The sequence below is a fragment of the Nicotiana tabacum genome, chromosome 3 (genome assembly GCF_000715075.1).
Source record: "Nicotiana tabacum cultivar K326 chromosome 3, ASM71507v2, whole genome shotgun sequence".
Classification (NCBI taxonomy): Eukaryota; Viridiplantae; Streptophyta; class Magnoliopsida; order Solanales; family Solanaceae; genus Nicotiana; species Nicotiana tabacum.
The window spans coordinates 47,392,507-47,464,595 of NC_134082.1; the positions used below are offsets into that span (position 1 = coordinate 47,392,507).

Below are 72,089 nucleotides of genomic sequence, written 5' to 3' on the forward strand. Positions count from 1 at the left end.
ACTAGGGATCCGACATGTGGTTTTGTTATACTAGGTTCAGAACCTGGGTGTTTGTTCTAGACCTGGCTTACCCGAGCGGACAGCTCGAGCCGAGGGGGGTAGCGTACCGGGAATACAGAAGCTTCACCGGCTTAGCAACTTGTCCGAACCTCGTTCTAAATTGGGATTTTACACTATACAGAAAAGAAATCGTACGAAGTACACCCTTCTTCATGATTTAGAAGACTCAGAGAGGAGATGGGTTTCGGCACAGTTTATACACAGTTCATGTAATATCAAAGCGGTAAAAGCAGCATTTAGCATATTAGGCTCAAACATGTAAAAATTAGATAAAACCAAATATAACAATTTATATGAGCTCGAATTTCTAACCCTGAACCACTGGTTCTGGGTTAATTCCCCAGCAGAGTCGCCAGAGCTGTCACACCTCCTTTTTCCGCACCGCGAGGCGCGTAGGGAGTTTTTCCAATTAAAGGACAATCAAAACGGGATTTATTTATTCATTTCAGAGTCGCCACTTGGGAGATTTAGGGTGTCTCAAGTCACTAATTTTAATCCCGGATCGAGGAAAAGAATGACTCCATATTACAATCTGCGTACCAGAAATCCGGATAAGGAATTCTGTTAACCCAGGAGAAGGTGTTAGGCATTCCCGAATTCCGTGGTTCTAGCACGGTCGCTCAACTGTCATATTCGGCTTATTTATCTGATTTTAAATACAATTATGAACCAATGTGCAAATTTAACTTTTTACCACTTTATTATTATTATTATTTTTTTAAAAAAAAAATTGTGAACATCGTTTAAAACATGTCTTTGGATTACGTCACATGAAATGCACCCGCAATCCGGAACACATTTTTATTCAATGTTTTAAGATTTAGATTTGGGTCGCATGAAATGCGCATCCGAGTTTAGGAAGGTAAAATTGATTAAATCGCGCCTAAAGAGTCTAGCGCGTCATTATCTTTGGGGAAGGAAGTGAAATTCACTAAACAATCCATCCCAAATTCTAAGTAAAAAAAAATTTTTTTTTAAAAAAAAATTTTTAAATAAATAAATGAGATTGGAGAATCCTGTAAATTTTTTGTATTATTTACATCTATTTATTTTTAGCGAAATCCTTCCTTATTTTAAGAATATCCTTTAATGACTACCTTTTTATTATTACTAAGTTTGTTTATAAATATAAAATCAATATCTACATTCTTGAAAATGACATATTAAATAGAAGAGGAAAATAAATATTAACAGAAAGTAATAAAATTATAATCATAAATACAACATGGAATTATCGAAAAGTAAAAAAATAAAAATAAAAAAAAACTAATTATCCCATAGTTGGATTAAAATTCAAATTGTTAGTAAGACTTAAGCTTATTGAAACTAATTATTTACAAATACTGAAAATTGAAAGAAATAAAAATAAAAACTTGAGTACTAAATCATATTTCTAAAAAATTTAAATTAATATTAACTAACTTTGTTTTAATTCATCATGTTCTAATACTTGTTCGCAAACTAATTCATGTTATAACTGAAATTGACTACATGATTCGGATTAACTTATCGTTGACGAAAAACCTTATGAATAAGGAACTTAGTTAATTTTTGCCAAACTGATTCAATAACGCCATTTTTACGTTATTTCTTCTATTTTTTGTTATTAAACAGTTTTAATTAATAATCAAGCTTAAATATATTTCCTAATAATCTGGTTAAGGCGTTATTTAATATGTCGCTATAATATGCCTAGTTATGCCAAAGGACAGTGATTTACAGAATAATAATACATGAATAACCTAAATACAATACAAAAAATTAAATTAAACTAAATTAAAAATTTAATTCTCCATTCTTCATTTCAGCTTACAAAATGCCAAAATTACAGTTGTGTACCTGATATTGTCAATATAAGAAGAAGAAAGTCAGCAACGTAATACGTAACACAGCAACAGCAACAATAACCAGCAATAACCAGCCAACGAAAATCCCAGTGATAGCTTTGAAAAATTCAAAATAAAATCCAATAATGCCGAAAATAACGGACAGAAACCAAGGGAAATTTTCAGATTTTTGAAAGGCTATTTAATCTTCAACCCTTAATTTCTACACCTGTATACCAGAATATTTATCAGGTGTGTACTACTTTCTCTTCTAATTTTCAACTTTTTTTTATTTTCTTTGTAGGTTTTTTTTTTCTTGAGAGTTTCAATGTTTTTTCGGAATAAATGTTTAGCTCCTTTTTTTTATCTCTCTTTTTTTCTCTGTCTGTATTTTTTCTCCTTTCTTGTGTTCAAGACTTCACATATATATATCCCATCCCATAAATCCTTTAATCAATTAAATCAATACTTTTTCTCTACCCAACCCATTATCTTCTCACTCATCCCCATTACATTAAATAAACATATCACACCACCCCATTATATTTTGTCCCCCATGCTTTATTTAAAATAATGCAAGATTCCCCTTTAATTTAAATCTTGTCCCCCTTTATATTAAATAATCATATCACAACCCACCCCATTTCATTTTGTCCCCCATGCTTCAAATAAACAATTTCAAAATGTACAATTCCTAAACTACCCCTTCAGACCTTACTGAAATTACCAAACTACCCCTGAACGTATTACAAATTTACCAAACTACCCATCAGCTATAACACATTAATTAATCAAACTTAACCAAAATATAGACAATATGATCAATTTCTAACAATGTTCAAACAACAATATGAACATGGATGAACATCATAACAACAATATCACATGAACACGATTTTAACAACATTTCAACAACAAATTACATGAACACGAATTGAACAACAAAGAACAACTAAAATTTGATTGAACAATATTTTAGCAACAAACAATCCTATTTTTGGATTCAACAACAACAACAAACAAAGTATGAAGATTTCTAAATTCAATCATATTGAACTTAAAATCAACTCTAACAACATTACAACAAACAATTCTTATATTAAACTTTAAACAAGATTATGAGAACAATTCAAGCAATAATCATAAATGGTAAACAAGAAATCAAACTATACAAAATTCGGATTCAAGATCATCCAAACAAAGTATGAACATGAATGAATCTATTTTAAGACAACAAACATGACGGATTAAACGATTAAAACAATATATTCCTTTAATACAACTAAATTCTTTAAACAAATAACAAGATCGACGAAGAAACAATTATGAACTTAAACTTGAACTTAACAATATTAAAAATTTCTAACAATACATAAACACATGAAACAAATTGAAGAAATAGTTGATTAAATTTCAATTTGAATCTAACAAACATCAAACTAACAAATATTCACTTAAACAACAATACAAACATGAAATAAACATGAAAAATAACTAATTAATCTTTCATTTTGAAATCTGAAAATTAATTTTAATAAAACACATGAACATGAATAAAACCAAAAATCAAATATCCAACCATAGACATGAACAAAACAAACATTTGCCGATTTTAGATTCGAAAAATATCCAAACGAAATACGAACAAAAATAAAACTCAAAAACTACTAACCGGATTGAAACGAATATGTACGGACTGTTTTGACGAGCCTCGACCAAAACTCGACCAAACGACGACGACCAAACCTGAAACAAAGCTCGAACACGAAATATAGCGATACACAGTCGAAAGCAGAAGCCGAAGCAGTAGCAGCTGGATTTGGTTTTGTTTGGACGGAGCTTCTGCTTCAGTAGTAGCGACAAATGATGGAGAAGGTCGATGCACTGGATGTAGCGAAGAAGAAATAACTGGGGGGTGTGTTTGGTGCTTGCGCGAAGAAGCTTGCAAGCAGGATCAGCTGGCCATGGTGAGCTCAAGCAGCAACGACGCAGCAGGAGTAGTGCTCGACGAGCAAAAACGCAACCAAGGCAGCGGCGAAGCAGTCGGGGAGGTCGACGTGGATGGCGGTGACGTTGGTTGTTCCGAGCTGGACGTAGCGGGCAGCAGAACGCTCATGATAGTATGAGGTGAAGAAGAAGAACCAACCATGATCAGTTGGAGCTCGACAAAGACGCAACAGTGGGGTTTTCTTCGGAAACCAACCATGGTTGCTCCAATTGTCAAGTTTTCCGGCGATTGGAGGGGTCATTTGGAGACGAGGAAGAAGATGGAGACGTGATGTGAAGAGTTGGTTGTCGATGGGGCTGGTGAAGGGTAGCCATGGACGTTGGGTTGGAGCTTTGGAGGAAGAAGGAAGAAAAGAGGAAGAAGAATGATAGGGGGGGCGGATGTCTTTGGTCATTTTTAGGGTTTTTGTTTTTTTTTTTTTTTTTGTTTTGTATCTTTGAAATGCAAGATAGGGGTATTGGGTCTTTTGGGTTATGGACTGGGTCGACCCAGTTCGAAATGGACTGGGTCGTAGGGAAGATTGGGCCATTTTTGGGCCTGTGGCTTGAAATTGAAGAAGAGGCCTAATTCCGACTTTCTTTATATTTTCGCTCTCTTTTCTTCTTTTATTTTTTCTAAAACTAAATTATAAAAATACTTAAACTATTATTAAGAACTAAATTAAGTTATAAAAGCGCAAATTAACTCCCAATAACAATTAACGCACAATTTAAGTATTAATTAAGCATAAAATTGTATATTTGGACATTAAATGCTAAAAATGCAAACGATGCCTATTTTTGTAATTTTTAATTTTTGTAAAACAAATTTAATTATTAACAATTGTAGAATTAAATCCTATATGCAAAATGCGACATATTTTTGTATTTTTTATTAATTTAGCAAATAAACATGCACAGATAAATACAAATAATTATTCAAAATATCACAAAATATCACAAAATTGCACACCAAGAAAAATTACTTTATTTTTTGAATTTTTTGGGAGTAATTCTCATATAGGGCAAAATCACGTGCTTACACCCGTCACTCACCAAACCTAATCGAACACTTCTTAACTCAGTTGAAAAGGTCAGATGTCGTGCATCAAAGGATTTCCATGTTATTGAGTCAGATGGATGTCGCAAGACACCATCATCAATATTTCCCTCATTGTGCCACCTCATCTTTTTAGTTGTTTCTCTTGCCATGTACAATCTTTGAAGCCTTGGTTTGATTGGAAAATGCCGCAAACTTTTATGAGCTACCTTTTTGCCTCCGTGTTCTTCAGACTTCCATCTAGAATTACCACACTTAGGACATGCTTGGACATCGGCATAATCACGCCAATATAAAATACAATTATTCCGACATGCATCTATTTTGGTGTACCCCAATCCGAGGTCACAAAGAACTTTCTGTGCTTCATACAAAGAATTAGGCACAAATGACCCCTCGGGAAGAACTTCTTTAAAAAAGCTCAATAATGCATCCATAGATTTGTTGCTCCAATGGTTAAGACACGTCAAGTGAAGTAGTTTAACAACAAAAGACAACTTCGAGACTTTTTTACAACCATGATAAATTTCTGTCTCAGCATCTTCTAACAATTTGTAGAACTTTATTGCATGTACATTTGGCTTCATTGTCCTCCGAATTATTATTATTATCCTCCACATTCGGATATCCACAAGCATCATGAATCATTTCAGCAATATTATCCTCTTCAATGCTATCATCTTCCGCTTCATCACTAACTACAGTATTAGAAGTTTCAACTCTAAGTAACACTTCTCCATGCAAGTCCCACACTTTATAAGAATCCTAGAAACCCTTCCTTAATAAATCTCCTCTTACATCAACCCTTACCTTGAACGCGGTATTCATACACCCTTTACAAGGACACCGAATCATAGTGTTCACCGTTGGTTGACTGAATGCCCAATTAAGAAAGTTGTCTACTCCATCTCTATATCTTTGGTTGACTCTATTCCTAATATTCAACCAACTTTTATCCATCATATCTATATTAGGTGAGAGAGTAGACGACACTTGAGAACAAAGAAGTTGAAAGAGAATTATCCCTAAATGCACGAAATCGATTAGGAACAGAAATGAAACTAAGCAATAACCAGAAAAATAGAGAAAACAAGAACATTATTAATACTTGAGGAGCATATATGATATTTCAATTTTTGTACAAAGAACAAACAAAGAGCAAGATTTCAGATGGATAACTTCAGTTCATCACTAAGAACAAAATAACCTCAGTCTACAAAATTCAAAATCTTTGATGACTGCTGCTGAGTTCTTCCACATAAACAAACAACAAATTTTCCCAATTCCCTGAAAACGTCTTATTAATCTAAATCAAATTCAACCTCAAAATCAAAAAAGAAAAAGTATAATCTTTGATGACTGTGGCTGAGTTTTTCTCTCACAAACAAACACTCAACACTTTGGTCTAAATCAAAATCCTACAAATTACTCTCAAGTATTCCTTTACTACCTCAACTTTTTATCAATACCAAACCATTATACTACTTTAACAAGTACAAAACAGAAAATTTAGCATTCCAAATTCCAAAAATTAAACAAAATGCTAATACAATTAATTAGAGACAAAATAAAATTCAACGATTAGGCTAACAATGTATTAACAGTGATAAAATAATCAAAACCGATTAACTTAAACAACGGCAAAATCAGATATTAGACCGAATCATGAATTATAGCAAAACAAAACTCATTCTCAACTAAAACAAAGACGAAGAAGGGAGGGCGTAGGATTTTACCAATTGAGGGCAGTCGAAACGGTATCAGGCCACCTGATCTCTGAGGGATGATTCGCTGGGCAGTGAAATTTTCGCTGAGGGTCGATTCGTTGAGAATTTGTTTGGTGAATGCTAGGGTTGTGTTTGAAGAATTTGGCTGAGAGGTAATGTTTCGTTCATACCAATTGAGCTACCCACCAGTATAGCTGAAATGTTTTAATTAATTAGAATAGGTATTTGCCTTTTACAAATTATTTTAAAAGTAAAAATATGTGCTATTGGAGCGACCCAGTCGCTGCAACAGAGATTTAGCAGCGACTTTCCAAAAGTCGCCACCAAAACTATGGAGCCAAAATTTTATTTTTCGCGAGACTGAAAATTTTAGCTACATAAGTGGCGATCTAAAAATAGTCACTGCTAAATATTAACCACCTGTAACGACTTATAAAAGTCGTTGCTAATAATATAGCAGTTGTAGCAACCTATAGGGTCGCTGCTATATGTCGCCACTAATAATCCAATTTCTTGTAGTGTACAGAGAACCAGGTTCTCCATCAGATTTAACAGTACACACACACACACTGCAATAAGTAAACGACAAGAGGAATTTTACGTGGAAATTTTTTAGCTCAACGGGATTAAAAATCACGACCTACCCTTATAGGATTTCAACTTCACTACTGAGCAACTTTCAGATTACAACTTATGCAACCTAGGAATTAAACTTTTAATCCTCACTAACTTGTAACACTCTATTACAAGCCACTTTGTAATAACTCTATTACAAAGACTTTGCAACTTGACTAACTCTAGCCAAGACTTAAACACACATATTTAAGGTTTACAAGGATTTCCTACAGAATGATTCAAAACAAGCTAGATAGGAATTATAATTGAAGAACTATTACAAAGTTACAACTCAAACTAAGGACATACAATGACTCGATGTGGGAACTGGGCTGTAGTTGCTTTGTTCTTTATTCTTGAAGCACTTGAAACTTGCTTGCTGGATGGTCACGTTAGTGAGCTTGAGTAAAATCTCTAAATGTTCAAGTGAATGTGTTTTACCTCCCTTGATTACATATATACATGTGTGACATCACTTAAGATGATGTAAGCAAGTTAGGTAAAAAGTCTTCTCTGGAAAGTTGACTGCAGCACTGTTCCTGCACTGTAGCATATGCAGGAAGAAAATTTCCAACTGGAAAGTTAACTTTGCACAGTCTCCTCGAGAACTGGTAGGGACATGTTCCCTCAGCTTTCCTTCCACGCCGAAGAGTTGAATCATAACGCAAGCTGGATCCCAACCTAGAACCTTGTAATCTTAAGGTCTTGTAAATGTGTAACAGGTTCCTTATCTGGTTCTGTATAGTAAGTTTGTTAGATCATCAAAACATAAAGCAAAGTATTTATGACCAAAGTACTTGTAACCTATCACCCCCCTTTGACATCAATCAAAAAGAGCAAGAAAAACAATTTGCAATAATAGTACTAGTTAAGCAGGCAAAAAGACCTTAAGTTTCCTCCTGAATCTCTACATATTCCCCCTTAATTAGTGCAATTATTTTTTCCCTTTTGGCATCATAAAAAGATCATAAACAAGTAATTAAGAAAGAAGGAAGTCTAGTTTTAAGTTAACTCATGTCACTTATGTGCACACAGTCATGATTAAGAACAGAGCATAAAAGCACGGTATAAACAACAACAAGGGAAAAGCTTGCATTAACATAGTTTTGGATTCTACAGTAGGAGCTGAGTCAGTATTACTTCCACATCCACAAATTAGAACAATTAACAAAAATACCACAAGTTATCATCATAAGAACTAACACAGAGAGACAGGAGCACAAGCTGGTTTATAGACTGGACACTGATGGGACAGACTTTAAGAAGCACGGGGAGGAGAAGGTTTGGAGGCAGAGGAAATTGTTTGTAGGACTAAATCCATTAGAGCATTTGATTACATTTGCTCATTGCGCAGTCTTTCTTGCAGGTCCTCCACTTGTTTCCTGAGCTCAGCGTTCTCTTTTGTCCGGCGAGCAACCTCTTCGCTTTGAGAGCGACTAGAACCAGGTGCCTCTTGCAGCTGACTTATCTGAGTCTCAAGGATAGCATTCCTTGATATCAATTTCCTTATCTCAGCAGTAGCACTATTTTGAGCATTTATTAACTAAGAAATGGTAGAAGTGCTTGCAACCTCTCAAAATTTCTCTATACATTCACATTCTTCAAGAGTGCCTTTTGAAAAGGTTTGCTTCTTAGCGCCCACTTTAACTGGTCCGAGAGGAACCTTGAAGTGCTCAAAGACCTTGGTAAGAAGGAATCCATATGGCAACCCATGATTACCATCTTTAAAGTATGCCACTTTATTCATGTGCTCTATCATGATCCCAGGAAAATTGATGGCAGTGAAGTTGTCTAGTGCTTCCATGAGGAACATGTCTGCACGAGAGGTGATGGATCTTCTCTTAGCTTGAGGTAGCAATACTTTATTTACCATCTCAAATAGCAGTTGGTAAACAGGAAGGCGGGCCTTCTTCTGAACCCGTTCCCCCTGCTGAACTGCTCTGCCCTTCAAGATTGCATTTCTAAAGTTTTGAGTACAAGCTCCCCAAACACTAGACAACCCTTCAGTAGGCACACCAAGAATAGATCCCATCAAGGTGGAGTCTATTACCATATCAACCCCATTTACCAAGGCACAAATGTGACTATCCTCAACCGTGTACAAGTCGGCATAAAAACTTTGAACTTCCTCCTCATTACCCTAGCAGCATCACTTGTGAACAAGTGTGTCCATTGTTGGAAATCACCGATCTCAACTAACTTTCTCATACCAGCCTCCTCCAAGACGTCAGAGGCAAATGTGCACCCCCATAGTACCTTTTGACTTCTCAATCTCTCTTTCCCAGCACTCCTCGGATTACTAACTTTGGCCTTCTTTGAGGAACCAGGTTCCTCATTAGTATCAACCTTTCTCTTAGTAGTTTTGCGAACAACCTTCTCCTTTTTATCAGACTTCACAGATTTTTCACCTGATTCTTTCTCCATATTCTCAGTAGCAACAACATCAGCAAACCTAGTCAGACATTTAGCAAACATAGTAGATCCCCCTTTTGGCTTGAGAAGACCATGCTTTTGTGATAACTTCCTAGTCAACGTACTAGGTTCCTCCGTTTCTTCTTCATCCACATTCACAATAGGCACTATCTTCTCATTTACAACTTTGCCATCTTTCACTAATTTTCTTCTCCTTGACTTAGTATTACTATTCTTAAGAGTAGACTCAATAGCCTCCTTACTTTGCAACCTTATTATGGGTCGCTTAGGAGTTGGCTCTTCACTAGTAGATATTCTACGTCTAGGCAGACTAGCAATTGGTAAGTCATCATAATCTTCTTCATTATCCTCCTTTTGATCTTCAGACTCACGGCTTGTGTCAGGCATAATCAGACTTAGAGGCTCAATATCCAAATGAGGAGAGGGAGTAGGGTCAGTACTGACCTGTGGTTTCTGAGAAAGACCCGGAGCAGGATCCTCCAAAGGCGGATTAGGTCCTTCAACAGGTTCCCTAGTAGCACCTTCCTATGCTGAAGGTTCAACATGCACAAGCTCATTATCCTCACCAACTGGCTCAGATTCTTCCCCCTGAATCTTAAGACCATCGTCACTTCCTCCGAGAAAAACCCTTTCATTGGCGATGGACAACATATTTTCAATTGCTTCCTTTTCTTGTAGATTCATGAGAAGCTCGAGAAATGTAGAAGCGGTACCTGTGGACAGGGTTCAGGAGCAATCTTTGTTGAGTCGATGATTTTATTTCCCTCAGCCTGGTCTACCTTTGACCCTTCTTCTAAAGGAGAACTTGAGATTTTCCGATTTTCTACATTCTCAGCAATACTCGCTTCATCCCTCTTTTCTGGCTAGGTAAGAGAAGAGCTCTGGGCAACACTTCTTGTGAGAGTTGATGCTTGGTGATTTTTTTGAGAACTGGAACTCGAATAGGTAGGAAAGGAGACGGAGTGTGGGGGTGACTCTGTTCTAGAGTTTTGGTTATCAGTGGTGTGAGGAGGAGAGTATGGCATTGGTGTTTCAACTGGTGAGGACTCGGTAATATTAAAGATTATTTGATCTTCAGCCATGGTGAGAAGAAGAGAGAAGATTTGGTGAACTGAAGAGAGAAAGGATAGGAAACAGATTTGGTGACAGAGATAGATGTATTTATGATGACAGAGGGATTGGTTAGAAAGGGAGGCAAGTATTATGGGAGATGGGTCGATTAATAGCTGGTGAGACGTTTGGGTTCAAAAGACACAAAACTAAAAACTGACATGCTAATTATGTGGCACTTGTTTTAATTGTTCAGAATTGTGCATGAGAGAACAGAGAAACAACTAACATATGTTAGGAGAACCAGGTTCCATGACTGATCTCTTATCTGTAAGCTTTGCCCTTTTTACCAGTGTATACAACCTCAATTGCTTATTTGCTCTGTAATCATCAAACGTGTCTATCTGTAATAGTAATAGAGATGAGTTAGACTTTACCAGAAACACCATTTAGCTAAGTTTACCTGAACCTTTCTTTCATAGCCAACCATTGAGGGACCGGGTTTTCAATTGGGTTTTATCAACCCCAATGCCAGACGAGTTTGCTTGAAGTGTTCTCTGCTCAGGGCTTTGGAAAATATACCTGCAATTTGATCCTCAGTTCTGCAGAATTTCATGTATATAAGCCCTTTTCTCAACATTTTCTCTAAGGAAGTGATGACGTACATCAATGTTCTTGGTCCTCTTAGGTTGAACTAGATTTTTTGCCATGTTGAGTGCACTAGTATTATCACATAAGAGAGGCACACAATCTGAGAATAATTCGAAATCTTCCAATTGTTACTTGATCCACAAAAGTTGAGCACAACAAGAGGTAGCTTCTACATATTCAGCTTCTTTAATTGAAGTGCCACAGAGTTCTGCTTCCTTGTACCCTATGAGATTAAGCAGGAACCCAGGAAGTGTGCCATTCCAGATGTGCTTTTTCTGTCCACCAGATATCCTGCATAATCAGCATCAACATACCTAATAAGATCAAAGTTGTCTCTTGAAGGATAATAGAGGACCAGGTCCTGTGTTCCTTTGAGATATCTCAGTATTCTCTTGGCAGCCTTCAGATGAGATTTCTTTGGATTGGATTGGAACCTTGCATAGAGACCTACGCTAAAAATAATGTTTGTTCTGTTTGCAGTGAGATACAATAGAGACCCTATGATCCCTCTATACATGGTCTGATTTATAGGGGAACCAGGTTCATCCATGTCTAGATGAGTGGCTATGGCAATAGGCATGTCGATAACTTTTAATGCTTCCATATCAAACCTTTTCAACAGCTCCTTGATGTACTTTTGATGACTTATCAATGTTCCCTTCTTAGATTTTTTAACTTGAAGTCCTAGGAAGAAATTCAATTCTCCCATCATACTCATTTCGAATTTACTCCCCATGAATTTTGCAAATTCTTCACAGAGAGAGTCAGTTGTGGCTCCAAAGAAGATATCATAAACATACACCTGAACAATGAGCATGTTCCTCCAACGTTTCTTTAGAAAAAGAGTATTGTTAATCTTCCCTCTTGCAAAGCCATTTTTCAGAAGGAATTTTGACAACTTTTCATACCAGGCCCTAGGAGCCTGTTTTAACCCGTACAATGCCTTATCCAGTTTAAACACATGAGCAGTGTGCTTGTGACACTCAAAACCAGAAGGCTGCTTGACATAGACTTCTTATTTCAGATAGCCATTTAGAAATGCACTTTTGACATCCATTGGAACAGTGTGAACTCCATATGAGATGCAAAGGTAATTAGAATTCTAATGGCTTCCATTCGAGCTACAGGAGAAAATATTTCATCATAATCAATCCTTTCTTCCTGATTGTAGCCTTGAACCACAAGCCTTGCCTTGTTTCTTGTTGTATTTCAAACTCATCAAATTTGTTCCTGAATACGCATATGGTTCCTATAATAGTTCGATCAGCAGGTTGAGGAACCAGGTGTCATACCTTGTTCCTTTCAAATTGATGCAACTCCTCTTGTATGGTTGTGATCCAGTCTACATCTTTCAACGCCTTTTTTATATTTTTGGGCTCTATTTGGGAAAGAAAAGCTGAGAAGGCAAGTAAGTTTCTTGCTTTCGATCTGGTTTGAACTACTGAGTTAAGAGCAGTGATTATATTGTCAAGAGGATGTGAAATTTTGAACCTCCAATTTGGTGCATGAGTTTCATTGGTAGAGGAACCAGGTATATCTGACTGGGGTTCTTGAGAGCTTCTTTCTTCACAGAGTAGAGTTTCTTGGACTGCATCAACAACTCTATTTTCAGCTTTAGTTGTTATAATCGGGGGACCAGGTTCCTCTCCAATTGATGGAGATGTATTTGCACCTTTTTCACTGGATTCCTTGATATGGCTCAGCTTGTCTGCCTTTCCATTTGCTATGTCAATTACTTCACCTGGAACATATAAGGGCTCTCCATCTTGATCAACATGTATGTCCTTCTCACAGGAGAGGTGAGCTTCATCAAAGATCACATGTATGCTTTTTTCGACACATTGAGTCATTTTATTGTAAACCTTGTAAGCTTTGATTTGAGATGAGTATCCCAGAAAAATTCCTTCATCACTTTTGGCATCGAACTTTCCAAGAGCTTCCTTTCCATTGTTATGAACAAAGCATTTACACCCAAAAGTTCTTAGATGTATCAGCTTAGGCTTCCTTCCATTCAGTAGTTTATATGGGGTTTTGTACAGAAGGGACCTGATCATGCACTTGTTTACCAAGTAGCACGTAGTATTGACAACTTCTGCCCAAAAATACTTTGTGATTCCACTATCAATTAGCATTGTTCTTGCCATGTTTTCAAGAGTTCTATTCTTCCTCTCCACAATACCGTTTGGTTGAGGTGTTCTTGGAGCTGAAAAATTGTGAGTGATGCCATTTTTAGTGCAGAACTCATCGAATTTGACGTTGTCAAACTCCGTCCCATGATCAGACCTAATGCAAGATAATTTATTACCCATCTTCACCTGGATCTCTTGACAAAGGAAACAAACACTTCAAAGGTTTCATCCTTGGTCCTGAGGAACAAAGTCCAGGTGAATCTGGAATAGTCATCAACTATCACGAAGATGTACTTCTTTCCTCCTCTGTTTGGAAATATCATAGGTCCATATAAATTTATGTGAAAGAAATCAAGTGGCCTTGCAGTGCTGACTTCCTTTTTGGACTTGAATGAGGATCTGACTTGCTTCCCTTTTACACACGCATCACATACTTTGTAATCCTTGAAGCTTGACTTGGGCACACCACAAACCAGGTCCTTCCTGACTAATTTGTTTAACAACGTGAAGCTTGCATGACCTAGCCTCCTGTGCCATAATTCAGTATCATTATCAACAATGCTTAGACAGCTTAGATCACTATTCTTCAGAGACTCAAAATCAGCTACATAGATATTCTTGTATCTTTTTGCCACTAGCACCACCTCACCAGTCACTAAGTTTGTGACTGTACAAGTTTTTGACATAAAATCCACCTTGTTTCCCTTGTCACAGATTTGGGAAACGCTTAGCAAGCTATACTTTAACCCGTTCACGTAGTACACATTTTCGATTGAGTGAGAAAGAGACTTCCCAATCCTTCTGACACCTAGAATGTATCGCTTTTTGCCATTTCCAAAAGATACACTCCCTCCTTGCAGGGCCTTAAGAGAAAGGAATTATTTGTACTCCCAGTCATGTGCTTTGAGTAGCCACTATCCATGTACCATTGTAGGTTGCTTCCTTTCATTGTTCCCTGCACAAGAAGAGTTAGGAGTTAGCTTTAGGAACCCAAATTTATTTGGGTCCCTTATAATGAGGAAAGAGGTAAATCAGGGATCATTTGGTCCATGCAGGCATTATGGGTTTTTAAATGAGGGACTAGGTTCTCTACTAATAGTTACTTTTTTCAGCAAAGGATTTTTTTTCTGTTGTGACTGAAATATGGCCTTACAGTTTTCTTTAAGGTGCCCATTGTTACCGCAGTGGGTGCAAAGCCAATTGTCAGGTACAGTAACATACTTGTTATGAGAGTTATAGGGAATTTTTTTCCTTTGAAACCCAATTCCCTGCCTGTTTCCTCCATTACTGGTGTACATGGCAGTGATAGCATCAGAGGACCAGGTCCACTTGAGTGATTTTTCAAGATCACTCTTCACTCTACTTAGTTCTTCTTGAAGTTGTTTATTTTTCTCAAGCTCAGCACACAGACTAATCTTTACTGAATTTAGCTCATTTTCAAGCATAATGTGTACCTCGCTTGCAACTTCCTTTCCTTTTTGATAATTTTCAGCCCTACTCTCCATTTTAGGTTTTCTAATTGTTTCCTTTAAATCCATTACTACCACTAGAAGGTCATCTTTTTCTTGTTCTACATTTGCAATCTATTTATCTAAGACATTTTTTTCTTTCTTCAGGCTCTTAATTGACTCTCTTAAATCAACTGCAACTATTACTAGGTCATCTCTAAACTGTTCTGCTTCTCCCAGTTCAACTATTAAGACATCTCTATCATTTATAAGACTATGATAAGCGTCGATTAGCAAATTTGCCAAATACATGAGTTTCTTAGAAAAATAAGATTTCAGATTTCTCTGAACATTCAAAAAATTTACCTCATCGTCATTATCAGACTGGGCCATCAAAGAAAAAATTAAATCATACTCGGTTGCTTCACTCTCTACTGCCATCAAGAGCTGTTACTTGGTTCATCATCTTTTCTAGATTCGCTTGATAAATCTCCCCATGCAGCAAGAGCTTGTCTCACGACATTGTCAGCGGCGTTTTTTCTATTAAAGCGTCTATCAGGAACCGGGTTCCTTTTGGCTGCTTTGTTAGAGTTGTTCTTGTACTGATCCTGCTTTAGGAGAGGGCAATCCTTAACGAAATGTCCTGGCTTACCACATTTATGACAGAGGTCATAACTCTTTGGCTTGCTAGAACTTCCCCTTTTTGGAATGCCTCCATTCCTGCGAACCATCTTCTGGAATCTTCTTGTTAGGTATGCCATATCACCATCCTCACCACTTGAGTCATTGTTTTCTATCTTGAGGACCAGGTTCTTCTCCCTCTTAGGCTCTCTTCCTTCACTGTCCTTCTTTTTATTCATTTCCTATGTTTTTAAATTGCTAACAAGCTCATCAATAGTTAGCTCATGCACGTCCTTCGCCTCTGTAATGGCGTTCACTTTGCTTTCCCAAGAACTGGGTAGCCCACTGAGGATTTTTCTAACCAACTTGTTTTTTGGAATAGTTTTACCAAGGGAGTGAAGCTCATTAATGATGGAGGTGAACCAGGTATGCATTTCTTGGACAGATTCATCGTCTTGCATCCTGAAAAGCTCGTATTTAGTTGTGAGCATGCCGATTTTGGATTGCTTGACCTGTGTTGTTCCTTCCTGAGCTATCTGAAGGGCTTCCCAGATTTCTTTGGCTAACTGACATGCTGATATCCTATTGTATTCATCAGGACCAATACCATACACGCGAATTTTCTTTGCACGAAAGTTCTTCTTTATGACCTTTCTATCCGCATTATTGAACTCTTTCCTTGTCTTGGGAATGGCTACAGGTGAGTCGCCAAAGTTTTTGGTAGGGATAAAGGGTCCATCACATATGACATCCCATAGCTCAGAATCTTCAGCCATGATGAAGTCATGCATTCTAGTTTTCCACCATCCATAATACTGTCCATTGAACCTAGGTGGTCTGTAAGTAGACTGGCCTTCTTCGATGTTTGGAGGAGAAGCAATGAGGATCCTTTCTAGGTGTTAACCTGATAGAAAGAACCTGCTATGATACCAATTGATAGAATATAAGGGTCCACCAAGCTTTATAGAGAACCAGGTTCTCTATCAGATTCAACAGTACACATGCACATTGCAGTAAGTAAACGACATGAGGAATTTTACGTGGAAAATTCCCGACTCAACGGGATTAAAAACAACTACCTACCCTTGTAGGATTTCAACTTCACTACTGAGCAACTTTCAGATTACAGCCTATGCAATCTTGGAATTAAACTCTTAATCCCTCACTAACTTGTAGTACTCTATTACAAGCCACTTTGTAATAACTATATTACAAAGAGTTTGCAACTTGGTTAACTCTAGCCAAGACTTAAACACACAGGTTTAAGGTTTACAAGAATTTCCTACAGAATGCTTCTAAATAAGCTAGATATGAATTACAATTGAAGAACTATTACAAAGTTACAACTCAGCTACGGACATACAATGACTCGATGTGGGAACTGGTCCGTAGTTGCTTGTTCTTTGTTCTTGAAGAACTTGAAACTTGCTTGCTGAATAGTCACATGAGTGAGCTTGAGTAAAATCTCTAAGTGTTCAAGTGAATGTGTTTTACCTCCCTTGATTGTATATATACATGTGTGACATCACTTACAATGATGTAAGCAAGGTAGGTAAAAAGTCTTCCCTGGAAAGTTGACTGCAGCACTATTCATGCACTGTAGCGTGTGCAGGCAACAACTTTCCAGCTGGAGAGTTGACTTCGCACAGTCTCCTCGGGAACTGGTAGGGACCTGTTCCCTCAAATGTTCCTTCCACTCTGAAGACCTGAATCATAATGCAAGTTGGATCCCAACCTGGAACCTTGTGATGTTAAGGTCTCGTAAATGTATAACAGGTTCCTTATCTGGTTCTGGATAGTAAATTTGTTAAGTCATCAAAATATAAAGCAAAGTACGTATGACCAAAGTATTCGTAACCTATCACACAAGAATTTGTTTATGAATAAAAGTATTATACCTACTGACGTCGGATGCAGATGTATTTCAGATAAATCATTAGTTTTGAGATTTATTCGCAAAACTAACTCTTTTTGGGTCTACAATTAATTGCTCCCTGAAATTATTTTGAGCTGTTCATGGGCAGCTAATTAGATTATGTCCTCGCAGAGGAATTGGATTTTAACTTTGTGCTTCAGCATGAAACTTAAGGAGAAAAAACTTTTAAAACTTATCATGATCTTAAACATTTGTGAGATTTATGTGGTTATTAAAAAATATCATTAAAAGTAAAATAAGAAGTTTAATTTTAAATTGAATTATTTTTAAATATGAGAAAATATTATTAATTTTTAAATAGACTAATAAGAAAATAGTGTCATATAAAATAAAATGACTGGAGAGGGTTAGTTATGCAAATCAACTTTGCAACAAGAGTAGCTAGGAAACAAAGTGAATGTCTCGATTTAATTGAGGTTCATGAATCCAAAAACTAAGGAAAAGTTTTTCTTCTTGTTTGGTTTTGCTTTTGACTAATGACCCTAAACTTGACAGAATTTTCAATGACAATCACTTTCATGATGAAGATTGATTTTTCTTCCTTTTATTTCCCTATATAGGTGGTTCACTTGTTTTTACTATTAGGAAAATTTAGCAATAATCAACGGTCTCATAAGTTTCTGAATCCAAAAGCATTTGCCTTTCTTGTAATGCAAGTGGAGTAAGATATTACAACTTTTGACAGTTCATTGGAAAATATTTTAGTCAAATTGTGAACTGAATTTTCTTTGATATGACATTCAACTTCTCAGGTGATTGTTGTTGAGTTTTTGTTTAAGATGAAATAGTCTTAAAATTAGAGTGAATGGGAAATGGGATTTGGATTCGGATTTGGTCAAATGATCGATCGATTGATTAATTTTTTGGACCAAATTTATTTGTTAATAGTGAATATTAACGTGATATAATCCGTGTTTGTAACGGATGTTTTCCAATCCGTGTATTGTGTTGCAACACTAAGCAATAAGCAGCCTAGTGCACCTCCCACAATGGTGCAAGTGCTCCTCCCACCAAGCAAGTGTATATACCACCATGTAAGTGCTTTCTCCATGATCTAGTGCTTGTTGTACCATGGAAGGGGCGGATTTCTCTCAAATAACTGCTATAAATAGAGCATAAGTTGGAGAGAAAGAAGAACACATCGAAAAAAATACTTGAAACACTCTGTATACACTTAATATACACTCTGTATACACTTAATATACACTCTGTATACACTTAATATACACTCTGTATACACTGAATATACACTCTGCATATACTGGATATACACTCTGTATACACTGGAAAAACGAATTACAATCTGATATTCTCTTCAGTAAGAATTCAACATTGGCTATACTTTGCATTCCTTCCTCTCAGAATTTCCATTCGACTTCTGAGTTGTCCTCCTTATTCTGCATTGTTTTTAACTACAAACAAAGCATCCATATGTGTGATTTGCTGCCGAACTTTGTGTTCGCTGAAACACTGGGGTTTGAAGTACCGCTACACCAGTGTGTAATTCGTTCTATCCTGGGAGGAAATAATCTATAACCTTGGGTACTAGGAGGGGATTAAATTCCTTAAGGAAACACTGTGAATTCAGTGGGCTCGAATTAATTTCTGTTTTTTATTTATATTTACGTTTATAAGCTAACGTTCTAATTTCCAGAATCATTATTTACAGGTACAGAGGAACAACAATCTTAAGGAATTTAATAATTTAATTTCTGTATTTGTGTTACTTTTATTATTCTGGAAATTATAACCTTTGTGGTTTTTTGTGTACTCCCATTTGGAGAGTAAAGCCTTCGTGGCGGTTTGTTGGAGATTAAAATCTACGTGATTTTTACTCCAGTTTTAAAGCCTTCGTGGCATTTTGTTGGAGATTAAAATCTACGTGATTTTTCACTCCAGTTTTAAACGTTTATTAAACGTTTGATTGTGTCATTTTTACAGTAAAAATGGCGAATGACGGAAATCAAGTTGTTCCGATGATGACTGCCAACGCATCGACAAGTCGAACTCCGGCGTTGGCACCGGCAGAGAAACCCGGAAAATTTTTCAGGATGGATTTCAAGCGCTGGCAGTAAAAGATGTTCTTCTACTTGACTACGTTATGTCTACAGAAGTTCATCAAGGAAGATGTTCCTGATCTTCCAGATGAAACTCCAGAGAATGATAGCTTTTTCGTGATTGAGGCGTGGAAGCATTCTAACTTCTTGTGCAGGAATTATATTCTTAGCGGACTGGAGGATAATCTGTATAATGTATACAGTGGCGTGGAGACGTCAAAAGAATTATGGAATGCACTTGAAAAGAAGTACAAAACTGAAGATGCCGGGATGAAGAAATTCGTCGCCGCAAAATTTTTGGACTACAAAATGGTAGATAGCAAGTCTGTTATTACCCAAGTCCAGGAATTGCAAGTGATTATTCATGATCTACTTGCTGAAGGTATGTTTCAAATAAATACTGATATTGAAAGTAAATTTTTTTAGTAATTTTACTAACGGAATTTTCATTGAAGGTCTTGTCATCAATGAAGCATTCTAAGTAGCAGCAATAATTGAGAAGTTGCCTCCATTGTGGAAGGACTTCAAAAATTATTTGAAACACAAACGAAAGGAGATGTCCCTTGAAGATCTCATTGTTCGATTGAGAATCGAAGAGGACAATAAAGCTGCTGAGAGAAGAGGCCGTGGAAATTCAACAATAATGGGAGCAAATATTGTTGAAGATAACAAAAGGAGAAAGAAGGCTTCTGGTCCGAAATACAACCCAAGCAAGAAGCGGTTCAGTGGAAACTGCTACAACTGTGGGAAAACTGGACACAAATCTACGGAGTGTCGTGCTCGGAAGAAAGACAAGCAAAGGGGTCAATCAAACATGGTAGAAAAGCATGATGATGTTGATGACTTGTGTGTCATGCTTTCTGAATGCAACCTGGTAGGAAACTCAAAGGAGTGGTGGATTGATTCTGGAGCCACTTATCATGTTTGTGCTGTGAGGGAAGCATTTTCTACATATGCTTCTGCTGGACCCGAAGAGACGCTCTCTATGGGAAATGCTGCTACAGCAAAAATTGAAGGATACGGTAAGATATTTCTCAAGATGACTTCTGGCAAAGTCATGACTTTGAACAATGTCCTTCATGTTCCCGAGATTAGGAAGAACTTAGTCTCTACTAGACTTCTTGTAAAGCACGGTTTCAAGTGCGTTTTTGTATCTGACAAGGTAGTGATTAGTAAGAATGAAATGTTTGTAGGAAAAGGTTACCTTACTGAGGGCATTTTCAAGCTGAATGTAATAGTTGTTGAAACTAATAATAAAACTTCAGCTTCTTCTTACTTACTTGAGTCAAATGATTTATGGCATGTACGTTTAGGTCATGTCAATTATAAAACCTTGCGAAAAATGATAAACTTGGAAGTATTGCCTAAGTTTGAATGCGAAAAATCAAAATGTCAAATATGTGTGGAATCTAAGTATGTTAAACATCCTTATAAGTCGGTTGAAAGGAATTCAAATCTTTTAGACTTAATTCACACAGATATTTGTGACATGAAGTCAATACCATCTCGCGGTGGAAAGAAGTATTTCATAATTTTTATTGACGATAGTACTCGATATTGCTATGTTTACTTACTTAATAGTAAAGATGAAGCAATAGACGTATTCAAGCAATACAAAAATGAAGTTGAAACGCAACTTAACAAGAAAATCAAAATGATAAGAAGTGATAGGGGTGGTGAATATGAATCTCCTTTTGAACAAATATGTTTAGAATATGGAATTATTCATCAAACAACAGCCCCTTACACGCCCCAATCCAATGGGATTGCGGAAAGAAAGAATCGTTCATTAAAGGAGATGATGAACGCATTGTTGATAAGTTCTGGTTTGCCACAGAACTTGTGGGAGGAAGCCGTTCTTACGGCCAGCCGAATACTAAATCGAGTACCCCATAGTAAAACACAATCCATTCCATATGAAAAATGGAAAGGAAGGAAGCCCAACTTGAATTATTTTAAAGTGTGGGGGTGTTTGGCAAAGGTGCAAGTTCCTAAACCCAAAAGGGTAAAAATAGGACCAAAAACAGTTGATTGTGTTTTCATAAGATATGCAACTAATAGTAAAGCATATCGATTTCTGGTTCATAAATCAGAAAATCCCGACATTCATAATAATGCGGTTATAGAATCAGATAATGTTGAGTTCTTTAAAAATATATATCCGTATAAAAAGGAATGCGAGTCGATTGGTGAAGGATCTAAACGACCTCGGGAAGAAACAAAAGAAAGTACATTTAATCAGGGGGATCCAAGACATAGTAAACGTCAAAGAATGTCTACTTCGTTTGGACCAGATTTTGTGACTTTCTTATTGGAAAATGAGCCTCGAACATTTAAAGAAGCTATGTCTTCTTCGGAATCATTGTTCTGGAAAGAGGCAGTCAATAGTGAAATAGAATCCATATTGAACAACCATACATGGAAATTGGTTGATCTTCCTCCTGGAAATAAACCTTTGGGTTCTAAATGGATTTTTAAGAGAAAAATGGGAATTGGTTGATCTTCCTCCTGGAAATAAACCTTTGGGTTCTAAATGGATTTTTAAGAGAAAAATGAAAGATGATGGCACTATTGATAAATTCAAGGCAAGACTTGTTATCAAAGGGTATAGACAACGAGAAGGTCTTGACTACTTTGATACATACTCCCCAGTTACAAGGATTACATCCATACGGATGTTAGTAGCATTAGCTGCAGTGTATGGTCTTGAAATTCATCAAATGGATGTTAAAACGGCCTTCTTAAATGGATAGTTGGAGGAAGAAATTTACATGGAACAACCTGAAGGGTTTGTGGTTCTAGGTAAAGAAAATAAGGTATGTAGACTTGTTAAGTCCCTTTACGGACTAAAACAAGCACCCAAACAATGGCATGCGAAATTTGACCAAACAATGTTGTCAAATGGTTTTAAGATAAATGAATGTGATAAATGTGTGTACATTAAAAATGTTCCAAATCACATAGTCATTGTTTGCCTATATGTGGATGATATGCTGATAATGAGTAATAACATTGCCAACATAAATGCTACTAAGCGTATGCTAACTAGCAAGTTTGATATGAAGGACTTGGGAATTGCGGATTTAATTCTGGGGATTAAGATCCAAAAGACTCCTCAAGGTCTGGCATTGTCACAATCTCATTATATTAAGACAGTACTTGAAAAATTCAAGCACTTGGGCTTTAAAGTTGCAAAGACTCCAATTGACGTGAATCTTGCACTAGCAAAGAATAAAGGCCAAAGCATATCACAATTGGATTATGCTCGTGTGTTGGGATGCTTAATGTACATCATGAATTGTACACGACCAGATATAGCTTGTGCTATAAGTAAACTAAGTCGGTACACGAGCAATCCAGGCCAATCTCACTGGATGGCAATGAAACGAGTTTTGGGATACTTAGAACATACCCAAAACTTTGATTTGCACTACAGTAAATATCCTGCGGTGATTGAAGGATATTATGATGCAAATTGGATCACTGGTTCAACTGATTCGAAGTCCACAAGTGGATATGTATTCACTATTGGTGGAGGAGCGGTATCTTGGAAGTCGTCCAAACAAACATGTATTGCCCGCTCTACAATGGAGGCTGAGTTCATAGCCTTAGATAAAGCCAGTGAAGAAGCTGAATGGCTCCGGAATTTCTTGGAAGATATTCCATTTTGGCCCAAACCGTTGGCACCAATATGCATACACTGTGATAGCCAAGCGGCAATTGGAAGGGCTGGGAGCGTTATGTATAACGGTAAATCTCGTCATATACGACGAAGACATAAAACCGTTAGGCAACTTCTCTCTAGAGGAATTATCACGATTGACTATGTAAAGTCAAGTGATAATGTGTCAGATCCACTTACAAAAGGCCTAACTAGAGAGGTAGTTGAGAAATCATCGAGGGAATGGGACTATGGCCAAGAACAAGTCATTGTGGCGGTAACTCTACCTAGAAGACTGGAGATCCCAAGATCTAGGTTTAAGGAGATCAAACAAAGTCATTAATGACGGTTCAACATTGTCAACAAAATTTGTTTTAGTCCATTCTCGTGATGAGACAATGTTCAGTACCAAGGATAAAACATTAAGGCTTTTTAATGATTTCTAAATTTGATACAGGGTATATCAAATAGTGTATCTACGGGATGACACGTTTAGGAATCACCTATGTAAGTGTGAAGTGTTAGCCGCTTCAAGGAGAATTTTGCAAGGCCAATTCTCTACGCTCTTATGAAACCAGGCAGTGTTCATGGCTGAAACGAACACAACAATGAGAACCAAAGACGGTTAAGGGTTGATTGTGTGACTTATGGTTGTCTAGGTATACACTAAAGTTCGACGGTTCAAAGATATCAAATCTACCGATCAACCGAGTATATCCGACATAAGTTCACTACGAAAAGTTCAAAGGGAAACCTACTCATCTAGATGCAATTAATCCTTGTTTGCAAATCACACAAGTTTTTTCATGCATACTTCCGTGATATAGCCATTCCCCATTCATGTGGGGGATTGTTGAGTTTTTGTTTAAGATGAAATAGTCTTAAAATTAGAGTGAATGGGAAATGGGATTTGGATTCGGATTTGGTCAAATGATCGATCGATTGATTAATTTTTTGGACCAAATTTATTTGTTAATAGTGAATATTAACGTGATATAATCCGTGTTTGTAACGAATGTTTTCCAATCCGTGTATTGTGTTGCAACACTAAGCAATAAGAAGCCTAGTGCACCTCCCACAATGGTGCAAGTGCTCCTCCCACCAAGCAAGTGTATATACCACCATGTAAGTGCTTTCTCCATGATCTAGTGCTTGTTGCACCATGGAAGGGGCGGATTTCTCTCAAATAACTGCTATAAATAGAGCATAAGTTGGAGAGAAAGAAGAACACATCGAAAAAAACACTTGAAACACTCTGTATACACTTAATATACACTCTGTATACACTGGATATACACTCTGCATATACTGGATATACACTCTGTATACACTGCGTATATACACTCTGTATACACTGCGTATACACTGGAAAAACGAATATACACTCTGTATACACTGCGTATACACTGGAAAAACGAATTGCAATCTGATATTCTCTTCAATAAGAATTCAACATTGGCTATACTTTGCATTCCTTCCTCTCAGAATTTCCATTCGACTTCTGAGTTGTCCTCCTTATTCTGCATTGTTTTTAACTACAAACAAAGCATCCATAAGTGTGATTTGCTGCCGAACTTTGTGTTCGCTGAAACACTGGGGTTTGAAGTACCGCTACACCAGTGTGTAATTCGTTCTATCCTGGGAGGAAATAATCTATAACCTTGGGTACTAGGAGGGGATTAAATTCCTTAAGGAAACACTGTGAATTCAGTGGACTCGAATTAATTTCTGTTTTTTATTTATATTTACGTTTATAAGCTAACGTTCTAATTTCCAGAATCATTATTTACAAGTACATAAGAACAACAATTGTTTGAATTCTTCACTTGAAAAAAAAATGTCGATACGTCAATGTCCAAGATTCCAACGTATGAAAGTTGTTTCCTACTTATGGAAACCTTAAGTAGTGAAAAATGGTCTCGTTTCACTACGAACACTCAAAGGTGTAATATAGTGGCCAATTATGTAAAATAAAATTATGAAACACCATAGTTCAAATTCTAACTGATATTTTTCTTTATCTGTCTAAATTTTGAGAGATTATCTTTTCTATCAATTCTGCACAAATCCATATATATAGGCATGTATTGCTCCCCCATTTTGTGGCAGCTTGCAATTTCAGTGAATATTTTATCTGAAATAATACTACTATGTGATTAAGTTGGTCAACATCTTTCTAGACCTTAGTACATTTTTTACCAAGTCATTAAATAAAAATCTTACGAGAAAATGATCCCAAAATTCTTGTAATTTCTTTGTCTGTTGTACATTTTTTTAAGAAACCTGGGGCGGCCAAGCCTGACTAGTGCTGCAATTGCAGCCATACATTAGCTCATTTCACATCATTTCAACTCACTTCCAACCACAACACTTTCCTAACATCACTCCATCACTCCCAACTTATTAAAATGCTCACAACATACAATACGTAGACATTAAGAGTTCATGTATTAGTTTTGGTGTTATTAATCCTTTGTTTGGTGGTGTATTACTTATACAGTACTATTTTTATTAAGAGCAAATCATGATATTAGTAATACCATAGTTTTTAATACATGAATAAGTATGCATAAAGACAAAATTGCTCTCCACAAACCTTTTCCAACACCTTTTATTCCAACACATGTGAAGGGTATTTTTGTAAAGAAATAATTTCTTAAAAAGATTATGCAATACATATTATTTTTAATACACTAAACCAAACAATTAAGAAATAATCCTAGTATAACTAATCTCAGCATTACTAATCTCAGCACTATTAATACACACTATTCAGTACTCTTCTTATACACCCTACCAAACGACCCCTACAAGTAGAGGCGGATACAGTGGATCTGTACCAGGTTCGGGTTCATTTGAACCACAATGCAGAGCATAAATTTAAGTGTAAGAATCTACTAAAATTACAACATATAATAGATATGAACCTACGACTTTAAAAATACATCAGATCACTACAAGGAACCTTAAAGATTGAACTCATATAACTTAAACTATATCCGCCTAGCACGTAAAAGTTATTGATTTTAGGGGCGTAACAAAAGAGAAGGGAAGTCTCGGTCAATAGTGCTGGCAATGGAGATAGAGTTCAACTTTAAAATGGGAATTTACAACTGATACTATCATCCCCAACTAATTAATCAGTCAATACAGGAACTAGGACGTTCAAGGTATACAGGGAAACCAAGAACTTATGCAACAAAACTTGAACTATAAGAAGAAAAAAAAAACAAATAATTGCGCTATCAGAATACAAAACATGCTACTCTTCTCTGAACACTCCCCACAGATAATGCTTTCCTTGAAATCCTGCAAAGCAATTAATTCAGTAAAACCAAAAGTTGGAAATGAGTAATAACTCTTCATAAATAGAAGTGACTCACTCCAGTGACGCCGAGGCAGGTCCATAGAAGTGAAAACCAAGAGCTCAGCATTTTTCACAACGGTTCTCATGGCAAGTCTTTGATGAATCATCTCATCAACCAGGTCATCAAATTTCGCGACGTCTCTGGAGTAACAAAGTTGAATATTAGACTTAACTTTGATACGATCGAGTTATAAGAGAAGATGGTAAAAGACTGACCTTGCATCTTTTGGGAAAAAATATAGGGCAATAATATCATCGCTTGGTTCTGATCTCAGAAAATTCTTAGGCCAAACAATGGATTTTGGGACAATTTCTAGCTGAAGTGTTGAGGGAAAGAAACATGCTTCGTCATACACCTTTTTGCATGCTCTACTTGATATGCGAGCTACAATTCCATCCAATGTACCATGATCGCCATTTAGTATGTTAAAACTTCCACTGCAAGTAGATTAAGACGATAAACGTGAGTCTAGAAAGGTCAGACTCTTGTATAGGTGTTCAGCACCATCATAGGCTCTGCCAAAATTCTTCCGATCTACCTTTTGTCCATACATTTTGTTTTAAAAATTTGAAACAATATTTGGTATGGAATTTGAAGTTTGAAAAACATGTTTTAGGAGTTTTTCAAGTTGCACTCACAAAACTTTAGCTGTGTTTTCGTGTCTAAACACAACAACTTCCAAATATCCTTTTTCAACTTAACTTCATAATATTACCTTTTTTCTCAAATATCAACCAATTCATGTCCAAATGCCTAAATTTATCCCATTAATGTTAATGTACCCTCTATCCCAATCAAATAACAACTTTTTTTTCTTTTTAAGTCGAGCAAGAACAATGTCTAACTTCCTGAAGAGCATATACAAAAGATTCATATCCCCGTTTCCTACCCCCTTTTAAACAATTATGGCCACAAAAATAAGTACGGTAGCTTCAGTTAATTAATTGAAAGTTCAAATATTTTTACTCCATTCCTTTGGTTTTGTTATTTTCTTCAATTTTTTCTTTCAGACCAGTAATCAAACACAAAAATTGTGATTGCAAATGCAGAAAATGTAACTCTAACCTCCATGTAGGATTAATTACTGGCTCGGCACATTGATGAGATTCCGGCAATAAAGCATATTGCAGATAATCCGTGGTTGATTGATGAACATCTCCAGAAAAAATGTTACTGCAGTTTCCTTGGTACTTATTTCCTCCAAGATTTAATTTTCCACCATGGTTGCTTTGGGAAATGTTCATAATTCCATTCTTCATGTCTGTGCAATCAGTCACTAAAAGTGAGAGATCAGTTGAAAGAGTAACGTTTCTGTTCTATACAAATTCTAGATTGGACAAAATCACAATTAAGTTATATTAGATTGCTCTGTCGGGCAGGGTTTTGTGGCACAACACGGACGCAATGGATGATTTTGATGTTTATGCGCTTCCTTGTTTGCCCATGCTTGAATAAATAAAAAAACTTAGACCTTACAACACTGCTTAAATGAAATACCTTTGTTTACATCAAGCGGAGAGCCGTAATCCACGACATCAGACAAGCCAGTCAGAGGTTTCAGCTCCTTAGCTGGATTTATTTCAAGAATATCTTCCATTGCTTCATGGATACACTCATCTCCTAGAGTAGGGTTTACCTTTCTTTTCAATTTTGGTCCCACATTTGCTTCAACACCGCTAGACGAGAACAAATTTGATCTGATACCAGCACATTCTTGACATTCCCGTGACTTACAATCCTCACAAACCCAATGAATGAAGTTGAAACTTCTTGGCAACTTATCCAGGCAGTAGCTAAGGGCAAAGAAATAACAGGAAAATAAGTTCAAACATTGTGTCTAAACTATCTTCACTTAGACTTGGTAAAGTTAACGCTTACACAGAAACCAAAAGGTTAGCTAGAAAGTACTTGGTGAAAACCACTATTTTTTGGTTAAGTTACTCCAATGATAGTCCATAACAACCAAAAATCATCTTGGACCTCAATAAAGAGTAAGCTTTAAAGTTTGTTTGAAGTCAATTTCTCATTTTGTTCTATCAATAATAGAAGCGTATACACTAAAAAAGTTTCTGCTCCCCTTTAATTGAGGGTATAAAAAGCCAAACAAGTTGTTTCATAAATGATATCTTATTTGATTAACAAGTAGTAATAGTTCTGACATGCAAGTTATAAAAAAAAAAAAAGGACAGCCCAGTGCACGAAACATTGCATTCAGGTAGGGTCGGGGAAGAGCCGCACTTCAAGGAGGTGTAATATAGGCAGTATACCCTAATGCAAGCATCAATGGCTGATTTCACGGCTCAAACCCGTGACCTATTGGTCACACGGAGACAACTTTATTGTTGCTCAAGTCTCCCCTTCATGCAAGCTATACTTCATATATTATAAGAAAATAAATTATCACATGGGGGTCCGTGTTGGAACCAAATAAACAAAACAGAAGAAAAGGCTAGAACGGCATCCAACACTACATCTCTAGAAGTAAATCAACTTTTCTAATATCATTCTCTCCGTTCTCTTTACTTTTTTCGGAGGATCACCAATGCTGACCAACTTACCAATGCACTGCAGTGTGTAAACATTGAACGCAATAAACCAGGGCATCATAGAATCCTCTGTCACCACACTGCAAGCATACATTCATCCGAAAGAATGTAGAACAAGTAGTTATGAAGTACCTACCAAATAATACATCATACCTACTAAATAATGTACATTATACTAATTTGCTCAGTATGACTCGTCAGAACCCTTATTTCCAAAGAAATGAAAGTGGTGATATGGGAATGATCAACTATTTTTCATACAAATGACTATCACAATACAAACTCAGAGCTAACAATAGTTCTCACCTAGTTTGAAGTAATTATCCAGAAACAATGTATTCTCCAATCCAGACATCCTGGCAAGGTTATGGCAGACAGACGTATAGCAAGTATGAGATAATTTCCTATTTTTCTTCCTTACACTATCGAGACTTGAAATGTGAATTAAATCTGAAACTGCCTAGATCGACCTGAGTGTAAGCTTGCGGAATACGATTCTTGCACCCTTTTTAATTTTTTAATTAAAAGGAATTTGAACAGGATGATCCAACTAAAGGAAAGATATACTAATCAAAAAGTAGGTGATAGTAAAACATACCAAGTTAAATCATTGTATCAGCCCTCACATTACTGACAAGAAAAAGCTAGTTAAGAGATTTTTATTAATAAAATTAAAAAGTAATAAAGTGCAACCCATCATTCTCAGAGTTCTAGAATGCCATGTAAACAAGAAGAAACACAAGAACTATTTGGCGCACATACATATTCGAGTTTCCAAGTTTTTTATGTGAAAAAGTTTCTGACCGCATGAATCCAAAAGTTTGAATTGTCACTACTGTAAAATCAAACTGCACCTTTTCATTCTGATTTCCACGGATTTCACCATTTCTAGATATCATGCCAGAGTCAGATCTTGATGCAGTTGGCCCCAAATAAGACGATTTGGAGGAGTCTTGTAATATGTTGTACTTCTGGAGGTTGGACTTCATACAAGAACTACATACTTTTTTTGCCTCTTCATGATTGGGAAGAGCACCTTCATGTCCATTTTTAAGTGCACTCAGCTCGTGTTTACTGCCTATTGCTGGCTCCTGTTTACTGCCTTTTGTTGCAGGAAGCTTATTCACGGTCTTATTAGTAATGTATATCGCAATGCCATCATTGAGTTCATTATCACACCTTTTCTGTCCTACAGGGGTCTCTAATACATTTTCAAGGACAGAGTCTCCATTACTTCTTCCTCTCTGCAATTAGCCCGACCATATATAATCGGCAAAATACAAAATTGGCTGCTCGGCCGAAACTAGTTGCATCTGCTAGCTAAAAGTGTATAAAATATGTGTTTTTTGTATATAATACACATACATACAAAAAAAATATATTTTGTTGTCTATTATTTTTGGGAGCGGCTAATAATATACATTTCTCGATATAATCCACACTAAATAGGTCAAGAGATCAATCCTTTTACTTTTGCAGTGAATAACAACAGAACCACAACTCAAAATATATAAATTAAATAAGGGGCTAAACAACTTTACCACCTCAAGAATGAAGAGCACCACAAGACACAAATAGATCTCCTCAAACAAATAGTAATTTTAATACCAACTTACTACAATACGACCATCCCCGCTTAGGATTTCAACTATGTACTTACCCTCATTATTTTAAAAGATAATTTCTAAAGCTCTTATCAATTTGCAAATGATATAGCTTACAGAAACCTTAATGCCCATAATATTAATCCATTATCTCTCCTTGTCACCTGCCATGTACATTTTCTAATGAACTAATTAATAAAAGACATGTATTTATATTAGTTCTTAGAGTTCATTTTTAGATACTAATATATCCTTGGGACAGCAATCTCAAAGGCATGAGTAGCAGTTCCTGAACTAGTATCATTCTGTTAAGAGCTTAGTATCAAGGTATACCCATAATAATGGTGCGACATGGAGAAATGAGAACAAATAACAGCTTGTAAGGCCGAAATGGCAGAAGACACAAACTTCAAATAAATGAGTCTATCGTAATGATCAAACTTTCTTTCCAATTGCTTAACTAACTAAGCCATTTTTTTGCCTATTGACAAGAGATTCTTGTTTTAGCCTTCTCATATATGGAATTTCCCTTATTTCTTCCGGTACTTCATAATGGAATTTAGACCATCTCCAGTTTGTATCTTAAAATCTCGTTTCACTTATATTTCAGGTATGACCTCACCTACTTGTACACCTTCTCAACTTGCTCGAAATCTCCTCCATAATTCAGGTTTCTTGGTCTTATTTTTATTCTCCCCTTCAAGGAGAAAAAAAGAAAAAGTAGAGAGAACAGAATTCCTAACACTTCGAACTTACCCATGAGTAGCAACATTCTTGCTCTCAATGCAGTAACCAGAGATGCTAGAACATCCTTTCTCACCGGAATGCACATCGATTGTCATCTACAAATATTTTCACATAGCATTGCAATTAGATGTTGACAATTGATATAAAAGAAGATTAACTAAACTGTCAATACCCAGATCACTTCACATTGCAATCAAGTATATCATCCTCAAAGCCGTGAAGAAAACTCGCTTCACACATAACAACAGTGCTAACCGTTAGACAACGTGAAGATCAAACAAATGAACAAAGTTTTCTGGTTAAAACTGAGATGTTTTACATGGATGAGTTAGGATCACATCCTATCTAGCCAAAATGTGGTTCTATAACATGACGACATGACTCAAATTTCAAACACCAGAGTGAGTACGAGAAACATGTTAAATAGAAACGTGTCTGATTTCTCAAATTCCGGTTCTATAAATAACTCTAGGAAGAGGATATAAATATAAGAAAAAGAATTAAAGAAATGCATGCATTTCCCTGAGATAGCTATCACCTCTATCATTAAAAGAGATGAACAGGGTAAAAGAGAGCCCAATCTATGCCAACTCTTGATAATGAAAAAGCAGAAGAATGTGAAGAAAAATATAACAAAATCACTACCATGTCGATATCATTGAAATATTTGGCTGATTTATTGTCAAATAAAGGAATCAAAATTGTCATATTCTACTTAATTAGAATGTCTTCATGAAGTTGTTCATTCTTAACCATCGTTGTTGCATTCTTAACTATGATACTCCAAGTTGCAAAAGACAACAGTGGAAACAACCACATTGCTACTAGTTAACATCAAGCTCAAGATTGAATTCCTTTCCTTTTGTCTAAGTTACAGCCTGATATTCATAGATGTTAAGATCTTGAGATATAATGTCTAGAAAACAATGCTAAAGCCAAGTGCTCAAACTAACAAAAACATGGATAAATGCACCCAAATTTAGATCTTAGGTCAGAATTTAAGTTGGCAATATTCAAGGGAACAAAACAAACAACAGTAAAGTCCTTACAACCTAGATTATTTAAAATAACTTAAAGCTCATGGTGATACATATTCCTACATTTTAGTATGACACCAAATCAATGAAGCAGAAATAAAAGACACAACATAGTAGTTCAAACATGTTATTTTTTTCATGAAACACTATTAACGGTAGGTTTCGCTAAATTGTTCCCTGCACATTGTATAAGCATAAGTGAATTTCATTTCTGGAGCATAACATAAGCATCACAAACCTCACTGTGGGTTGATGTGATAGTAGAAACGCAGTCCAGATTAGATGGCGCAGACAAAGACATGTTTGGAGAGATATAATTCGGCAAATTAAGACGGGCCCTCGAGCCATACATTGATATTGCAACTTCATCATAAGCAAGGGCAGCATCAAGAGCAGTAGAAAATGTACCCAACCAAATTCTGCTGCCCCTGTTTGGCTCCCTAATTTCAGCAACCCATTTACCCCAAGTTCTCTGCCTCACACCTCTGTACTTACAGTTTTGGTTATCTGGACCTCCTTTACCTTTCATACATCCCTTTTTTGATCCTTTGGCTGGAGCTTTACGCATAGAATCGAGGCTAGTATTCTGTTCTTTCCACCTAGCAAGTAAATTTCTTGATGGCATCCTTCCATTCATTGGCTTCTTCATTTCTAGTGGTAGAGATATGCAGTTAAAAAACTGAACATCCGAGCTTGTAACGCTATACCAAAAATGCTGATTATATTATCAGAAAAAGAGGAAAATATATGCAGTATGCAAATTTTAAATGAGTATCCAGTGATCTAAACAATTATGACCAAAATCAATTTGTGATGCAAATGACTTGAGAGTAAATTTTGACATAGCCAATTCAGTAATTCCAAATGCAGTAAGAAAAGCTTTTTCTCTGATAAACAAAAGAAAATCAATATGATTATTAATAGAAAACCACTACTCCAAAAGTGTCTATGGAATTCCTTTCTATGATAAAGCAAAGAAAGGAAAGAGCAAAATGAAAGTCTAATTCTTCTGGTGGCTGGAGTTCCTCAGAAATTAATTCTAAAAAAAACAAAAAAAATACTGATCAAAACTCAAGAAACCTTTCGTGGATAATAGTGGACATCGGGAATAATTCTGGAAGTGATTTGCTGAAGACTTTGTATTGTTGGAAGAGAAGGCGGTCGGTGGGGGAAACAACTGCTTGTACTTTTGTGATTCATTAACGACAAATAACCAAGATTTTTACTCATGGAAGGTTGTATGGCAGTAAAATTTTAACTACTTTTATCCCCTTGTCTCTTCGAGTCCAAGCTCAATTTTGGATATTTTAAATTCAAACACTTATACCATATATATATATATTAGGAACACTCTTAGTGAGTTCTTTTTTTGCCTTTAAAAATAAAGTTTACCTTGAGCAAAATGGTCATTTAATTATTTTTCTAATATTTAAAAATAACCAATAAATCTCTACTATTTAAGAATAGTCATCTAATTATTTCCTAATTAATCATTCCGGTAATATTACAATCTAGAAATAAAATTCGTACACAACATACTAGGAAAACTTTCCATCCAAATTGCACACTAGGAAAGGTTTTCGTTCAACTTCATTTATATTTAGTCTCCTTTAGGTTTCATTGTCAAAACATTTATTGTTCTAGGTTTTTCTTTCTTTGAGCAAAAAGTTTTTCTATTAGTTAAATTTTGCATGCATGTATTTATATTAATAATTGAATGTTGCATTCAATTTGTAAACTTAGTTGCATTCACGTAAAGAGTTTCAGGTCCTCTTTCTTTGAAAAAAAGAATTGTAGTAATAATTGATTTTTGCATAAACTTGTATGTATTAGGAGTTGAATTTTACATTCACATATTTGTAAACTTTATATTAGTAGGGTGAGCACGTAATTTTTTTTTTGATGAAAATACTACTACAAAAATTCACAAAAATAGATTTTTTCTTATTGTTTTGATTTTATAGAATTTTAGGAATTCCTCTTTAAATTGTTTGTTTGCATTTAGTTGCATATTTAATATTTTAAAATCAAAAAAAAATACCACAAAAATATCTAAATCTTCATTGCATAGCATTTTAGGTTTTTATTTGCATTTAGGATTTAATTACGTTAATTAATAATAAAAAATCACAAAAAATGCATTGGTCATTTTTACATTTTTAGTTTTAGTTTTAATTTGGTAATTTTGTTTCATTAATGTTAAGTTGATTAATTAGTAAAGTAGGTTTAATATTGTTGAAAATTAACTTTAAGTTAGGATTTTAATTAGAAAGAAAAGAAACAAACAAAGGAAAAGGGGAAAAGGTTACTTTTGACTCTAATTCGGACTAGGCTAATTTTCTTGACCCAATTGCCTTAAATTCCCATAATCTGCCCCGGCCCAGTACCATGCCCGACCCGCCTGGCCCAGACCCCCTTTTCATTAAAACACTTTATCCCTAATTCCCAAAATGCAGATACATATATAGCCCTTTAAACAAAAAATCCTAGCCACTCTAATCCTTTCATCTTCTCAAGACAGCCGTCCCTCCCTCTTCTTCCTCAAGAGAAACACATGGAAGTTTCATATTACACTCAAATCACAAGACCATATAGCCAATCCACCACCCAAACACCTCTATTTTCTCCTTAAATAGGTACTACTGTTGCCCCATTTTTAAACCATAAAAACAGCCTAAAAGCCCATACCGTTGCCCGTCCTAGTCCGTCGCCCCACAGACGCAACGCAGAAACACTCTACAATTAAAAAAGATCTAAAAAAATCTTTTAAAAAAAAGTTTCGAACAAAAAAAAAAAGGGAAGTCGGAATTTAAGGGACTAGCTTCGACTTCTTCTGGTTTTTGGTATCGATTCTCTGGGTTTGCTGAGGAGTTTCGTTCTTGTTCCTTTTCTCTGCTGATGTTTGAACTTTAATCCTGTATTTCAGACTTTTATTTGGTCGGTTCCTCCCGATTTCCTATTGTCAGGTGTGTCAGATTCTTGTGTAGTTATCTACCAAATCTATAAAATAAAATTCTGAATTGTTTGGTGTTATATATTGATATGTTCTCGGTTTTGACTGAAACTTTGTCATGGATAAAATTGTTATTGGTTCTTATTTGTTTCAAAATTAATCTTGCGAATCGTGTGCTTCTACCATCACTATCTTGAGTTTTTGATTTAGGCAATAATGAATTATTTGGGTATTTTCAACATAATTATGCCAAAATTGGTCTGTCCTTTTCTAGTAGTTAGTGTTTCACTAAGAGCATTAATTAAGAGTTTGTTATTTGTATAATTTTGTTCAGATGTTGTTTGGATAGATTTTTCTTAAAAGAAAAAATAGACTTAATGGTCTCAATTGCCGAATGAATTTGTTGAGTAAGCATCTTGCCGTTTTGTAATGTTTGCTTTGCAAAACTTCAGTTATCACTTGTGTGTTGAAAAACTGCATATATAGTTTACACCCATGACATGTGTTTTAGCTATGTTAAGCTATTTTGTTCATTGTGCATTCATTTTCTTCTATTCTTATAAGATGGATGTGTTAGCGCCTATTAGGTAATTCCTAAAATATGGATGGCGAAGCTTGAAGGTCAGTCTCTTTGAACTTGTCCAGTTAGTTTCAAATTATTGGGTTTTAAATGGAGAAAGATATGTGTCTTAGGCTGTGATGTAAGAAGTGACGAGGCACTCTTTCCTTTGCTTTGATGGTATAGGACAAATTTTTGGATCGTGAGTTCTTATATTTTGAAAGTTCTCATAGGTATCTACACAGAGTGTATTTTGTTTATGCATTAATTTTGTCCTCTTGTCAAGTTTAAAGTGAAAGTTGATTAAGGTTTTAGTGGTGCTGAATACACAATTGTTGACAGGTCGTAGGGATTTGAATTTGTTAATGAATCAATAGCTAACCCATTTTCTACAAATGACTTCCATAATCTATGGCCTCAAATAATCTCAAACTTAGGAAAGATCAACTTATAAATATGCGCAGAATGCTTTAGGCGCGTTTTTAATCTATTATCGTGATTATGTATACGTTCTCATGACATAATTATGATCCCAAAAAATAAAATCAAGGTACGCATTCGCATGACTTTGGCCAAAAATAATGTTCATAATTAATAAAACGTGATTAATTGTGTACACGTATGCATGATATGATATGATTTTAGCATCCCAAATAAAATGGATTCACGCACAGATGATCCATTTCAAAGATGACTCCATAAAAAGTAAAGGTACTTAGGTTCTAAAAATACTTAATTAAACAATTAATTAAGCTAGGTATGATTAAAAATGATTGTGCTAAAACCACGGAATTCGGGAGTGCCTCGCACCTTCTCCCGGGTTAACAGAATTCCTTACCCGGTTTTCTGTGTTCGCAGACTATAAATAGAGTCAATTTTCTCGATTTAAGATTTTAAAATAAACCTGTGACTTGGAACATCATATAATTATTCCAAGTGACGATTCTGAATTAATAAATAATTCCATTTCAATTAATGTCACTTTAATTGAAAAAATTCCTTATCCCCTCGGGAAAAAAGAGGTGTGACAGCTTTGGCAATTCTGTTGGGGATCAAATCCATAATCTCTAGTTCAAGGTTCAGAATTCAAGCTTGTAATGTAATCTGTACTTGCTTTATTGATTATTGATATTACTGTGTTTGTGGGCCTAATGTGTTAATTGTCGCTTACTTACCGCTTTGATATTATTTGAATTGTATTAAATTGTCTTCTTACGCCTCCTTTCTGAGTCTTCTAAAAATATGATGCACACGTACGCGTGACCCACTTTTCTGTTAGAGGTCATACCAAATAGAACGAGGATGGATCAGCAACTAGGCCGGGTAGACTTTCGTGCTCCCGGTACATTGCCCCTCACCTCGGCTCGAGCTGTCTGCTTGGATAAGCCAGGTCTAAAACACCCCCGAGGATTTTAAACCTAGAATAACATAGCCTCATGCTGGATCCCTAGTAGGCACATGCATTTGACTTTGGGGACTCAACACAGAGGTTGGATCCGTCTAGGACAGATGTACCCGAAATAAAAGACCATTCTGATGCATCTTATGTGCTATTTGTACATTTATTTGTTTTGGCTTGGATGTTGATTGACTAAGAAAAGAAAATCAAGAGAAAAACTAAGAGTGATGTAAGAGAGAAACTAAACCCGGTTCTGAAAACATCGGTATTTGGAAAAGTCCGAAACTCTTGAAAAAAAAATGAAAAGATAAATTAAAAAAAGAGTCATTTCAAATGAGTCAAAATCATATTTTTCCGGTTGTGTCAAAACTGCGCAGGTTTGATTCTCACCGGATGTGAGATACGTAAGCAAACCTCATCGGTTTTGACCCCAATTTTTAAAAGTCCAAAAAAATATTTTTCTTTAATTCCTTCTTTAGAAGTCTTTCCTTAAAAAAATCCCAAATAAAAAAATTTTAAACCCAAAAATATTTTCTTTGTAGAATTCTTTTACTCGAACAAAGAAAACAAATCAAATCAAAATCCAAAAAAAAAATTATCTTTTTTTAGAAGTCTTTTTCCAAAAAATTCAAAAAATAAATAAATTAAAAATCCTAAAAAATATTTTCTTTCTTCTTCAGCAAGAAAATATATTCTTTTTCTAAACGCTTTCATGGTCTGAGTGTTATAAAAAAAGAGTTAGTTTATTTACTTCATTCCTGACTTTCCTGAACTACGTAATGATTTGATTCATGTTGTGAGCACGTGATTTTCGCCATATATGAGAATCACTCCCAAAAATTCAAAATAAAACAATTTTCCTTTGTGTGCAATGTTTGTATTTTTGTGGTATTTTTGTATAATTATTTGTATTTTTGTCTGTGCATGTTTATTTGTTTAAATTAATAAAAATATAAAATATGTCGCATTTTCATTTAGTATTTATTTAAGTTTGTTTTACAAAAATGAGAAAATCATAAAAAAATAATGTACGTTGCATTTTTAGCATTTAACGTCTAAATTGTGCGATTTTATCGTTAATTGCTATTTAAATGTGCGATAATAGTTATTTGGAATTAATTAGTATTTTGATAAGATAATTTAATTTAGAATTTTAGTTTTATTAACTAGGAAGTAAAAGAAAAAAAAGAAAAAAAAACAAAGAAAATCGGAATTAGGCCTCTTCTTCAATTTTGAACCACATGCCCAAATATACCCAACCTTTCCCGACGACTCGGTCCATTTCAAATCGGGTCGACTCAGTCCATAACTCCAAAGACCCAACACCCTTATTTCCCTATCTTTCATTTCAAAAACAAAACCCTCAAAAATTTCACTGTTGAAAAATCCCATCCGCCCCCTCTCTTACCTTCTTCTTCTTCAAAGCTCCAAGTCCTCTCCCATGGCTGCCCTTCCCCTCGCCCAACGACCACCCCCTCCAGCCCTTCCCCCTCACCCCGTCACACTCACACACACACGTCCACATACACACACATACACAGCACACACACATCAAACATATGAAGCAAACGACCACCCTCGAAGCTCGGCCATGGACGACGCGAAGCAGCTCCCATGGCTGCCCCATCTTCATCTTCTTCGTCTTCACCTTCTTTGTCGTCGTCACGTCGCCGGAAAAGCCTTCGTCGAAACCCAACTCCACCCCGTCGCCCGCTGCTGCTTCTTCTCCTTCACTGTTGCGTTGCGTCTTCTTCTTCGTCGCTACTGCTGCTCCATCGTGCTGCTGCTGCGTCTTCTTCTCCAGCTTCACACGGCCATGGCTGCTTTGTTGCTGCTGCTCGATGCTTCTTCTTCTCCAACTTCGCGCGGCCATGGCTGCTTTGTTGCTGCTGCTTCAGTTCTCGTCGTCGCCAAACACCCCTCCATCGAGCTTCATCTATTGTTTAAGTTTTCGGGCAGATTCGAGTGATTTTGGTGCAATAATTGTCTCCGGACAGATTTGTTTTCATTCAAGTTCTTCGTCGTTTCGATCCGGTTAGTGGGTTTGAGTTTCATTTTGTCCGTATTTTGTTTTGATATTCTCGGATCTAAAATCGGTAAATGTTTGATTCTTGTTTTGTTCGTGTTCGTTTAATTAATTAGTTTTTCAGTTTGTTCATGTGTTTTATTTATTAAAAGAAATTGTTAGTTTAATTTTAATGTTATTAGATTCAAATTGAAATTTAATTAATTAGTTTTTCAGTTTGTTCATGTGTTTTTATTTATTAAAAAAAATTGTTAGTTTAATTTTAATGTTATTAGATTCAAATTGAAATTTAATTAATTATTTCTTCAGTTTGTTTCATGTATTTTTATGTATTTTTTTAGAAATTTTTAATGTTGTTAGATTCAAGTTGAAATTCAATTAATTATTTCTTCTTCGGTTGTTTTTATTCGTTTAAAAGAATTTAGTTGTAATATAGAAATATGTCAGTTTAGTCGCTTGAATCATCCATGTTTGTTGTTTAATATAGATTTAATTCATGTTCATTTTCTGTTTGAAGTTCGTTTTTAATCTAGTGATTTAATGTGAGTTTATGTTTTGGTTTTTAATTTTGATTTAGTTTGAATCATGTATCTTTGTTGTAATTTTGTTGGATTTAATTTGAAGATCAATTGATTATTTGAGTTTAGTGATTTGAATCTGTTTATTTATTTTGTTTAAGTTTAATTTGAATTTGAGCTCATGCTTTGAATATATTTGTTTGTTATTGTTGGTGAATCTGAAAATAGGTTTGTTGTTTAAAAAAAACATTGTTCAGTCAAAATAATTCAAATTGTTTCTTTGTTGTTCATCATTTAGTTTGAATTTGTTCAGAAAATTTGATTAGGAATTGGTTATAGTTGCTATATTTTGGTTAGAATTGATTAGCTGAATTGGTTATAGCTGACGGGTTAGATTGGTAAAATGCAGTATTTTCAGGGGTAAAATGGTAATTTCAGTAAGGACGGAGGGGTATTTTTGGAATTAAAAATCTGAACAATTATTTATTTTGAGTGCTTTGTTCATTAAGATTAAATAATTTCTTTTAATAATATTAAAATAGTACATGGTGGGGGACAAGACATAATGGTGGGGAATAATGCATTTGTTTAATATAAGCATGGGGAAAAAGATATAATGGTGGGGAATAATGCAATTGTTTAATATAAGAATGGGGAACAAGATATAATGGGGGGAGGATAATGTATTTGTTTAATATAATGGGGGACAAAACATTAGGTAGTAGGGATTAAAAGGGGGATGAGTGGAAGATAGTGGGTTTTTAATTTTTAAAAATTGCTGAAAGATGGTAATAAATAGGGGGACTTGGACAGATTTAAAGAAAGAAGATAGAGAAAAAAAGGAGCTGAAGATTGAAGAGAGAAAAATTTCCGAAAATATTAAGACTTCCAAACATACAAATAAAAACATTCTGGAAATTAAAAGAGATAGTAGTATATACCTGATATACCATTTAAATATTCTGATATACGGATTCAGAAATTAAGGGTTGAACATTAATTAGTCTTTCAAATCTGAAAAGATTCTCTTGGCTTCTGTCCGTTGATTGTTGTCGGTGTTTCTGGATTTTTATCTTGATTTCAAAATCTGTCACTGGTTTCTCGTTGCTGGTTGTTACTGGCTGCTGGGTGTTGTTGTTGTATGCTACTGAATTTCTGCAGATCTCCCTTTTCTTTTGCTTCCAATATCAGGTACACGACTGTAATACTAGCTATTGCAAGCTAATAATGTGGAAGCATGAATACATATGAAGAATGGAATTTTGAAGTGTTGATTTCGCTTTTTCTTCGTTCCTTTTATTGATTGTATTTAGGCTATTTCATGTATTACTGAATAATAATTGGAATAAGAAAAAAAAACATAAGTTAGTCTTTAATGAATCGGTTTGGCAAAACGGGTTAATTCACTAGTTATGAAGGTTTTAAGATTATCAACAGTAAGTTAATCGTGAACAAGTAGCTAAATTTAGCTAAGGCATGAATTTAAACTAAATTTCGTGAATTAGGCATTAAGGCATGATTTGAGTTCAAACAAGATTAGAAGAACGTTTAAGTCTAATAAACTTTCTAATAAGCTTTAGTAATTATGGTTAAATCTAGTTTCAAATAGTTGTGAATAATTAATGTCAATAGTTTTTTTTATAACAATGCGAGTTTTAATCTAACTATATTTGATTCTTCTGAATATTAGTTGTCGAATTTTTATTTTTATTTATAATTTCGAAAATTTTAAGTGAAATTCCTTTTCATCAATATTTGTATTAATCTAGCAATTAGTATGCCATGCTTTCTTAAATAAAATAAAATAAAAAAAGCTCGCAATTAATTAGGATTTCTTTCTTTATTTTAGAGACTAATTTTAATAGAAAAATGTAGTCGCTTTAAGATTTGTCCATTTAAAATAAATGAGATGAGCCTCGCCTAGTAAAATGTATAGATTGCGGGGTCCTCACAAATGTATGCATTAATTATTTAGAACATCGGAGTTGGCCGTCTAGTGAAATTTTACGGCCTTACCCAAAACAACAATACGCTAGTCGCTCTAGGCGCGTCTTTAACAAATTATTTTCTTAAATATGGGTGTGCATTTATGTAACCCAAATCCAAATCTCAACGGAGTCGAAATGTTTCGATAACCACGGGTGCATTGATTGCGACGTGGTTTGAAATACGTTTTCACAATGTTGCAATTCTCCGTAAAATAATAACAATAAATAAAAATAATAAAAGCGGCTAAAGGATAAAATTTGCACATAAGTTTATAATATGTATTATATCAGATAATCAAGCCGAATATAACAGTTGAGCGGCCGTGCTAGAATCACGGAACTCGGGAATGCCTAACACCTTCTCCCGGGTTAACAGAATTCCTTATCCGTATTCTGGTTCGTGGACTGTAATACAGAGTCATTCTTTTCCTCGATTCGGGATTAAAATTGGTGACTTGGGGCACCCTAAATCTCCCAAGTGGCAACTCTGAAATAAATAAACAAATCCCTTTTCGATTGTCCTTTAATTGGAAAAAACTCCTTCACCCCTCGTGGGGACGGAAAAAGGAGGTGTGACAGCTCTGGTGACTCTGCTGGGGAAAAATACTGCTTTACCCAGAACCACCGATTCAGGGTTACAAATTCGAGCTTGATAAATTGTTGTATTTTGGCTTTATTATATGATATTCTCATATGATCTGTGCTTAATATGCAAAATGATGCTTTTTACTGCTTTGATATTATTTGAACTGTACATATAAACTGTGCTGAAACCTTCTCTTCTTACCTCCGGGATGTGCTTACTGGTTAAGACTCCCTATTCTGTTAGTGTCATACCCTAAATAAAAGAGGTTCGGAAAGTTTCTAAGCCGGCTGGCCTTTTGGTTCCCCGAAAGGAGCTCCTTCCTCAACTCGAGTTGTCCGCTCGGGTGCACTGTCTAGAACATAGACTCAGGTTTTGAACATAGAATAACGTGACTACATGCCGGATCCCTAGTATGAACGCTTATTTGCATCACGTTGCATTTGACTTAGGGGACTCAACACAGGGGTTGGGTCCGTCTAGGACTAGCAACCTGAAATGGAAAAAGACCATCCTGCTGCATCCTGTTTGTTTTGCACATTTATTTGCTTCAGATCTGCATGTTGACCGGCTTCTGAAATCAAGAATTTTTGAAAAATTGTGAAAAGAAAAAAAAAATAGCAATGTAGGGAGATAACTACTTTTTAGAAAAATAAAACCAATGTCCAAGTAGTATCAAAACCCTGCCAAAATTTTGAAAAATGAAAAAAAAAAAATTTGTTTTTTTGTTAGTTTGATTTATTTGAAAAACAAAAGAAATGAGTCTTGTTTACAAGTTTAGTTTATGTTGGGCGAACTACGCCGGTTTGATTCTCACAGGACGTGAGATACGTAGGTAACCCTCGTCGGGTCCAACCTCCCATTTTGTAAAAATAGAAAAAAAATGTCAAAATTTTAATTTTCTGTCATAGAGTCAGGTGATGCTGTTTTTATCAAAAATAGCTGAATGTTCCCAAAAGGAACGCCGGAAGGCTGACTTTGTATAAACGGCCACTTCTGTCATTTTTTATTTTTTATTATTTATTGGTTAACTCGCACAACCTTAAAATCTTCATCCCTGAAGTGCTGAAAGGTCGTGTTCGGAAGATCTGGTTTTTTAAGGAAAAATGATCAAATCATTTTTTTAGTCAAATAAATTTTCGCTTGTTTGATCTTATTAATAAATGTGCAGAATGAGCACGACTCAAAATGAACCTTTTTCAATCATGAATAAAATCCCCCTCCAATTGCGGCTATGGTGGAATGATTTAGACAAAGAAGGGCATGACGAAATCAAGAAACATCTGAAAGGTCTCACGAGTTTGTTGGATATCAGGCCACGAGGAGATATTATAAGGGCACTGGTCCCCTACTGGGACCTTGCGCACAATGTCTTCCACTTCTCAGACTTTGAACTCACCCCAACTTTAGAGGAAATAGCAGGGTACATCGGCAGTGCTGAGGTTCCGTTGAGGCATAAATACCTGGTTGCTCCAAGAGCCATAGCAGTGCATCGGTTTTTGGACTCGTTAAAGATAGTCAAAACAATCCATAACCCTGATTTGGCAAAAGGTTTTTGCACTTTGAGCTTCATATACCAAAGATACGGCCACATAGGAGGATTCGACAAGCCAGAAAACAAGTTGTGCAGCAAAAGTAACCGTCGAAAGTGGGATGAACATAGACGGGTTGCTTTCATGATAACCTTCTTAGAGCTTTTAGTGTTCCCAAGAAAAGACGGAAATATTGACATAAAGATAGCTGGGGTTGTCAGTACTTTGCTCACTCAAAAGGATAGCACGCTGGCGCCCATGATTGTATCTGATATGTTCCGAGCTCTCACGGCCTACAAAGCCGAAGGAAACTTTTTCGAAGGTTGTAACTTGTTATTGCAAATGTGGATGACCGAACACCTATGTCACCGAGCCCAGTTCCTGAGCCATGGATCTTCTGAAAAGACCTGCATAGAGGAGTTCTACACCAGAATTAATGAGGTCCGCCTACCTGAAGGAGTCTCGGCATGGAACTCATATTTCCGGACCCTCAATGCCAGTCAAATACAGTGGACACTGGGATGGTTACCGATCGACGAAGTCATATACATACCAGCAGCTAGGCCCCATTTTCTCTTGATGGGACTTAAGAGCATTCAACATTATATGCCGTATCGGGTTTTGAGGCAACTTGGGAGGTGTCAGATAGTGCCCAAAGATGAGGATCTAAGCACCCAGGTGATTGAGATCAGTTCCGATGGTCAGTTTCCTGAAGCAAGGGTCTGCCAGATTTGGAGCCAATGTCAATACTTAGAGGCAAATACTTGTGTGCTGAATCAGGCAAGAGGGGAAGTTTCACCTGGATATCAGGCTTGGTACAAAGGGGAAATGTTGTCTGGAAGGCCGGCTAAAAGACCTCACCTTCAAGAATTTGCCAAGTCCTCACAAGAGCAGTGGGACCGGTTAGCCAAAGAGCGGGAATATCTTGCCGTAATAGGCAAGCTGAAACAACAGATTAAGGATCTGAAATTTGAGAACAAAGTGCAGGTTGCTGCCGACGAAGGTGAAAAGAACAAACTAGCCAGAGAAAGCGAGATCCTCAAAGCTCAGATCCGGAAGATGAAAATGGATGCCGACAACCAACTGAGAAGCCGGGCTGATAAAAGGTTGATAGCAGGGTTAAGGAATCAGGTCGCTGAAAGCCGAAAGGACTTGGAAAGATCCAAGGCTAGCATAGCAAGAATACGGGCCAGATGGGCAAAAGGTACAGCAGCGCGGAAAAAGCACCTATGGCAAGTGAAAAGGGATTACGAAGGGAGCGTTACAATATTAAGAGAAATAAATTCCACTCTCAGTGATTGGGTCCTTAAACAAGCCCGAGATGCTAGAACAGACAGGGAGCGCTGCTATGATTCAATAACCCGAATGGAAGAGCAAATGAAGAGGTTACAAGATCAGCTCATTGACAACACTCGAGTATTGGGACTAAAGAATCAACGAATAGAACAGTTGTGCATAGAAAGGGATAGAATCAGGGGTAGGATCAATAAGATTGGGCGCTACATCACCACGAAGTGCCTAACATGTGAAGAAATGCCTCGTGATATCCTTTTTGCCTCAGTCATGGGTTATGTCCACCGGATCATGGAGGAATTAAAAAGCTTGCAAAGGGGCCTAGCACCAAAGCCCGCGGAAAGGCCGAACGATGCCTCGCAGGCACCAAAATTCAAGGCTTTAATGTATCCCTGGTTCAAGCCTGCACTTGTTTGTTTTTCAGAGTCTTTTGTCTACCCCTATGTTCTCTTCAAACATTGTTAATAGTGTGGAGTCTGTATTTCGTTTGTTTTCTTTCAAATAACAGTTTGTAATAGCATATTTGGGTAATAGAATGTAAAATTGGGTCTTTATTTTACTCAAGTCACGAACTACGCCTGGTCTGATTCGTGCGGGGTCACGATACGTATGCAATCTCCATAGGATTCGACCGTAATTGAAAAAAAAGAGAAAGAGAGAGAAGAAGAAAAGAGAGGTCCCTGAAACACTCGAAAGAGGCACAAATAAAATAAGCCGGGATGATGCATGCGGTCAGAGCAAAAGCATGTTAGAAATGGTTAACTGCCTAAGAACATTGCATCCCCCAACGTGCAATTACGATATCTGTTAAGACTCTAACACTGACAAGTTTGTTATTTTTCCAATCTATATCAGTTAGTTTGTTAAAGCGTATTGGCACCGTACCATTATCAAACAAGATCAAAAGGGCCCATACCAGGAAGCATGACTGGTTCAGACAACAGTGTTGAGTCGGAAAAGACGGCTAATCAGATGCTGAAGGAAGCCATGGAAAAAATGGAAAAGATGAGGCTGGAAATGAATGAAATGTAGATAGCCTTAGCTAGAGCCCAAAAGGGGCATGAACTACCTGTTACTCCTACTCTCCAACCAGGACACACGCCAGAATACCCCTCTCCCGGCCCTTCAACGAGTTTCCCAAGCCATCATTACTATCAGGGAAGAGAGACCTATGATCCCCAAGCTCCACTACCCAATCAGAATCCTCCTCCATCAAATGTTCCTGTCTTTGTGGCTCCTACCCCAGCCCCATTGCACAGATCGTCTAGCGAGCCATTGTTTCAGGCTCACGATACACAATATTACCCCTCTGAACTCACATTCAAAGCACCCGAGCCACATACATATAATCCCCACTTTGAGGTCCCGACAGAGATTGAAAAGTCGGCTAAGAGCCCAGAGCAGGACGTGGTGATGCGGAAATTTAAAAGCCTGGAGCAGTCCTTCAGGAACATGCACGGGTTAGGCAACCAAGTCAGCGTGGCTTACAAGGATCTATGCCCTTTCCCTGACGTCCAATTACCAGCAGGGTTCAAGATGTCCAAATTTGATTTATACGAAGGGCATGGCGATCCTATGGCACATCTACGAGGCTTTTGTAGCAAGATGAGGGGAACAGGGGGCAAAGATGAACTACTGATAGCTTACTTTGGTCAGAGTTTGAGCGGGTCGGCACTAGAGTGGTATACAAGACAAGATCCGAGCAGGTGGTACACCTGGGATGATCTGGAACAGGCTTTCGCAGGACACTTCTAATACAACCTTGAGATAGTCCCAGACCGTCTCACATTGCTAAAGCTTGAGAAGAAACCCGAAGAGAGCTTCCGGGAATTTGGGTTCTGATGGAGAGAACAGGCAGCCAGAGTTGATCCTCCAATAGGGAGAAATGGTAGATTACTTTCTACAAACTCTAGAGCCAACATACTTCGGTCACTTGGTGACGTCAGTTGGCAAATCCTTCAACGAAGTGGTGAAAATGGGAGGTATGATAGAAGAGGGACTTAAGTCCAATAAGATCCTGAGTTACTCGACAATTAAGGCAACGACTCAGGCCATTCAGAGCGGCACGGGAGGTGCGCTCAAAAAGAAAAGGAGAGAGAAGGTCACGACAATAGAGGCCGGCAATTGGTCCAGATCTAGAGGTCCTTCCCCTCATTACCAACCCAGACCCCATCATCTAAACTACCCACACATTCCAAATTACCCTTCACAACCCTACTACCCACCACAAGAACAACATTTTACCGTCCATCAAGCCCAGACATATACTCAACCTCCGGCTCGCCCGCAATTGCGCGTGCCAGCTCACCACAATACATACCCACCTCCACATAATACCTACCCACCACCACAAAACACCTATCCACCGCCAAGAGCCTACAGGAACCCTCCAGGGATGGGTTTCAGGGGAAATCCGGCTTCCATAAATGAAAGACTGCAGAGGCAAAGAACCTTTACTGAGTTGGGAGAAACTTATACTGCCTTGTTCCACAAATTAAGGCAGTTGGGTTTATTAAATCCTGTTGAGCCTAGGTTGCCAAATCCCTTACCCCAAAATATGGATCACTCGGTAAGATGTGAATATTGTTCGGGAGCTCCCGGACATGATACCGAGAAATGTTGGAGGCTAAAACATGCGATACAAGATCTTATTGATACCAACAAGATCGAGGTACAGGCACCGGAGGCACCCAACATTAACCAGAACCCATTGCCAAAGCACCACGAAGCCCACATGATCGAGCTTGTTCACGAAGGAGGGGAGCCAAAGAAATCCTCACAGACAATGATGATGATTCGTGCCACTCCGAAAGAAAAATCGACCAGTGGGGAAGCAGGGGTACAGTTGAAGGGGGAAGATGTCAAGCCAGTGGTGATATTAGGGAAGAATCCATCCACCGCTACAAAGAAACCAGAGCCAGCCAAGTTGGTAGTATCGGGAGCATCATCTGCACCCGTAGTTGTTGTGAAAGGGGTCTACAGGGAACCGGTCATCATAAAGCCAGTAGTCCAATTGCCAGTGATTGATAGCAAGGCGGTGCCTTGGAAGTATGAAAAGGCAGTGGTAATGTACAAGGTAAAGCAAGTGTAGGAGAATAGTTGTGAGGCGCAGGGACTGACTCGATCGGGACGGTGTTTTACTCCGTGGAGTTAAGAAGGTCCAACCCAGCAGTAACAAAGAAACCTGTGTCAGAAGAAGAAGCGGAGGAATTCCTGAAAAAGATGAAAGTGCAGGATTACTCCGTTGTTGAACAATTGAAGAAAACACCGGCCCAGATCTCGTTGTTATCACTATTGATCTATTCGGACGAGCATCGCCGGGCCCTGATGAAGATACTAAATGAAGCTCATGTGCCCAATGAAATTTCAGTGAACCACATTGAAACGATTGCCAACAAAATTTTTGAGGTAAACAGGGTAACGTTCTCTGATGACGATTTGCCAGTGGAGGGTACGGAACATAATAAAGCTCTCTACTTAACTGTCAAATGTGAAGATTCGGCAGTTACTCGGGCGTTGGTGGATAATGGTTCAAGTGCCAATATTTGTCCATTATCCACACTGAACCAGTTGAAGACTGACCATGATAGAATCCACAAGAATAGCGTTTGCGTCCGAGGGTTTGACGGAAGTGGAACAGATACCGTGGGGGATATTATACTCGAGTTGACCATCGGCCCGGTCGAGTTTACTATGGAGTTCCAGGTATTGGATGTCGCGGTATTTTATAACCTTTTGTTGGGACGACCGTGGATCCACGCGGCCAAAGCAGTGCCATCCACATTGCATCAAATGGTCAAGTTTGAATGGGACAGACAAGATGTCGTGCTGCATGGGGAAGACACTGCGTGCACCATGAGAGGTGTCATTGTGCCATTCATAGAAACCAACGATGACAAAGGTCCCTAGGTTTACCAGATTTTTGATGCAGTATCAGCAAACAAGATTCCCGAGGGTAAAAGCATTCCACACCCCATGATAGCTTCCGCAACCGTCATGATAGTTTCAGAGATGCTAAGTAATGGGTTCGTGCCAGGAAAAGGTCTGGGGGCTGAGCTCCAGGGAATTGTTCAACCTATCTCTTTGCCCAAGAATTTAGAGACTTTCGGATTGGGATTCAAACCAATTGCAGCAGATATAAAGCGAGCTCGGAAAATGAAGAAGAAAGTTTGGGTTCTTCCCAAGCCAGTTCTGCGTCTCTCTAGATCTTTTGTTAGAGCAGGTGTCACAAGGTTGTCAGTCCCGAAAATTCGTGGACTGTTGATTGGGCTAGATGGAGATTTGGATGAGGGCTTAGAAAGAATGTTCGCAGATGTCAACACAATAGAAGCTGGAGAGGGTTCCAGTAAGGCAGACATACAGTTTGTGGGGCCTAGGGCCAATGTCAACAATTGGACAGCTACTCCTCTTCCTACTCGGAGGGAGTCCTGGTAGTTGGCTCTGATTTTCCTTTTTGTTTTCTGGATTATTCCAGGGTTGTAATCTAGATTCCTTTTATTTCTATTACTGCTCAACAAAGTGTGAAACCTTGTTATCCCATAATTCAATAAAACAAAAAAAAATTCCTTCTTTATGCCTTACTTTATATGTTGTTTTTGTTTAATTTTGTTTCCTTCTTTTCTTTTTCTGAACAGTTCTTTTCATACTGGTTCTAACGACATGGCATGCACAACGGATCTTCAACCTAGTCTAAAAGATCAATCTGATTTCGAACTAACTATACAAGAGGTCGATTATGATAGTGAATCGGAATATGATGAGGATGAAGCCTTCGAGGAGATAAACAGGGAGTTAAGCCAGTTTGAAGAAAAATCCAAGCCCAACTTAAATGACATAGAAGCCATCAATTTAGGGGATGACGGCGATATCAAAGAAACTAAAATAAGCATCCACATTGCACCAAATATCAAGGAAGAATTGATCAAAACACTTATTGAGTTCAAAGATGTTTTTGCATGGTCATATGATGACATGCCGGGGTTAAGCACAAATTTAGTGGTTCATAAATTGCCCACTGACCCGGCATGCCCCCCCGTCAAGCAGAAATTGAGGAAGTTCAAAACGGATATGAGTGTGAAGATTAAAGAAGAAGTAACCAAGCAGCTGCAAGCAAAGGTTATTCGTGTCACTCGATATGCTGATTGGTTGGCTAATGTGGTGCCGGTGCCAAAGAAAGATGGGAAGATCAGGGTGTGTGTCGATTACCGCAATCTGAACAGGGCAAGCCCAAAGGACAACTTTCCTTTACCCAACATCCATATCTTGATCGACAATTGCGCCGGACGTGAGCTCGGATCTTTTGTAGATTGCTATGCTGGGTATCATCAGATTCTGATGGATGAAGAAGATACGGAAAAGACGGCATTCATTACGCCGTGGGGAACTTATTGCTACCGGGTGATGCCATTTGGTTTGAAGAATACTGGGGCAACGTACATGAGAGCAATGACTACTGTGTTTCATGACATGATCCATAAAGAAATCGAAGTGTACGTGGACGATGCGATTATAAAGTCTAAGCATCAGGAAGACCATGTAACAGACCTAAGGAAGTTCTTTCAAAGACTTAGAAGGTATGATATTAAGCTTAACCCGGCTAAATGTGCCTTTGGTGTTCCCTCTGGAAAGATGTTGGGATTTATCGTCAGTCGGCGAGGTATTGAACTGGACCCGTCAAAGATCAAATCTATCCAAGATTTGCCACCGCCGAAAAACAAAACAGAAGTAATGAGTTTGTTGGGAAGGTTGAACTACATCAGCAGATTTATTGCCCAACTCACAGCAACTTGTGAACCCATCTTTCGATTACTGAAGAAAGATGCTGTGATAGAATGGACAGCAGAATGTCAGGAGGCATTTGACCAGATCAAATGATATTTATCAAATCCACCTATGTTGGTTCCGCCTGAGCCGAGGAGACCATTAATCCTTTATCTAACGGTCCTGGAGAATTCATTTGGCTGCGTGTTGGGGTAACACGACATCACAAGAAGAAAAGAGGAAGCCATCTATTATCTCAACAAGAAGTTTACAGTCTATGAGAATAAGTACACTCAACTTGAGAAGACATGTTGTGCTCTAACTTGGGTAGCACAGAAGTTTAAGCATTATTTGTCGTCACATACTACTTACCTTATTTCATGCCTGGATCCATTGAAGTATATTTTCCAGAAGCCTATGCCCATAGGAAGATTGGAAAAATGGTAGATATTACTCACAGAGTTCGACATTGTCTATGTGACAAGGACGACCATGAAAGCTCAAGCATTGGCCGATCACTTGGCTGAGAATCCTATTGATGAAGAATACGAGCCTTTGAGGACGTATTTTCCAGATGAAGAAGTGTTGCATATAGAGGAGTTAGAACTGACTGAGGAACCAGGGTGGAAGCTTTTCTTCGATGGGGCTGCAAATGCAAAAGGAGTTGGAATAGGAGCGGTACTTATTTCGGAAACAGGACATCACTATCCTGTTAGAGCTCAGCTACGTTTCTATTGTACCAACAACATGGCTGAATATGAGCCATGCATTCTGGGCTTACGTTTAGCCGCAGACATGGATGTCCAGGACGTCTTGGTCTTGGGAGACTCGGACCTTCTGGTACATCAGATCTAGGGTGAATGGGAAACTCGGGATTTAAAGCTTATACCATATCGACAATGTTTGCACGATCTGAGCAAGCGATTTCGATCAGTGGAGTTCAGACACATCCCGAGAGTTCACAATGAGGTTGCCGATGCCTTGTCCACTTTAGCATCGATGTTGCACCATCCAGACAAGATCCATGTTGACACATTGCATATTCAGGTTCGTGATCAACATGCTTATTGCAACATGATAGAGGAAGAATTGGATGGCGAGCCATGGTTTTATGACGTCAAGGAATACCTCAGGATGGGGATATACCCAGAGCAGGCCACCGGAGATAAAAAAAGAGCCATTTAGAGATTGTCAAATGGATTCTTCCTCAGTGGAGGAGTGCTGTACAAAAGAACCCCAGATTTGGGATTGCTGAGATGTATAGACGCTAGTCAAGCCACGACAGTGATGACAGAGGTACATGCAGGAGTCTGTGGGGACCATATGAGCGGATATGTATTGGCAAAGAAGATCCTTCGAGCAGGGTATTATTGGCTCACCATGGAGCATGATTGTATCAGTTTCGTGCGAAAATGCCATCAGTGTCAGATACACGGAGATCTGATTCATTCTCCACCAACGAAATTGCACACAATGTCAGCACCATGTCCATTTGTGGCATGGGGCATGGATGTCATTGGGCCTATTGAGCCAGCAGCTTCAAACGATCACAGGTTCATTCTGGTAACCATCGATTATTTCACCAAATGGGTGGAGGCCAAGACTTTCAAGTCAGTGACCATAAAGGCGGTGGTGGATTTTGTCCATTCCCATATCATCTGTAGATTTGGGATCCCAAAAGTGATTATCATGGATAATGGTGCTAATCTTAACAGCAATTTGATGAAAGAGGTATGTCAGCAGTTTAAGATTACACACCGTAATTCCACCCCGTATCGTCCTAAGGCGAATGGTGCAGTTGAGGCAGCCAACAAAAATATAAAAAAGATTTTGAGGAAGATGGTAGAAGGGTCCAGACAGTGGCATGAAAAGTTACCGTTTGCATTGTTGGGTTATCGCACTACTGTTCGTACATCAGTAGGTTCAACTCCTTATTCGTTGGTATACGGAACTGAAGCAGTAATACTAGCAAAAGTTGAGATTCCATCCCTTCGGATTGTCGCTGAGGCTGGGATTGATGATGATGAATGGGTCAAAGCCCGACTGGAGCAGTTGAGTTTAATTGATGAAAAAAGATTGGCAGCAGTATGCCATGGCCAGTTATATCAGAAGAGAATAGAAAGAGCATACAATAAGAAGGTGCGTCCTAGGAAATTTGAAGTAGGGCAGCAAGTATTGAAACGGATCCTCCCACATCAGATCGAGGCAAAAGGCAAGTTCGCCCCGAATTGGCAAGGGCCGTATATTGTGACCAGAGTATTATCCAACGGCGCTTTACGTCTGACAGATGTCGAAGGAAGATGCGTCGACATGGCTATCAATTCTGATGCAGTCAAAAGATATTATGTGTAATTTTTTTTGTTGTTTATTTTATTTGTACTTGGTGCTTATCGGATAATGAAATGACGGAGGCAATTCTTTCTTCTATCCAAACACTTTTAACCTTTGCTTTACCCCTTTGAGCCTTACTTATCCTTTTATACCCCTCTCTTGGAATCATTAATGAAAAATAAAAAATAAAAAAAAAGAAAAGAAGAAAAATAATAACAAAAACAAGAAAAAAAGTGAAGGTCGCAAGAAAACCAAGGAGTCAAGTGAACTACGTTCGACCTGATTCCTCAAAGAGGATACGTAGGCGCCTCATGGCTCGGTCATAATGTAACAAAAAATCAAAAAAAAAATCCCCAAGCAAGAAAACTGAGGCAGAAGTTATGTTTTTAAATTTTGAAAAAAAAAGAGTTTGATTCCAAGAGTTGTAATGTTTTACCCATCAAAGTTATTTTGAATTTTATATCCTTTTCTTCTAAAACCCATATTGATGTCCAAAAAAGACCTCCCGATCAGTATCCGAGGGGTGCCAAGACAGGCAAATGAAAGCCGAGAATAACACGCCGGTCCCCGACTGAATGAGGATCATGAGCTGAAAGAATTGATAGCCATAAGAATTCCCAGCAGAGAGGATCTTACCGGCAACACTCCAATCCCCAGCTGAGAGAAGCAAAATGAGAGAGTCTTATCGGTGAAAACCTTCACAGGCACCATAAGGGGACGTAAGCTGAGAGAAGCAAAATGAGAGAGTCTTATCGGTGAAAATCTTCACAGGCACCATAAGGCGATGAGAGCTGAGAGAAATGAGAGAGTCTTGTTAGTGAAAACCCTGCAAAGGGCACTATGAGGCGACAAGATAGATTGGCAAAAAGGATCCACATTTTTGCGAAGAGGTGGGCACCTATTTATCCCCAGCAAGTGAAGACATCAGAAAGATTGATCGACACAAATAGACTGGGTTGATTAATCCGAAAGGCACAACATGATCGTTGGAATCGGTTATACCACCCAGATAAGTTCATTTCTTTTCTTTCCCCCATCATTTGTTCAAAAAGATTTTCTCCTTTTCTATCTTTTCATTTCTTTGTTTAAAAGACTTTTTCCAGAAATTTATTTTTTGAGAAAGGTATTTCAGAGCTTACTACCAGTTACCAAAATGGTACAACGTAAAATGTGAAGAGGTCAGGCCAGAGACAAGGCAATAAGACAAAAGACGTTGGTTGCCAGGCCGAATAATATTGGTCTAAAATGGCAAGGAAAGTACGGGGAAGAATCGGAAAAAACATGTTGAGGAAATTGTGGGCCAAGTTCCAAGAGGATCCCCAGCAGGACTCCGACCGAATATCGACCAAGTTCCGAGGTGGTCGAACAACACAAAGTGGGAAAGGAAGAAAGGAAAATCCATCTTCAGCAAAATAACCCCCGGCAAGTTTTGAGATACAGAACGGGGAAGGGATAAATGGAAAAACCATCCCCAGCAGAATGTTATCCCCAGCGAATAACATCGTCCCCAACAAGTTTTGGTAACGCCAAACAGGAATAAGGGGAAGGGAACAATCATCCCCATCAGGAGTGACATGACCACTCGCCATATTTTTTTTTAAAAAAAAAACTAACTAAATTTTCTTTGATTTGAACAGGAAAATAAAGTGTTGATGATGGCCGAAAGGCACGCCATAAGAAAGATCGCCAGAACTGGGGCAGAAAATTTTCTGCCACAAGTGAAAATTTTCTCGGAGAATCGAGGAAACAAATTCAAGTTATTCTTTACCAATTAGGCACCCACCTGTATAACAAGGGAATACATTTCATGTCTTTACCATTAGGCGCCCACCTGTATAACAAGGGAATACATTTCATGTCTTTACCATTAGGCGCCCACCTGTATAACAAGGGAATACATTTCATGTCTTTACCTAGGTCGCCCACCAGTATAATGCGGGAATACATTTCTGTTTTTTCATTTCATGTCCTAGGTCGCCCACCAGTATAATGCGGGAATACATTTCTATTTTTCATTTCATGTCCTAGGGCGCCCACCTGTATAACAAGGGAATACATTTCATGTCTTTACCTAGGTCGCCCACCAGTATAATGCAGGAATACATTTCTGTTTTTCATTTCATGTCCTAGGTCGCCACCAGTATAATGCGGGAATACATTTCTGTTTTAATTTCATGTCCTAGGCGCCCACCAGTATAATGCGGGAATACATTTCTGTTTTTCATTTCATGTCCTAGGCGCCCACCAGTATAATGCGGGAATACATTTCTGTTTTTCATTTCATGTCCTAGGCCGCCCACCAGTATAATGCGGGCATACTTTCCTGTTTTCATTTCATGTTCTAGGTCGCCCACCAGTATAATGCGGGCATACTTTTCTATTTTCATTTCATGTCCTAGGCCGCCCACCAGTATAATGCGGGCATACTTTCCTGTTTTTATTTCATGTTCTAGGTCGCCCACCAGTATAATGCAGGCATATTTTTCTGTTTTCATTTCATGTTTTAGGTCGCCCACCAGTATAATGCGGGCATACATTTTTGTTTTTTTCATTTCTAGGCCGCCCGCCAGTATAATGCGGGCATACGTTTCTGTTTTCATTTCATGTTCTAGGTCGCCCACCAGTATAATGCGGGCATACATTTCTATTTTTTCATTTCTAGGCCGCCCACCAGTATAATGCGGGCATACTTTCCTGTTTTCATTTCTTGTTCTAGGTCGCCCACCAGTATAATGCGAGCATATTTTTCTATTTTCATTTCATGTTCTAGGTCGCCCACCAGAATAATGCGGGCATACGTTTCTGTTTTCATTTCATGTTCTAGGTCGCCCACCAGTATAATGCGGGCATACGTTTCTGTTTTCATTTCATGTTCTAGGTCGCCCACCAGTATAATGCGGGCATACATTTCTGTTTTTTCATTTCTAGGCCGCCCACCAGTATAATGCGGGCATACATTTCCGTTTTCATTTCACGTCCTAAGCCGCCCACCATTATAATGCAGGCATACATTTCTGTTTTTATTTCATGTTCTAGGTCGCCCACCAGTATAATGCGGGAATACATTTCTGTTTTTTCATTTCTAGGCCGCCCACCAGTATAATGCGGGCATACATTTCTGTTTTTTATTTCATGTCCTAGGTCGCCCACCAGTATAACGAGGGAATACATTTCATATTTTTGCATTCAGGCGCCCACCTGTATAACGAGAGGAATACTTTTCAGTCTTATACTGCAGATCTTGAAATTAGTAACCCACCGGAAGGCAGAAGGTTACAACAGGAATCCCCAGCAGGAAACAATAAAAATCCCCAGGACCGGAAAGTAGAAGGTTGCAACAAGAGGTCCCAGCACATATTCAAGTGCATGAGTCAAAAGGAAGAAAAGACGCGTCTTGAAAGAAGCGGCCTGTGAACATTAAATTATGCCCAGCATAACAAATCTGATGAAGAAAGCCGTATCCCCAGAGGAACCACCGAAAAGCTTAATGAAGGAAGCCATATCCCCAGCGGACCGAACAAAATGATGAAAACTGGTATTCAGAAAATCAAAAGGGCGGTGTCATCCCCGTCAGTTCTCGGAAGAAAAGCACCGGAAGAAACACAAGCCGACAAGAAAGCAAGACATCAGGAACAAATGGAAGATAGATGTGATCTTGTAATCCGTAGTCTAGCATAACTTCTTGATTTTTCTTTTAAGCATGGTGTAATAAGGAGGTCAGCAAATAGTAAAAGTAGCATGCAACAACAGTAACATTGCAGCCCCATGGTAGTCCCAGCTACCAAAACTTCTCGAACTACATTGACCTGATTCCTGTTTAGCCCAGGATATGTAGGAAACCTCTGAAGCAAAGGTTCGGTCAAATCTTTCAAAAAATGCTTCACACGGAGTACTCGAACGGGCAAAAATCGCTCGTATCCGCTCACTTTATCTTTGCACGAAAACCCTTCATGTTTTCGGACAAAGAGGGGTAGCTGTGAGCACGTGATTTTCGCCCTATATGAGAATCACTCCCAAAAATTCAAAATAAAACAATTTTCCTTTGTGTGCAATGTTTGTATTTTTGTGGTATTTTTGTATAATTATTTGTATTTTTGTCTGTGCATGTTTATTTGTTTAAATTAATAAAAATATAAAATATGTCGCATTTTCATTTAGTATTTATTTAAGTTTGTTTTACAAATGAGATAATCATAAAAAAATAATGTACGTTGCATTTTTAGCATTTAACGTCTAAATTGTGCGATTTTATCGTTAATTGCTATTTAAATGTGTGATAATAGTTATTTGGGATTAATTAGTATTTTTGATAAGATAATTTAGTTTATAATTTAATTTAGAATTTTAGTTTTATTAACTAGGAAGTAAAAGAAAAAAAAACAAAGAAAATCGGAATTAGGCCTCTTCTTCAATTTTGAATCACAGGCCCAAATATACCCAACCTTTCCCTACGACACGGTCAATTTCAAACCGGGTCGACCCAGTCCATAACCCCAAAGACCCAACACCCCTATTTCCCTATCTTTCATTTCAAAAACAAAACCCTAAAAAATTTCACTGTTGAAAAATCCCATCCGCCCCCTCTCTTACCTTCTTCTTCTTCAAACCTCCAAGTCCTCTCCCATGGCTGCCCCATCTTCATCTTCTTCGTCTTCACCTTCTTTTTCATCGTCACGTCACCGGAAAAGCCTTCGTCGAAACCCAGCTCCACCCCGTCGCCCGCTGCTGCTTCTCCTCTTTCACTGCTGCGTTGCGTTTTCTTCTTCGTCGCTACTGCTGCTCCATTGTGCTGCTGCTGCGTCTTCTTCTCCAGCTTCACGCGGCCATGGCTGCTTTGTTGCTACTGCTCAATGCTTCTTCTTCTCCAGCTTCGCGCGGCCATGGCTGCTTTGTTGCTGCTGCTTCAGTTCTCGTCGTCGCCAAACACCCCTCCATCGAGCTTCGTCTATTGTTTAAGTTTCCTGGCAGATTCGAGTGATTTTGGTGCAATAATTGTCTCCAGACAGATTTATTTTCATTCAAGTTCTTCGTCGTTTCGATCCGATTAGTGGGTTTGAGTTTCATTTTGTCCGTATTTTGTTTTGATATTCTCGGATCTAAAATCGATAAATGTTTGATTCTTGTTTTGTTCGTGTTCATCGTTTAATTAATTAGTTTTTCAGTTTGTTCATGTGTTTTATTTATTAAAAGAAATTGTTAGTTTAATTTTAATGTTATTAGATTCAAATTGAAATTTAATTAATTAGTTTTTCAGTTTGTTCATGTGTTTTTATTTATTAAAAGAAATTGTTAGTTTAATTTTAATGTTATTAGATTCAAATTGAAATTTAATTAATTATTTCTTCAGTTTGTTTCATGTATTTTTATGTATTTTTTTTAGAAATTTTTAATGTTGTTAGATTCAAGTTGAAATTCAATTAATTATTTCTTCTTCGGTTGTTTTTATTCATTTAAAAGAATTTAGTTGTAATATAGAAATATGTCAGTTTAGTCGCTTGAATCATCCATGTTTGTTATTTAATATAGATTTAATTCATGTTCATTTTCTGCTTGAAGTTCGTTTTTAATCTAGTGATTTAATGTGAGTTTATGTTTTGGTTTTTAATTTTGATTTAGTTTGAATAAAGGGGTCCCGATTGACTATATTAGGGTAATTAAAGATATGTATGATGGAGCTAAGACTCGGGTTAGGACAGTAGGAGGCGACTCTGAACATTTTTCAGTTATTATGGGGTTGCACCAAGGGTCTGCGGTCAGCCCATTCCTATTTGCCCTGGTGATGGATGCACTGACTCATCATATTCAAGGGGAGGTGCCATGGTGCATGCTATTTGCTGATGACATTATTCTAATTGACGAGACACGAGGTTGCGTCAACGAGAGATTAGAGATTTGGAGACATACTCTTGAGTCTAAAGGTTTCAAGTTGAGCAGGACGAAGACGGAATACCTCGAGTGCAAATTTGGAGTTGAGCCGACGGTAGCGGGAGTTGAAGTGAGGCTTGACTCTCAAGTCATTCCCAAGAGGGGTAGTTTCAAGTACCTTGGATCAGTTATTCAGGGGATCGGGGAGATTGACGAGGATGTCACACACCGTATAGGGGTGGGGTGGATGAAGTAGAGGTTAGCGTCGGGAGTCTTGTGTGACAAGAAAGTGTCAGCGTTACTAAAAGGTAAGTTTTATAGAGCAGTGGTAAGGTCTGCCATGTTATATGGAACTGAATGTTGGCCGGTAAAGAACTCACACATCCAGAAGATGAAAGTAGCAGAGATGAGGATGTTGAGGTGGATGTGCGGGCATACAAGGATGGATAAGATTAGGAATGAAGATATTCGAGAGAAGGTGGGCGTGGCCCCCATGGAGGACAAGATGCGGGAAGTAAGACTCAGATGGTTCGGGCACATTCAGAGGAGGAGCACTGATGCACCGGTGAGGAGGTGTGAGCGACTGGCTGTAGTGGGCACGCGGAGAGGTAGAGGACGACCTAAGAAGTATTGGGGAGAGGTGATCAGACAGGACATGGCGCGACTTAGGATTACTGAGGACATGGCCCTTGACAGGGAATTATGGAGGTCGAGTATTAAGGTTGTAGGTTAGGGGAGAGTTGTAAATATTTCTACAGCACAATAGAGTGAGACTAGCCAGTTAGGAGTTAGACTAAGAATGTCATTGGTCGTCTATTGATGCAGGGCTTTACCTGCTAGTTTTACTATACCAGCCATCTTTTTCGTATTTCGTATTCTGTATTTCATATCTCTTGTATTGCTGTTATTTTATTATGCATTTTTATGGTACTAATATATCGGCTCCTATTGCTTTTTGAGTCGAGAGTCTCCTGGAAACAGCCTCTCTACCCTTCGGGGTAGGGGTAAGGTCTGCGTACATATTACCCTCCCCAGACCTCATTTGTGGGATTATACTGGGTCGTTGTTGTTGTTGTTTGAATCATGTATCTTTGTTGTAATTTTGTTGGATTTAATTTGAAGATCAATTGATTATTTGAGTTTAGTGATTTGAATCTGTTTATTTATTTTGTTTAAGTTTAATTTGAATTGAGCTCATGCTTTGAATATATTTGTTTGTTATTGTTGGTGAATCTGAAAATAGGTTTGTTGTTTAAAAAAAACATTGTTCAGTCAAAATAATTCAAGTTGTTTCTTTGTTGTTCATCATTTAGTTTGAATTTGTTCATAAAATTTGATTAGGAATTGGTTATAGTTGCTATATTTTGGTTAGAATTGATTAGCTGAATTGGTTATAGCTGATGGGTTAGATTGGTAAAATGCAGTATTTTCAAGGGTAAAATGGTAATTTCAGTAAGGGCGGAGGGGTATTTTTGGAATTAAAAATCTGAACAATTATTTATTTTGAGTGCTTTGTCCATTAAGATTAAATAATTTCTTTTAATAATATTAAAATAGTACATGGTGGGGGACAAGACATAATGGTGGGGAATAATGCATTTGTTTAATATAAGCATGGGGAACAAGATATAATGGTGGGGAATAATGCAATTGTTTAATATAAGCATGTGGAACAAGATATAATGGGGGAAGCATAATGTATTTGTTTAATATAATGGGGGACAAAACATTAGGTAGTAGGGATTAAAAGGGGGATGAGTCGAAGATAGTAGGTTTTTAATTTTTAAAAATTGCTGAAAGATGGTAATAAATAGGGGGACTTGGACAGATTTAAAGAAAGAAGATAGAGAAAAAAAAGGAGCTTAAGATTGAAGAGAGAAAAAATTCCGAAAATATTAAGACTTCCAAACATACAAATAAAAACATTCTGGAAATTAAAAGAGATAGTAGTATACACCTGATATACAATTTAAATATTTTGATATACGGATTCAGAAATTAAGGGTTGAACATTAATTAGTCTTTCAAATCTGAAAAGATTCTCTTGGCTTCTGTCCGTTGATTGTTGTCGGTGTTTCTGGATTTTTATCTTGATTTCAAAATCTGTCACTGGTTTCTCGTTGCTGGTTGTTACTGGCTGCTGGGTATTGTTGTTGTTGTATGCTACTAAATTTCTGCTAATCTCCCTTTTCTTTTGTTTCCAATATCAGGTACACGACTGTAATACTAGCTATTGCAAGCTAATAATGTGGAAGCATGAATACATATGAAGAATGGAATTTTGAAGTGTTAATTTCGCTTTTTCTTCGTTCCTTTTATTGATTGTATTTAGGCTATTTCATGTATTACTGAATAATAATTGGAATAAGAAAAAATAACATAAGTTAGTCTTTAATGAATCGGTTTGGCAAAACGAGTTAATTCTCTAGTTATGAAGGTTTTAAGATTATCAACAGTAGGTTAATCGTGAACAAGTAGCTAAATTTAGCTAAGGCATGAATTTAAACTAAATTTCTTGAATTAGGCATTAAGGCATGATTTGAGTTCAAACAAGATTAGAAGAACGTTTAAGTTTAATAAACTTTCTAATAAGCTTTAGTAATTATGGTTAAATCTAGTTTCAGATAGTTGTGAATAACTAATCTCAATAGTTTTTTTTATAACAATGCGAGTTTTAATCTAACTATATTTGATTCTTTTGAATATTAGTTGTTGAATTTTTATTTTATTTATAATTTCGAAATTTTTAAGTGAAATTCCTTTTCATCAATATTTGTATTAATCTAGCAATTAGTATGCCATGCTTTCTTAAATAAATAAATAAAAAAAGCTCGCAATTAATTAAGATTTCTTTCTTTATTTTAGAGACTAATTTTAATAGAAAAATGTAGTCGTTTTAAGATTTGTCCATTTAAAATAAATGAGATGAGCCTCGCCTAGTAAAATGTATAGATTGCGGGGCCCTCACAAATGTATGCATTAATTATTTAGAACATTGGAGTTGGCCTTCTAGTGAAATTTTACGGCCTTTCCCAAAACAACAATACGCTAGTCGCTTTAGGCGCGTCTTTAACAAATTATTTTCTTAAATATGGGTGTGCATTTATGTAACCCAAATCCAAATCTCAACGGAGTCGAAATGTTTCGATAACCATGGGTGCATTGATTGCGACGTGGTTTGAAATACGTTTTCACAATGTTGCAATTATCCGTAAAATAATAACAATAAATAAAAATAATAAAAGCGGCTAAAGGATAAAATTTGCACATAAGTTTATAATATGTATTATATCAGATAATCAAGCCGAATATAACAGTTGAGCGACCGTGCTAGAACCACGGAACTCGAGAATGCCTAACACCTTCTCCCGGGTTAACATAATTCCTTATCCGGATTTCTGGTTCGCGGACTGTAATACAGAGTTATTCTTTTCCTCGATTCGGGATTAAAATTGGTGACTTGGGACACCCTAAATCTCCCAAGTGGCGACTCTGAAATAAATAAACAAATCCCTTTTCGATTGTCCTTTAATTGGAAAAATCTCCTTCACCCCTCGTGGGGACGGAAAAAGGAGGTGTGACACATGTGGCGTCATGATACGTAGGCAATCTCCATCGGATTCGATCATAACTATAAAATTAATTGAGTGAAAAATAAATTGAAAAAAATTGAGTGAAAACGAAAGAAAAGAGTGACAAAAATAAAAGGAAAAAAAAGATCCAAAAATAAAAGAGCGACAAAAACAAAATGAGAAAATCAAGAGTGATTAAAGAGAGGTTGAAATGAAATAAAAGAGGTACAGAAAGAAAAAGGGTTAGTTAAGGCCGGGATGAAACATGCAACTGTTCAAATGCATAGTAGAAGCGTTTATGTAATGACCCGACCGGTCGTTTTGAGCTCTAGCATGTCGTTCAACAGTTTGAGGCTATGATCAGCTTCACTTCAGGTGTTACAACTTGTGCGCACGGTCGGAATTAAATTCCAGGAAGTTCAGAGTTGATTTGGAAAGAGAATTCTCATTTCGGGAGCTTTAAGTTGGAAGAATTGACTAAGGTTGGATTTTTGAGTAAACGACCTCGGAATCGGGATTCGAAGGTTCCAGCAGGTTCGTATGATGATTTCGGACTTGGGCGTATGTCCGTACTGGGTTTGGGAAGACCTGAGAACGTTTCGGCACCTATTGTGGAAGTTAGCATTATTAGAAGAATCTCATAAGTTTGGATTGAAGTGCATTTCAGGGTTATCAATGTCCGTTTGAGATTCCGAGTCTGGGAATAGCTTCGTATGGTAATTCTGGTATTGGGAGTGTGATCGGAAGTGAATTCGGAGGTTATTTTGGAGTCATTTGGCTAAAGATAGAAATTTTAAGGTTTTTGAGAAGTTTGACCGGAAGTGAATTTTTTGATATCGGGGTCCGAATACTATTCCATAAGTTGGAGTAGGTCCGTAATGTCAAATATGACTTGTGTGAAAAATTTAAGGTCAATCGGACATGATTTGATGAGTTTAAACATCGGGAGTAGAAGTTGAAATCTTAAAGTTCATTAAGCTTGAATTGAAGTGCGATTCATAGTTTTAGCGTTGTTTGATGTGATTTGAGGCTTCGAGCAAGTCCGTGTTATGTTTTCAGACTTGTGCGGGTGTTTGGTTTGGAGCCTCAGGGGCTCGGGGTGTGATTCGGGATAGCTTCGAAGTGAATTGCTAAGAAATAGGATTGTTGGTAATGGTATGATCGCAATTGCGATGCATTCGAGGTCGCACTTGCGAGTTTCTGTTCGCATTTGCGAGCCTGTGCTTCTGGGGGAAAGTTTGCATTGCGAACGAAGGATCGATTTTGCAAAGTTGTCACCTTCGCATTTGCGAAGAATCTTGTCGCAAATGCGACCAGGGCAGGGTGGGCTAGGCTTCGCATTAGTGATGCAATTGTCACAAATGCGACATTGCATTTGCGAGCCGGATGTCGCAAATGCAACATCTGTGACTGAAACTCAGAGCTTTTTATCCCGAGACTTAGCCCATTTCCTTCATTTCCCACTTGGCCTTAGGCGATTTTTGAGAGCATTTGAGGAGGGATTCCATCATCATCAAAGAGGTAAGTAATTTCTACACATCATAAATACATAGATTATGGGTAGATTAACATGTGAAAATTAGGGAAAATCAAGGGTTTTAGATGAAAAACCTAGAATTTGGTAAAAACAAGATTTAACCACGAAATTTGTTAGGAAATGGAGTAAAAATCATATATTCTTGATCCTTAGGTTATGGGTAACAATTTTCTTCAAAAATTTCTGAAATCCGGGTATGTAGGCCCGGGGATGAATTTTAGAAACCTTGCATGTAGGGTTGGGAAATTGGTTTAATAATTAGAATATGAACCTTTGGGCATGTATTGACTAGTTCTTACCCTATTTGAACAGTTTTGGATCGTTCGACTCCGAATTGGAGGTTTGAGCGCGTTCTTGAATCGGAGTATAGGCTTCGGAGCGAGGTGAGTCTCCTATCTAACCTTGTAAGAGGGAATTGTCCCCGTATGTGAAATATTTTGTTATGTGCTCCTATTTGTGGGGGCTACGTACGCACGAGGTGACGAGAGTCTGTGCGTAGCTACTATTATGTGTTAGTCCAGGTAGTTTAGGACCCAAAAGCATGCTATACTTGGAATATCTGTAATCTTGTTGGTAGTTGAGTTACTTAAATCTTATCGAATTGGTAAATGAATTTCTAAAAGAGATTAAGCTTCATTTTCTTAAATCGCTAAAAGAGAATTGGCTTTTATTTGGATAAACGTTCCCCGATAAATTCTTAATTTGCTGTATGAGCATGTATTTCTATGTGTACCTGCGTCGCATGTGATTCGCGAGCAGGGTGTCTATTTATTTATGTTGACCGCGTCGCATGTATGATTCGCGAGCGGGTTAATATAGGCATCTATGGTTTGCGTCGTTCGACCCTTGGCAGTGCACATTTTACATTTATGTTGGATCGGGCCGTACGACCTCAGCATGATATGCACATGCTTGTATTGTTTGCCTGAGATTTATAAATGTTGATATTTGCCTTCCCTGGCCGGAGATAAATTGATAAAAGATGATGAAAAGTAAATCTTGGGAATCCATTATTATTAGAGAAGTTGTTTACCGATTATCCATCTTTATGAGTTTATAATTGCTTCATAAAATTTATGATCTCCTCCCATTTATTTACAATTATTAATATTGGACCACTAGTAAGTGTCGAAGTCGACCTCTCATCTCTACTTCTTCGAGATTAGACGGGATACTCATTAGGTACACATTGTTTTCGTACCCATACTACACTTGTTGTGTATTTTTATTGCATAGGCACATGCATCTCTAGTGGCCTAGTGGGCGTAGCAGTATGGTTGATATGAAGACTTAGGTGAGCTGCAATTCTTGAGATGACCCGCAGCCAGCAGAGTCTCTTTCAGATTACTGTATTTACTTTCTGTCCAATATTATATTCCGGACGATTGTTGTATTACATTATTTCCTAGAAATTGCTCATGTACTTGTGAAACCGGGTTCTGGGATGATCACATGATTTTTCAATAGTTAAATTTTATAAAGACATCCTCATTTATCCAGTGGAGTTTATTTTATTTATTTATTTATTTAAAAGAAATAATTTCAAAATAATTAAAAGGAGAAATTGCTAGTAAATTGTAGTTGGCTTGCCTGACAGTGGTGTCCGACACCATCACGACCCTTAGTGGATTTTGGGTCGTGACAACATGGTATCAGAGCACTAGGTTCCCTTAGGTCTCATGAGTCATGAGCGAGTCTAATAGAGTCTTATGGATCGGTACAGAGACGTCTGTACTTATCTTCGAGAGGCTACAGGGATGTTAGGAGCACTTCCCTTCTTGATTCCTCATCGTGCGATTTGGTTCCTTTGAGGCCTATGCCTTTGTTTCCTTCCTATTCGATCTTATGCGACGTGAAGCGCTTATTACAAATCAGGAATTGAGGAATTTTAATGGTACTACAGATGTGGTGCGGGATGTTTCTCCCCGCGTGGTTGTTTAGGCTATTATCATCGCCTTGCGGAAGGGTATTCTGTCATTTTAGCTCCGTAGCTGTACTTCATAGAGCGTTGAGGCTATGCACAGGTTACTATGATGCTCATGAATGGTTATCGCACGATATTTGATGTGATGGTAGGATGTTTGTCCATGTATGGAAACATTGTATGACTTGAAAGGAGGTCTACTCAGTGCATGATTCCGAGATTTGGTATTTCATTTTTAGCGAAGAAAAGCAATTGGCCTATGAACTCCCAGATTTGGATAGATGGAGTAACGAGACTTGGTGTTTTCAAGTGTGGTGGAAATTTTTATCTGCGATGCGGTGTCATCATCCTCGATGGAATATGTTAAGGTCACCAGTGTTATGATCTTCTGTGATTCGCCTTTGGGGATGTATATTGTGAAATAGTCTTGGAGAAGCGACTGCCAGAGATCGCGGTGTGCGGTGGTTCAGGATCGAACTGGTGATTCTAGTGGTGATGGCCCGAGAAAGATGTTCTTCGGGCAGATTTAAAGTCAGCGGCGATCTGTGGATTCAAATGCTGCAGAAATAGGGTTCAAATCAAGGCAACAACTGGGCATCAAGGGAAGCAGAAGGACAGGTGGGAAGTGTCATGCGATGGTTAAATTTCCAAGGAAGCCAAGGTGTAAGGAGCAAAAGTCGAATAGTTTCTTAAAGAAGAGGGTTCAACCAAAGTGGAAGAGTGGCAGAGTAGTATATGGATTCAGTGGTAGGATAATTACATCCTTGAGGAAAGTTTGGAGTGATTTAGGAGTTCTTGTGGGCGGTGATTGGGTCTACTAATTTAATTTGAAGTATGGACTGTTATGTGGCAGGAGATTTGATATAATGAAAAGGAGCTGCCTGAAATGAAGAAGGATATAACATAACTTTGAATTGCAAGGGTGTTGCCTCACATTTAATTGATGTACACGAGGGGTGAATGGACTTGTGCAGCTAGAGAGCGAGCTCCGACTTAGGATGGGTTATTGATGTCATAGTGATTGTACCCCGTGCAGCAGCGTTGAAAGATATCGGTACGTAAATTCCATAGGTGGGTTATCTCCAGTGAGCAATATCGGCAATCGCATGGTTGGCGAAGCTTTTGTGAAGAATTCTATTGGTTATACAGCAACGAGATCGGTCGTGCGAATGTGGTTGATGATTCAGGGTATAAAAAGGGGTTTTACAGAAAGATTCCAAGAATTTTGGCGTTTTATTGCGCAAGGTTATGTCAATAAGAGATGAAGAATCCTGGAGAATTCTAGAGTTGTGTAATAGTGGCTTCAAGCTAAGTGGGAGATTCCCACCGCCTACGGTTGGGTTGCATGGTCGTCTATTTATGAGATTTTTTGTTATAGCATATTGATAGGCTAACTCAGCTACGGGAAAAGAACATAAGTGGTAATTCAAGCAAAGGAATTATTAAAGGTGAGTTATGGTTGGCCTTAGGGGCTCATGTTCAGACTTGGGGAAGGATTCAGGATTTATGCCTTGTATGGATGCGGGTTTCAAGGAAAGTGATTCAACCGGATGCTTCATCGAGAGGGTATTCATGTGCTAGAAGATTCATGGAGTAGATTATATTCGGGGCCAAGTCAGAGCGGGTGGCTCTCAACAACGGTCCTGGTGGATTCAAAGGGGTAAAGTATGGTACCTAATGATTTCGAGCCTATAGGTACGGTTAAGGATCAAGATTTGTAGCAGCTTATAAGAAGAGGCCCAGAATATTCTATGATGTTTTGACTTGCAGTGCTGCATTTGGGAGGAAAATGAGAAAGGACTTCGGATTCGTAGAGAGATTATCAGAATGGGCGTACCAGTTGAGGATGTGAATGTGCGCACAAGGGAGGTATGAAATAGTTCGTGGAATTTAAGACAGCATGGACTCATGATTCAAGGTCACTCGGGATGAGTACGGATGGAGTGAGCTATGTGTTGAATGGTGTTATTATTATTTCAAAGGCAATCAAGGATAAATTGGACGAAGATAGATTGGCTAGCCATAGTTGAATTGGCATATTGGTGGTAGTGAACAGTTCCTTCAGCGTGATCAAGTTATGCAAGTGATTTGTGACGGTACGTGTGAGGCTTGTCGGCCGCTGTAATTGATGTTATTTAGAAGTATTCTACTGTTATGGCCTGTTATGTATAGGCGGATCCCGGAAGGGCTATGGTGTCTTAGGTCACTACTTAGAGAGTTGCATATTTTACGGTTATGAGAATTCACCTTTGTGTTACTATGGTTATTCTGAAGTGAGTTAAGTGAAAGATTTTTATATGATGAAGTGTTAATCGATTAGTGGTTCCGGAGTTATGTCGAAAATTGTGTTCTATCGTATATCGGCATGATGGGTGCAATGAGTGGTATGGAATTTAAATTGAGGATCAAGGTTGCAGTTTGGTGTTGACAAGGATGTCACGAGCTCGGATGAGCAGGAAAAGAGTTTCGATGTTCAAAGTAAGTGGGTATTGCCTTCAGCGTCACTTGAGATATGTGTTTTGTGAAAAAGGCTTTGCATCTTGGTCACGGATTCTTGATCGCTTTTCAGCGTTAGTGCGGCCGGTGGTTTAGATGTACGGACCTGTTATCTGTCATGGAAGGTTGTGGGAGCGTGCCCCACGGGAAGGTTGTATAAGTGTGGCATATAGTCACTTGATTGATTGATGAGTTAAACCAAGTATGAAGATTATGGTGATGACGTTAAATTGAGAATTGATGCCTGAAGGGCACTGGGTCTATTGGGTTGTGGACTGTGGAGGATTACTCCGGTTATGATGGTTGTTCTTGTGTGTTATGAGAAAAGGGGAGTTATTATGGACCTTTAAGAGGTTATTAGCCTGGTTCAGTGCGATCAGAATCAGCTTAATATTAGTGGATGGATTTAGATGTGAATATTAGCTCTATATCAGGCCAGATGTGTTCATTTCAACAATGCGCTCCTTATGGAAGTGTAGTCGGGGTGTTATTTCGTCGTCAGCTATTTCATGTAATGATATATTGTGTTGTGTGCGTTGTGAGATGGCTTGGTAAATTTCTTATGTGTTGAGGTTCCGCGTAGAGATGATGTTATATGAGCGGAATGGCTCTTGAGATTCAGATCGTATATCGCACCTCAGTTGTGCTTGAGTTTGTATCTTATAACGCTATATGTCTCCCCAGGAATGGTATTATGCACTTAGTGTGCTTGTGACCGATATTCGGTATTTTGTTTTAATGATCAATCTAGCTCGGTGTGTATCTCCTTATGTGAATTTTATATGTGGATTGTCACCGCCACCATAGGTATGTTGTTTGGATCGGGTTGCGCGCCGCAACAGTGTGATGTTGAGTACAGTTCCCCGTATCTGTTTTTATGTGTTTTGTCTCCTATTTTTCTGAGGAAAGCTCATATTAGCTATGTGCCCGCGTCGCATGTATGATTTGCGAGCGGGGTGTCTGTTCAATTATGTTGACCGCGTCGCATGTATGATTCGCGAGCGGGGTAATTGGATTTCCTTTTCAGAGTTCGTTTCCTTTATGTATCATGTTCGAGTTGGCAACCTATTGGAACATGGTGGTAGTATATAAGACTTTTTGATCATGTCCAGGGTAGCTTATTGGCTGAGTAGTTTGTACGGGTGAGACGAGATCATTGGATTTAGGATCATTGCAATCTGATTAAATGAAGTATATTAAGGAGCAAAGACCATTATTTGGTTCAGAATAAGGTGATGGTTCCTGACAGGAGCATATACCCAATGAATTGTTGATTCGGCAGTTAGTTATGAATTTCTACACATCTCTTCCGTCGCGACGGTATTGTAAGAGTTAGACCAAGACCTATGTATGTCATGAGGTGCAATGAGAGCATCAGATTCATGGAATTTCGACTAAATTGATCAGAGAATGTTATTGTGGTCCTGTGAGTAAAGTGGTGCAAGGTGTGAATTCAGCTAAGGTATGTGTGCGACCCAAATCCCGGTCGTGATGGCGCCCAACACACTACTAGGCAAGCCCGACCATTATTCAACACTTAACCCAATTTATCAAAAATAGCGGAAAGAAATATCAATTAAGCAAGATTAAAGTACTGAAGATTTTAACAAAATACACAATATAATCTCACTAGGACCCGGTGTCACGAATCTGAGCCTCTAGAATACAGAATATCATCCTAATACACGGTATATCCAAAGTCCGATAATGCGGAAATAAAGAGATAGGATAGGAGGGAGAAGATCAATGGCTGCGAACGCCGTGCAGCTACCTCGATACTCCCAGAGGCTGGATCTGCTGATCAACTGGATCTACTGAGCCTGAGACTGCCCTGGATCTGCACACAAGGTGCAGGGAGTAAAGTGAGTACTCCGACCCAGTGAGTAATAAAAGTAACTACAGTCCGAAGATAAGAAAATCCAGTAAATACACAAAGTAAGCTACAATCCGAATATACAGCAACATATGGAACTGAGCAGCTAAACACCAGTATAAACACAAATACATGAATGCAATGCAATGCATATGATGGTACATTCCAGTACCCACTGCGGCGTGCAACCCGAGCCATCCATATTTATTTATCGTCAACGGCGCTCACTGGGGGTGTGTACAAACTCCGGAGGGGCTCCTACAGCCCAAGCGCAATATCTTGGTCAGTCATTGTTACCTGACCGGTCAGCCATTGTTTCCTGACCAATTTATATCATACAGTGCCATTGTTACCACTGTTCAACTATAGCATCCAGTGTCATTGTTACCACTATTTCAAGTATATCACACAGTGTCATTGTTACCACTGTTTCAAGTATATCACACAGTGTCATTGTTACCACTGTTTCAAGTATATCACACAGTGTCATTGTTACCACTGTTTCAAGTCACTTTATAATCAGTCCAGAAAATAATATAATAAGCCCCTTGGGCATTTACAAAACAGAAGTTCCCAGCCCGGAATACATTTAAAAATATCATTTAAGTTTTCAACACTTAGAATTATGGCTGAGTTTGCAAAACAGCATTTAAAACCTTGGACTGAAATTAAATGATATGCAAATCATGCTAAGCAGTAATATCAATCCTCGAAAGATTTTACAAATCGGCACAAGGCCCCAAACATGGCATCAAGGCCAGTAATATCAATGAAGTATGTGCATCAATCACCAGTATAGTATAAACATCACACGGGATGGACCAAGTCACAATCTCCAATAGTATCCGACCCCGCACTCGCCATGGAGTGCGTGTCATGCCTCAATATAGCATTACGATGTGAAAGTCCGGGGTTTCAAACCCTCAGAACAACATTTACATCTATTACTCACCTCAAGATGGCCAAAAGTCTACTCCGCGATGCCCTTTCCTTTCGAATCGACCTCCTCGCGCGTCGAATCTTGCCAAAACCACAAGGATATATTACAATAGGCTAAGGGAATATAACCCAATCAAAAAGACACGAAAAATATCGAAAATCACGAAATTTGCAAAACCTGAGCCCCGGGCCCACTTCTCGAAAAATTACGAAAGTCACATCACCGGATTCCTCGTCTCGCCACGAGTCCGTACATATAAAATTTACCAAAATTAGAGTTCATTTGACCCCTCAAATTACCAAATCTTATTTACAAATCCCTAGGCCTAAATCCTCAATTTTTCTACAATTTTCATGCTCAAATTCATACATAATTGAT

At 37.8% G+C, this 72,089-nt stretch overlaps 2 protein-coding genes across 4 annotated transcripts; both read right to left on the minus strand.

The window, feature by feature from the left end:
- Positions 1 to 15,848: 15,848 nt before the first annotated feature.
- Positions 15,849 to 16,397, minus strand: LOC142176210 (uncharacterized). The gene has a single exon (XM_075243332.1). It carries the CDS (start codon positions 16,395 to 16,397, stop codon positions 15,849 to 15,851), a length of 549 nt encoding a protein of 182 aa, XP_075099433.1.
- Positions 16,398 to 26,327: 9,930 nt separating this feature from the next.
- Positions 26,328 to 33,827, minus strand: LOC107772453 (uncharacterized). Of its 3 annotated transcripts, none has more exons than XM_016591962.2 (8): positions 33,643 to 33,827; positions 32,801 to 33,263; positions 31,535 to 31,620; positions 28,126 to 28,421; positions 27,694 to 27,904; positions 26,844 to 27,065; positions 26,644 to 26,768; positions 26,328 to 26,569 (listed from the first exon to the last, which is right to left on the minus strand). In XM_016591962.2, exons 1-8 carry the CDS (start codon positions 33,663 to 33,665, stop codon positions 26,523 to 26,525), a joined length of 1,473 nt encoding a protein of 490 aa, XP_016447448.1. In that variant the 5' UTR covers positions 33,666 to 33,827; the 3' UTR covers positions 26,328 to 26,522. The 3 variants fall into 3 exon arrangements, with proteins under 3 accessions (XP_016447448.1, XP_016447462.1, XP_016447456.1); XM_016591976.2 differs by having other exon boundaries at positions 32,801 to 33,213; positions 33,643 to 33,826; XM_016591970.2 differs by having other exon boundaries at positions 27,694 to 27,889; positions 33,643 to 33,822.
- Positions 33,828 to 72,089: the final 38,262 nt, after the last annotated feature.

Bases quoted from the DNA above. Each gene is read 5' to 3' on its own strand.
- LOC142176210 (XM_075243332.1), bottom strand. From the start codon at position 16,397: ATGCATGACTTCATCATGGCTGAAGATTCTGAGCTATGGGATGTCATA.
- LOC107772453 (XM_016591962.2), bottom strand. From the start codon at position 33,665: ATGTCCACTATTATCCACGAAAG. The intron at 28,422-31,534 runs GTAAGTTCGAAG...CTTTGCCCTTAG, and splicing joins AAGAATGTTGCTACTCATGG to CTACTGCCTGGATAAGTTGC. The intron at 27,066-27,693 runs GTTAGAGTTACA...ATCTACTTGCAG, and splicing joins GTAATTAATCCTACATGGAG to TGGAAGTTTTAACATACTAA.